Genomic DNA, 72089 nt, shown 5'->3' on the forward strand with positions numbered 1-72089 from the left:
AAGTACTTTCTGAGGCATACCTTCAAGAGGAACCTTCAGTCGAGTTATTTAGAGATCTCTTTCATCTGAACCGCCGTACTGAATTCACTGACGGCCCTAATACCGAACTGGGCGGTATGGCCATTCAGAAAAGGAAAGAAATCACCTATCCCCACGTCAAACTCCATACTCACCCCAAGGAATGGAACGCAACTTGGTTTTATTGCAAGGATACATCTCCTGACAATGAAAATCCCTTGCCTGGCTTCCGTCCGGAACGGCTCAGCAACACTCACCCTTTTCCACAAAGGCTAAGCGCCAAGGAGAGAATTAAATATGCTCCTCAACTGTCCAAGCTCCGGGCCTTCATGGCCAATGGTTTAACAGGAATAGACCTTGCACGCTGCTGGATATCATGGAGCATTTTGCCTCTAAGCCGGCGCCCAAATTTGATGTGTGAGTATACTGATAGTGTCGATGACCCACTCCGACACACTAAAATCCAACTCCCTGATGACGAAGTCACAGAATCTGTGAAAAAGATGCTGAATGAACCGGAGCACCTCTGTGCTCAAACCGGTCTGCTTCCTTACTGCACCACCAACAAACCGCCAGCGGTAATATTTTAATTGCTCTATTGTTGAACCGGTTTACTATTTTATATGTTCAACGTTTAATTACTGCTGATCCAGGGTGATAATCCGTTTTGGAGTAAGAAACTTCCTCAAGACAAAACGGAGAAGGCAGGACGGCCAACCCGGCCCAAGACCAAGGTTATCAAGAAACCAGCTCATAAGAGAAAAACCACCGCTTCATCTGACCCAGCCATTGATGATGATGTGGGTAATCCGGATCTTGAGGTAGAACTTGATTCACTTGGCTTGCTTTTTACACGCCTTATTGATGATAATGCTTGTCAGGATGACGCTGAAGCCAGCAATGCGGGTTTCGTTGAGGTAACCATTCTCTCTTCCGATTCAGAAATCCTGCCTTTGCCAAAATTTCGCCGGGCAAACCGGAAAATTAAATTTTCTCATCCTCTTGCTTATCTGGATTCCCAATTTCTTATGAAGACCCAGCAACACGAAGCTCGCCGCACAACCCGGCACAGTGGCCAGGTAGTTACCTCTGCCGGTTTACCAAACAGTCCGGTTCGAAAACGCCGCTCCGAGGTCTCCGACCTTTTTATTGATTTAAATCGTAAAGCGGGTTTCTTCCGTCAACCTCTTAATCCATCCGACTCCGATTATCAGGTCACTTCTCATTCATCATCTGGTGAATCGTCGGCCACCCAGCTACCACCTTTGAAAACAGTTGCTGGGTAAGTTAAACCGAACATATGCTTCCAGTATACTGCGCAATGGCTTACACTTTTCCTTGACTTTTTATTTTTCTTTCAGGGCTAAACCGAAACCAAGCAAGAAGGCCCGCCTGGATAGAGCGGCTGAAGAAGATGTGGCCCCAGAACATGACCAAGCACCTGATCATGAAGTGTTTACTTGTGAAGATATCCCCAATGATCCTCCTCTGCAAGACGACGTTATCCCTGAAGAAGGTCCTATTCATATTCCAGCCTCTGCTGATCCGCCTGCCAGCTCTGTCCAGATTGAGAAATCCCACACTCCTGCTGACAAACCGGCCGCACCAACCCAAACCGGCGAGTCAAAAGATGATGATGTTGTGATTACCGGCGTAGGCCGCTCTGAACCTGGGAATCCTGCCACCCTTACCAGGCATACCATCAAAGAGGATTCTTCCCCTTTGAACAAAGGAAAATGGGATGTTGAATTAGAGACATACGCCACTCTGAATGCTCAAGATCTTCACTCTGGCTATTTAAACCGGCTTTACACTAGCCGTGACTGTGAAGCTGGCTTGGTCAAAATGATGAGGGATAAATTTGAGGTAAATTCCTTCTTTCCTTTCTGCCATTGCATTCATCCTTGTAGCCCCCAAGGGCCGGTTTGTGACCTTGGTCAAACCGGGACTTGATCCTGAACATTTTTGAAATCCGTCGGCATAACCCTCGAGGGCCGGTCTAACTTAGCATAAGTAAACCGGGGCTCAAAAATAAAAAGCTGTCCTTAGAACATAACTTGATCAAATAGCCATTAGCCCCCAAGTGCCAAGTTGAATACTTGTATTGAGCTTGGGACTTTGTAATCTAGCAATATACAAAAAATTGAAGGTGCATTAGCCCCCAAGTATCAGGCATATAACTTTGTTATGTGGTTGATACTTCCATTTCTTGGATCGTCTGTGCAAAGCTTAAAATGCCATCTGTATGCAGGCTGAAGTGAAAATCAAGGAGGACCAGATTGCCGATTTGCAGGAGGCCCTAAAGACCCAGCAGGCTGAAACAGATAAGGCCAAGCAAGAATTAACCAGCGCTTTGAGCACTGCGGAACGGCTGAAAGAAAGCTTCAAGAAAGAGCGGGCTGACTGGGCCACTGAGAAGGCCGGTTTAACCAAAAGAACGGAAAATGCTGAAGCGGCCCTTAAACCGGTGGTGGATGAACTGACGGCCGTACAGCGGCAAATACACTCCATGACTGCTGCAATCTTTGGTAAGCTCCTTGTAACTTCTGTGATAAATTTGAACCTGCTGTATCGTAAATCCGGTTTGAGACCATTCCAATCTTGTTGTAGGCACACGCATTGGGCATTTAGGAAATGATGTGCGGAAGAAATTGAAAGCTGCCTACACCTTGGTGGAACAATTGTATACCGGAGCCCAACGAATCATCACCACAGCTTCTCACAACAACCCGGCACCCTCTTTAATCCAGGACACTCTTAGCAAGTTGTCAATGCTTCCAGCCCGGATTGAGGAGCTGAAAAAATCCGCTGCCCGAACCGGAGCTATCAATGCCTTAATCCGGGCAAAGGCATGGGTGCCCGACTTTGATCCTGTGGAAGCAGCTCAAGGCTATCCCAGTCTGAAAGAAGATGGCTCTGAATTCAACGAAGAAGATTTAAGGGCCATAAACCGTGCAGTGCGCCCTCTGGCTTGCCAGCTAGCTGAAGAGGCAGATTTGACGCATTATCAAGCGCAATATAATAATCAAAACAAGCGAATGCCTGCCCCAACTGTTGAAGCGGAGAATCTGATTCCTCCAATCCGTAAGCACACTTACGCCCCTGATATTGAACCGTCTTCCCTGATCCATGAAGAGGCTGTTTTCCAAGCTTTAATGGGAATCGACTGGACCACTGTTGATTTCCAGCCAATGGGTAGAGACGAGGAAGCTGAAGCGGCGGAGGATGAGGAGCAGGCTTGAACCGGAAGCCGATTTGAAGAGCTATTTGCAACATCCTTCCATAAAACAATGATTTTGTTTGAGCACCATGCCGCCTTGTAATAGGATAGTTAAAACTTCTGTCTGGAATATGCCTTCGTGCATAAGTACTGAAGCTTTTGCTTGAAAAACTTTAATTCATATTTCCTGCAATCAGAAAAATTTGAACTTCGGTGGCGGTTATACCGTCAGCCGGATTATGATCTTGATATGTGTATCAGTAATACAACAAATAGATGATACATAAATACCTGCCATGTTTGATCATAAAGCTGGCTTTAGCCAAGCCTGAAGCGGTGGTTTTATAAACCATTACCGTCAAAAAGGGAGAAAGTAGCTCCCGTACAGACCGTACTGACTTAATACGAGCCCCCTGGTTACTCCATGATGTTAACAGGGAAAAGGTAAACCAGGCAGGCTCCTCCGGATTAAAAGGGGGATCAAAAATCATTGGCTGAACCGGAAAAAATATGCTTGTTGACATAAAGAAATCCAACAAAAGCAAAGAATGAACAAACCATGAAAACAACATGGAAGCAAAAGTAATGATAAAAACCATTTGCAAAAATACGCTATACTGAGCTGTTCAGATGGTATTACCATGGTCGGACAGGATCAAGGCCCCCAATAGGAGTGACAATGATTCAAGTCAGCCAGGTCCCCAAATGACTCGTGGCATATATGCCAGATCAAGAGGCGTGGCAATGGTTCGGGCCCGACCATGCCCCCAAGTGATTTTGTGGCCTTAGGCCGACCAAGAGGCGTGACTGGTTCAGACTTGACCAAGTCCCCAAATGATCTGGTGGCTGTCGCCTATCAAAGGGTGTTCGTTGGTTCGGACACGACCAAGGCCCCCAGTGATATATAAAAACAAATGTCAAGGGGTAAACCGGAGGCCGCTTTAAACAGAACCACTCCGTGTAACCTCGCATGATGAGAAAGACAGAGACCCCGCTTTAGCTGAGGCTCCGGTTTGATATATCAAAGATAATATATACATTGTCATGATATGTACATAGATAGAGCCGATGGCTCAAGTATAGTAAGGCCGAAGATGAGCTATATTCCACGGCCTGTTGGTCTCCTCTTCTGATGTACGTGAGTCTTGATGTCCTCGAATATCAATCAGATAGTACGACCCGTTGTGCAAATTTTTGCTGACCACGAAAGGTCCCTCCCAAGGTGGGGATAACTTGTGCATATCCGTTTGATCTTGGATGAGTCGAAGCACCAAATCTCCTTCTTGAAAAGTTCTGGTTCTAACCCGGCGACTGTGATAGCGACGAAGATCTTGCTGGTAAATCGCCGAACGGGCAGCCGCTATATCACGCTCCTCGTCCAATAGGTCCAAAGCGTCTTGCCGTGCTGTCTCATTGTCTGCTTCAACATAGGCTGCCACACGAGGCGAATCGTGCCGGATGTCACTAGGGAGAACTGCCTCTGCTCCATAGACCATGAAAAATGGCGTGTATCCTGTGGACCGGTTTGGCGTAGTATTGATACTCCATAACACAGATGGTAGCTCTTCAACCCAACATCCTGGTGTTCTTTGCAACGGGACCAAAAGCCGGGGTTTGATGCCTCGCAAGATTTCCTGATTAGCTCGTTCTGCCTGTCCATTGGACTGGGGGTGTGCCACTGACGACACGTCAAGTCGGATGTGCTCACGTTCACAGAACTCCTTCATAGCACCCTTGGATAAATTGGTACCATTGTCAGTAATGATACTGTGTGGAAAACCAAACCGGAAAATCACCTTCTTGATGAACTGCACCGCTGTTGCTGCATCACACTTGCTGACAGGCTCCGCTTCAACCCACTTGGTAAATTTGTCAACTGCCACCAAAAGGTGGGTTTTCTTATCCTTGGATCTTTTAAAAGGCCCAACCATATCCAGCCCCCAAGTTGCAAACGGCCATGTTATTGGGATCATCCTCAATTCTTGAGCCGGCACATGAGCACGCCTTGAAAATTTCTGACATCCATCACACCGTTTAACCAAGTCCTCCGCATCAGCATGCGCTGTCAACCAGTAGAACCCGTGACGAAACGCCTTTGCCACCAGAGACTTTGAACCGGCGTGGTGCCCACAATCCCCTTCATGGATTTCTCTTAAGATTTCACAGCCTTCCTCAGGAGAAACACAACGTTGAAACGCCCCTGATACACTGCAATGATGTAATTCACCATTGACAATCGTCATAGACTTGGATCGCCGGACTATCTGCCTGGCCAGAATCTCATCCTCTGGTAACTCCCCCCGGTTCATGTACGCAAGATAAGGAACTGTCCAATCCGGAATAACATGCAGGGCTGCCACCAATTGAGCCTCCGGATCAGGGATAGCCAAATCCACCTCACCTGGGAGCTTGACTGACGGGTTGTGCAACACGTCCAAAAAGACGTTAGGCGGGACCGGTTTACGCTGAGAGCCCAACCGGCTTAAAGCATCCGCCGCTTCATTCTTCCGACGGTCCACATGATCCACTTGATAACCCTTGAAACAACCTGCAATATTATCCACTTCCCGACGATATGCAGCCATGAGCGGGTCCTTAGAATCCCAAGTGCCAGACACCTGTTGAGCCACTAGGTCCGAGTCACCAAAGCACTTAACCCGGCTTAAATTCATCTCTTTAGCCATCCGGAGACCATGGAGCAAGGCTTCGTACTCAGCTGCATTATTAGTACAAGGGAACATTAAGCGGAGAACATAGCAAAACTTATCACCTCGTGGGGAAGTTAATACGACCCCAGCCCCCGAGCCTTCCAATTGCCTGGATCCGTCAAAATGAATAGTCCAATATGTGTGATCCGGCTTCTCCTCTGGTGCTTGTAACTCCGTCCAATCATTGATGAAATCAACAAGTGCTTGAGACTTCACTGCCGTCCGAGGCACGTACTTCAGTCCGTGTGGCCCAAGCTCTATAGCCCACTTGGCAATCCGGCCAGTCGCCTCCCGATTCTGTATAATATCACCCAAGGGAGCTGAACTGACCACTGTGATGGGGTGCCCTTGAAAATACTGCTTCAACTTCCGACTGGCCATAAAAACACCATAGACCAGCTTCTGCCAATGCGGATACCTTTGCTTGGATTCAATAAGCACCTCGCTGATATAATAAACCGGCCGCTGAACCGGATATTCCTTGCCTGCCTCTTTGCGTTCCACCACAATTGCCACGCTAACTGCCCGAGCATTGGCCGCTACGTATAATAATAGTGGCTCCTTGTCGACCGGAGCTGCAAGAACAGGCGGATTGGCTAACTGCCGCTTCAGGTCCTCAAATGCCTCATCAGCAGCTGGACTCCAGACGAAATTGTCTGTCTTCCTCAGCATTTGGTACAAAGGGATAGCCTTCTCCCCGAGGCGGCTGATAAACCGGCTCAGCGCAGCGATTCGGCCCGCCAAACGCTGAACATCGTTGATACACTTCGGTTTAGCTAGGGATACAATAGCCGTAATCTTCTCCGGATTAGCCTCAATTCCTCTGTTAGACACCAGGAAACCCAGTAACTTGCCTGCCGGAACACCAAAAACACACTTGGCCGGATTAAGCATCATCCTGTAAGCTCGCAAGTTGTCGAAGGTCTCCTTCAAATCATCCACCAGCGTCTCCTTCTGTCTTGATTTTACTACAATATCATCCACATAGGCGTGCACATTGCGGCCGATCTGCTCATGCAAGCAATTCTGTACACACCGTTGATAGGTGGCTTGGGCACTCTTGAGCCCGAAGGGCATAGATACATAGCAGAAGGCTCCAAAGGGAGTAATAAATGCCGTTTTCTCCTGATCTTTAACCGTCATCTTAATCTGATGATATCCAGAGTATGCATCCAAAAAACTCAAACGCTCAGAACCCGCCGTGGCATCAATGATCTGATCAATACGGGGGAGGGCAAAAGGATCTGCCGGACAGGCTTTGTTAAGATCTGTGTAATCCACACACATACGCCAAGTGCCGTTTTTCTTAAGAACCAGCACCGGATTAGCAAGCCACTCTGGATGGAACACCTCAATAATAAAACCAGCTGCTAAAAACCTGGCCACTTCCTCTCCAATGGCTTTGCGTCTTTCTTCGTTAAACTGGCGGAGGAACTGTTTCACCGGTTTATACTTAGGATCCACATTAAGAGTGTGCTCAGCGAGTTCCCTCGGTACACCTGGCATGTCAGACGGCTTCCATGCAAAAATGTCCCGATTCTCACGGATGAACTCGATGAGCGCGCTTTCCTATTTGGGATCCAGGTTGGCACTGATAGTGAACTGCTTGGACGAATCGCCGGGCACGAAGTCAACAAGCTTGGTCTCAGCTGCCGATTTGAACTTCAGATCTGAATCATGCTCTGTAGTTGGCTTCTTTAAAGGGGTCATATCCGCCGGATCAACATTGTCCTTATAATACTTCAACTCCTCCGTGGCACAGACTGACTCTGCATAAGCCGCATCACCCTCTTCACATTCCAAAGCGATCCTACGGTTCCCGTGAACTGTTATCGTCCCCTTGTAACCCGGCATCTTGAGCTGTAAATAGATATAACAAGGCCGCGCCATGAACTTGGCATAAGCCGGCCGCCCAAACAGGGCGTGATACGGGCTCCGGATCTTCACCACTTCGAAGTTTAATTTTTCCGACCGAGAATCGTGCTCGTCCCCAAAAGCCACATCTAGGGCTATCTTGCCAACAGGATATGCAGATTTGCCTGGCACAACACCATGGAATACCGTATTCGACGGTCTGAGATCCTTGTCTGTTAGTCCCATGCGCCGGAATGTCTCATAGTATAGTATGTTAATACTGCTTCCTCCATCCATGAGCACCTTGGTGAACTTATAACCCCCCACCTGAGGGTCCACTACTAATGCTAACTGGCCCGGATTATCAACCCGGGGCGGGTGATCTTCTCTGCTCCACACGATGGGCTGCTCTGACCAGCGTAAGTAACGTGGTAAGGCCGGTTCAACAGAATTCACCGCTCGCTTGTGGAGTTTTCGGTCGCGCTTATCCAAGCCAGTTGTGAAGACATGGTATTGCCCATTGCTCAACTGCTTTGGCTGGCTCTGATAACCTGACTGCTGCTGCTGCTGCTGCTGGCCGTTCTGATTATTCTGGCTATTGTGACCGCCCTGATTGAAACCTGAACCGGAAGCTCCATCGTGACCCGGGCCGTGTAAACCGGATCCTGAACCGCCACCTGACCCATGGTCATACCGGAAGGCATTAGAGTTTTTAAACTCCCGCATAATATAACAATCCTTCCAAAGGTGGTTAGCTGGTGTCTCCTTCGTCCCGTGCTTTGGGCAAGGCTGATTCAACAAATAATTCAAACGGCTTGCGTTAGGATTGGGGGTCCCATTACGATCTGCCGCTTTACCTCTGCGCCGCTGCCCCCTGTCCTGTGCATTAGCGTTGGCCACAAAATCCATGCTACCCTCCGCCTTGCGTTTGCCTCCGTTTCCATGACCCGCCGGTTTGTACTGCTGCTGTTTAGAGTTGCTATTCTTCCTTCCTTCCCTGTTTCATCATCATCAGGTTCGGGATCCTTGGTACTGTCCGAATCGGCATACTTTACTAAAGCAGCCATGAGGGTTCCCATGTCATTACAGAACCGCTTCATGCGTCCCAATTTCAATTTTAGAGGCTCAAACCGGCAGTTGCCTTCCAGAGTTAAGATCGCAGAGTCAGCATTAATCCTGTCAGATGAGTGCAAAATTTCCGAAACGCGGCGCACCCAACGGGTCGTTGATTCTCCTTCCTCCTGGACACAAGCCGCCAGGTCTACTATGGACTTGGGCTGCTTACATGTATCCTTAAAATTCTGTATAAACCGGGCCCGCAACTGGGCCCATGAGCTGATAGAATTGGGTGGCAGGCTCTTTAACCAAGTACGAGCCGTGCCCTCAAGCATCATGGTGAAGTATTTTGCACATGCGGCCTCATCCACGTCCAGCATCTCCATGGCCATCTCATAACTCTCTACCCATGCTTCAGGGGGTAAATCAGCGGTGTAATTCGGCACCTTGCGTGGACCCTTGAAATCTTTGGGCAGGCGCACATTACGTAAAGCTGGGATTAAGCAAGGCACTCCCAAAGCGGATGTGATCCCTGGTCCGGCAAAGGTTGTAGAACGAACCGGTGTAAATTGGCCCGCATTATCCTGTGCTGCTAACTCGGCCTCCCTTTGTGCCCGGGCCCGGTCCACCACATCCTGAGCATCTCCAACACCACCTGCCGGGTCATTACCACGGGCCGCTTCACGGCCTCGCGCATTGCTTGATATGGCCGGTTCCTCCATGCGCCTGCTATAGCTCCGGCCCGGACAGGGCGTAGAATGAATCCGATCACGGCTGTATGAGTATGCCTCCTGCTGAATCAGCGCAGTCCAGAGAAGCTCCTTAACCCGGCGTGTCTCTATCGCTTGCGGAGAATCCCCTTCGACTGGGATGGCCTCTAACTGTGCAGCGGCCGCAACAAGGTTGTCCATAGGATTAGAATAATGACCTGGGGGCGTCTGGACCGGCGGAAAATTCATAATGTTCTGCTGAGGGGGTTCCATCAGGCGAGGTTGGACCGGCTCCCCTGGTCCTGGTGCCTCGATCCGGTTTGTCTCCGGGTACGGCGGCGGATTACTAGGCCCAGCCCCTGGAGTGTGAAAGAGACTTCGGGGGTCAAACCCTGACGGCAGGCGTGATCTGTGCTTCCGCTTCAAAACCTCATGTGATGCGTTCTGGTCAAGCATGAGTTTATAGGCCTGGTTGTCCAAAGCGGCCCGTTCTGCAGTCATCCTGTCTTTTTCTGCTGCCAGATCCGCTTTGGCTTGCACGATCTGCTCTTTCACCTTTGTGATTTCTGCATTATGGGCCTCCTGATCCGCCGGATTGTCCTCTGCCATAAGCGCAACTAGTGCATCAAACAGATCAGTTAGAACTTTAACCGGCGGGCGCACAAGGCCTCCTGCCCCTGCTGTGGCTGCCGCTGCTGATCCGGAGAACATTGCTGCGGCGGTTGAAGAGTGATTCGCCGCCTGTGTGCCGGCCATGAATATTCCAACCCGGTTGACCAGGCCCGGGGGGTCCGGAATACTGTCGCCATCGGAACAGCCCCTAATCTGGTCGTCTTGCAACTGGTATAGCGATTCGGTCCCTCCGGTCGAGGACTCGTTATCAGAATAGACGACGGTCTCATTACCGTGTTCTGACTCGTCCTCACGCTCACCTTCGTGGACGACTCCAACGAAGACACGCTTCACGGCCGGTTTAACCCGGGTAGATCTCGCACGCTGAGCCGTCTCGATGAGGTTGGTGCAGATGTCCGGCTCAGGCCCAGGCTCACCGATTTTGCCAATGAAAACGTGTATGCCACCAAAGGGGACCCGATACCCGTACTCGATTGACTCGGCCTCGGGACCCCATCCTGCGTCGTCGATGTAGATCCTGCCCCGACGACTCTTGGTCATCCGGCCCACAACATAGCCTTCGAGTCCCTTGAGCTTGCCCTCCAAGATCGTCAAACCATCGTGCGATAGCCCCACGGTGGGCGCCAACTGTCGTGGATTTGTCACGGCAGATGTCCTAGCGAAAGGACTTAGTCGTGGAGCCATCGCTACGAGTTTACTTGAAGGGGTTAAAGCGGACACAAGGACACGAGGATTTTATACTAGTTCGGCCCCTTCGATGAAGGTAAAAGCCTACGTCTAGTTGTGATGGAATTGATATGATCTCGATGGCTAGGGAGCAAACAAGCTTCGCCTAGGCTCGAGTTGTGGTTGTCTGCCTTGAACCGCCACCGGGTCGCCCCCTTATATACACGGGTGGCGCCCGTCGGTCCATAGAGTCCTAACCGGTTCATACTCGTACTCCGGTTGCTATCTCTCTATTCCTTACTTACAATACAAGTCATACATCAGGCCGGTTTACGGCTACATGCTCTAACCGACTACAGGCATTGGGCCTTCATCTGTTTACGCCACTAATGAAGTTAACCCGGCCCAAGTAGGCCGGTTTACGCCTAGTGGTAATATCCCCAACAAGATCTGACCGAAGGGCCAACCACGCCCGCAGCCGACCAGTCCACCTGTCCATTATTTCTCACCTTTTCGTTTCTCTGTATTTAATTTTTTTGCCTTGTCAGAGAGTAGAGAGGTGGGTTTTTGCATGAGAGCCCACTTGTCTCATCTTTTTTTATCTCATCCTAAAAATATTGGCATGTACTCAATCCGTTAATTTGAATTAAAACCACCACAAAAAATTATGGAATGGAGGAAATGGGAAACAACTTATTATACTTGCTGTCATTTATGTCGTCATCCCGCCCCGCCGCATTATAACCAAATCAGAGGGCACCCACGGCCTACGCAGAGTTTGATACCTCTCGCGTTGTTATCTTGTGAGTTTGCGACGTATGCAAGATGTTGGGCGCTGTGCACGAAGGTGCAGTTGGTGAGATGAACCACGGGCTCGAGATGGCCATGGCGAAGCTGCTGCAGAGGGGAGACAACAAGGAGGGCCAGTGGTATGAGGAGGAGATTCAGGACGACCTCAAGCTCTGCTACGCGTTGAACAGGTACGTACATCTCTGAGCTCCTCTCCTCTGAAGCGGTCTTGCATCTTTTTTGTACCCATTCGACCTCTCTGTGTGTGTGCGCGCTTGAAAGCATGGTGCACCGAGGGACGAGCAAGTACCAGGAGATCGCCCTGGTTGATACCAAGCGTTTCGGCAAGGCTCTGATAATCTACGGGAAGATGCAGAGCGCCGAGGCCGACGAGTTCATCTACCACGAGACACTGACACACCCGCCGCTTCTCTTCCATCCCAAGTGAGCTATCCTATCAGTCCTTGAATTGGGCTTGATTTTCAGTCACTCCGGCTCGGCACTAGTAGAAAAAGCCTCATTTGTCCCGGTTGGTGAGGCTCATTTGTCCCGGTTGCCGAACTGGAACTAAAGGGTCGGTACTAAAGTCTAATATCTTTAGTTTCGGTTTGTCCAGGAACCGGGACAAATGGGGCTTCACGTGGCCGTTGCTGCTTACCCAGGTAGGAGGGCCTTTTGTCCTGGTTGGTGCCACCAACCAGGAACAAAAGGCTTCCACGCGTCAGCAGTTCAGGGGCTGTTTTTTTTTCTGATAGAGAGAAGTGTCCTCTCTTGTCTCCGTGCTTGGTCGACGCTACGTACTATACGTATAGAGAGGACTCGACACGCTAGCTAGCTAGTAAGCAAATGAAGGAAACCATTAAGTATATAAGATCGTCATGAACATATACACAAAAAGAAGTGATGGACCTCTCCTCCTTCGATAGATTGGTCGAACAACAAGTTTTCCTATATCTATCCGACGCTACTGGCTACATATATATATACAATATAAGATCTCTTACAAAATTCCCTAACATTTGAACTCAACTTTCACATGGTATTCTCCGTGTTTGTCAATGACGTGGTCAAGAAATAATCCCGCCAATTCCTCTTGAATTGCTCGTATGCGATCTTGTGGTAGAAGTTCATCCCGCATCTGAAACATGTAATTTGAAGAAGGGGGTCAATACATATATATGAATGAAACTTAACACAAATGATGGTAATAAAATAAAATTATGAATATTATTGCGTACGCACTTCATATTGTTGTTTAGAGTAGCTCCGCTCACAGGTCGTCTGGCAGATGAACTCGCAAATGTAGTATCCACAGAAATCATTCCCGAGTTCCTGCCACAACCATTTTATAGGAAATAGAGGTCAATCAAACTGATAAGCAAGCATGCTAAATGGTATTGATGAAACTAGCTAGAATCAATGGGAGATGCGCGGAACTATCTAGTAGCTACTACTTACTTTCAGGTGGTTAAATCGCAGCTGCGCCGGCAGTCCCGGAGCTTGTGTGGTGAACTTTTTCCAAACTCTGCCAGACAAAGAAAACAATTACTTGATATCAGGAAATGAACAAAGTTGCCGATATGGTGCGATAATGATCGACCGAACTTACTTCTCAAGCGTTTTACTCATGGTCGCATACTCCTCCGGATTTTTTCGTTTCGAATCTATGACGGTTACTAGTCCCTGCTCAAGCTTAATCTCTAGCAAAATAAAGTGAAAGTTGCGCATGCATGCATAACTCATCAATTATATTACTATAACCTCGAGTAATAAGGGAAACCGAATATGCACAAGACAGTAACACTCACTTGTATTCGTAAGGAAAGGGTATTGTATCTTTGTTTTGATTTCGAAGTAACGATCGTAGCAAGTTGGCCTTGATATCTTTGGGATCATATTTAACATTCCATTCATCCATGAGATTTGTGTTAATGATCCCAATATCACCTATTTGTCTTTTCTTCAATTCGGCGATCTTCAATCTGCATAATATAGTGAGGATAATTATATATACATGCAATGAAAGAGCGGAGCTATATATAGAGACTTAATTAATTACAGAGAAGTAGTACTTACATACAGTAGCAAGTGATGATTGTTTTATCGAGGGCCTTTTGATTGAAAAACTGGAAGAACTCCTCATATTGAACAGACAACAGATCAATTCCAACGAGGTCGTGCTCCTCTTTAACTCTCAGCGACAAAGTATCCGTCCCAGACTTCCTACAGATGTCCATGTACCAATCATGGAATCTTCGCATCATCGTTGTTAGAGGGGTACCAAGTTTGACGAGAGGCTTCCCGTGCCGGAATCTTAATGTGTCCACCTCCATTGTTTCAAAAAGTGCATCATCGTCGGGCATGTAATCTCCAGGATTGGTACCGGGAAGCATCCCCGGAAGATTAGAGACGATATCGCTAGACACATTGAGCGGGGGGCACGATTGCTTTTTCCCTTTTCTTCGTTCTGCTAGCCTTTGATCAGTGCAAGTACGTCCCGACCGCTCCGCTTCCTTATATGTCCTTTCAATGAAGCGGTCATAGTTGAATTGCGGCGCAGGCGGTGGTGGTCGCTGCAGGGCATCCAAAGTGCGCTTCACTTTCACGGAATCTATCTTCTCCGCCGGAGGTGGATGTTTCTTAGCTTTTATCGATTCAAAGAAGTCATTCACTTGGCCTCCACAGATCTTCTGGTTTTCCTCCTCGCTCCTCTTGTATGGACCGAATCTGTATTGCCTCCCGCCTCTGGCTGTACTGCTAGTCGCCAGAGCAGCCGGATTGGCTGTTGCTGTCTTCTTTCATTGCTTAAGAGGTGGAGCAGCCGGAGGCGGACTGCTACGACGCGTCGGAGCAGCCAGAGGCGGACTTCTACGACGCGTCGGAGTAGCCGGAGCGGCGGTGTCTGTGTTCCATCGTCGCTTACGAGGCGGCGAAGGAGGAGGCGGGCTGCTCGGACGCGCTGGAGCAGGCGGAGAAGGAGGTGGAGTACTGCCTCCCTCACACGCCGGAGCAGGAGGCGGAGTGCCCTGATTACTCTTCGGAGGAGGAGGAGGAGACGGACGAGGTGGAGTGCCCAGCTGACTCATAGGAGCCGTGAAGTTTAGAAGATTGATGTGCTCCTTCCGCCATAGACACGGAGTCTTCATAGCAAGACCCAGCTGACTCTCCCCATCACCTGTAGGATGCTCAAGCTGGAGCTCCTCAAATCCCTCCGTTATTTCGTTCACCATCACAACAACATAGCCTTGTGGAATCGGACAGCAGTGAAAAGTTGCTCTGGGTGAAGCAGGCAACACAGAGCCGACAACTGCCTTGACTTTGAGTTGAAGCCATTGTGTCATAAGGTGTCACTGGTGTGAATCCGTGATAAAATCCACGGGGTAGCTAGGACCCGTCAAGTCAGGCTGCTGAACGAGCTCGGTGGAAGCCACACTGCTTCTCCACTGAGATGGCGGGGTAGCTTCTTGGGTAGGATCTTGCAGCTGCTGGTTCTCAACATCTTGTCGTTCTTCTAGCTTTCCTACCCTTGCCTTAAGCTGCTGCAGTTCACTCTGCTCCACTTTGCTCCTCCTCTCTTGAGTTTTGTAACCGCCTGCGCCGGGAAACCCAACCTTCCATGCAACGGAGCCTGGCGTGCCTCGTGTTCGTCCAGGGTGCTCAGAATTCCCGAGGGCCCTTGTGAGCCCGTCGCTCTCTCTGTCAGGAACGAACGTCCCTTCCTGCACTTCCTTGATTTCTTTCCAAAGCTTCGTGATGGGTGTTGCAAGTTGCTCGTCCGTCCAGCAGCACTTCCCTATTTCAGGGTCCAAAGTTCCCCCAACCCCGAAGAACCAAGTCCTTGAACGGTCTAGCCAGTGCAATGTCTCTGGTTCAACCCTTTTAGCAATCAGGTCGTGCTCAGCCTTGTCCCACAACGGTCGGGATTTGAGGTAGCCACCTGACCCCGTGCGATGGTGATGCTCCTTCTTTGCAGCATTTATCCACCGGGCTACAAATACGGGCCAGTGATCTCTTATCTTCTCAAATCGGCCGGTGAATTCTGGAGTGTTGGCTTGGTCGACATACGTTGCTTTCAACTCATTCTTCCACCTCCTAAATAGACCTTCCATCTTCTTGAGAGCATGAGACTTGATCAATGGCTCTATAACTGGCTTTTCCGGATCCTCCTCTTCCGGTAGGGTGAAATTTACCTTCAGCGTGGTCCAAAGATCAGCTTTCTGTCTATCTTCGACAAAAGAAACTTGAAGCTCTTCCTTCTTAGGATGATTCCATTGCTCGATGCTGAGCAGAAAATGCTTCCTTGGTCTGGAGAGGTTTAATCGGTTGGCCATCGCACGCGATTTCTGTGATCATGAACCTTTCATCCTGGTGCAACTTTTTCTTCGGACCTCATTTCGTTACCGAAGTTTTGCTTGATCCGGAGGGCTATAAAAGAAGAAAGAAGAGTTAATATATGTACATACCAAAACAATTAATGCATCAGTTAGCTAGTCAGCACAGGCTTAATTAATATATATATATATACCTCGCTGGACTTTGCAATAGCTAATCCCGAGTCCGTTCGTTCACCGAAGCCGTCATCACAGTCGTCGGAGCCACCATCACGATCATGACTTTCCTCCTCCATTGTTTGATCGCAGTAGCCTACTTTCTCTCCTTCCAGACCTTCTTCAAGGTCGTTTAGAAACAACAAGACATCACCGCCATCGTGGCTTATGTCCCCCAATATCTCTTCTTGTTCGAAGTCTCTGTGTTGATCCATAGTTTCTGCAAATATTACAACATGGCAATTAATATACAAACATGAGATATGGATATATTAATAGTGGCAAACATAGATCTCTCGGCGACCCTCGACCCCTCGACGACCCTCAACCCCTCATCGACCCTCGATCCTCTACCCTAGTTTCTGACACCCTAGTTCCCGACACCCTCGTTCCCGATAAAAAATAAGAAGAGGAAGAAGAAGAAAAAATAGAGGAGAAGAAGAAGAAAAAAAAGAAGAAAAAAGAAGAAAAAAAGGATATTTCTAATTTTTCTTCTTTTCCTCTATTCCTTCTTCTTCTCCTCTTTTTTTCTCTTCTTCTTCCTCTTCTTATTTTTTCTCCTCTTCTTCCTCTCCTCTTCTTCTCCTTCTTCTTCTCCTCATGTCGAAGTTATCGGGGAGGGGGTATATCGACAACGACGTCATATACATAGAAAAAAATGTTATCTGGAAGGGTGTATATCGACCCCCCTCATGTCGAAGTTATCGGGGAGGGGTATATCAACAACGACGACATACCGATAGAAAAAAAATGTTATCGGGGAGGGGGTATATCGACCCCTCCTCATGTCGAAGTTATCGGGGAGGGGGTATATCGACAACGACGACATATACATAGAAAAAAATGTTATCAGGGAGGGGGTATATCGACTCCCCCTCATGTCGAAGTTATCGGGGAGGGGGTATATATATCGACAAAATTACATCATCATATATCATCGAACAAAATGACATCATCATCATATATATACATCTAAAAAAGTTTTCATATATCATCATCATCTAGTACAAAATATTAACCAAGCAAGTTTTCATATATCATCATATATATATAAAAAATTGACATCATCTACTACAGAAAAAATTGACCAAGTTTTCATATATATACAAAAACATCTAATTAACAACATCTATATATAACAGAAAAACAACATCTATATATAACAGAAAAATAACAGAAAAAATGAGCAGGGGCACGACGGAGGGGTACAGCGGCGGCGCCAGCGCCGGCGGGGCAGGGCAGGGGCGCAGGGGCACGCGCGGGACAGGGGAGGGGCGCGGGAGCAGGCTTTCTCATAGGAGGGGGCGAGGCACGATGGGCGGCACGTCAGAGCGGGCAGGGGCGTCTGTGGCGGCGGTGACGGCGATGACGAGCAGTCTGACGGCGTCGGTGGCAGCGGCGACGACAAGGTGGATCAAGGGCATCGGGCAGCGACAGCGACGAGGAGGAGCAGGGGGCAGGGGCGTCGGTGGCAGCGGCGACGGCAAGGTGGAGCAGGGGCGGCGACGGCGACAAGGAGGAGCAGGGGGCGTCGGGGAGAAGAAGTGGTGGATTTGGTCGAAACTGCTAAGTGTTGCTTATATACCCAGGGCATTGGTATCGGTTTGTGGCATCAACTGGTACCAATGCCCCCCTTTGGCACCGGTTGGTCCCACCAACCGGTACCAAAGGTCTCTTTTCAGCAGCCCAAAGGGCGGGAAACAGAGGCCTTTTGTACCGGTTGGACCAACTGGTACCAATGCCCCCTTTGGTACCGGTTGGTGCCACCAACCGATATCAAAGGCCTCGTGCTGCCCGTGGCCAAACCTTTAGTCCCACCTCGCTAGTTGAGAGGGGCGCGTAGTGGTTTATAAGCCCCACTGCCGCACCCCTCTCGATCTCCTCTCCATTGCAAGCTTACGGGCCTAATTGTCATTGCTATGCCTTATGGGCCTACTGGGCCTTTTGCGGGCCTGAATCCTGGCCCATGGTAGGGTTTCTAGTCGTATTCAGGCCGTGGTGGCCCATTAGGTGGCATTTTTTATTTTTCCTAAATTTTTTTTCTGTTTTTTGGATTATTTATTTTCTTTTTTTGCTTTATTTTTTAGTTCTTTTTGCTTTTAGGTAATAAAAATTATAAACTTTCTGTTAGTGCCATTTATTTTCCAACTTGAATAATTTAAATTTGATTTTTTTTGAAATTTGTGTGAATCACTAGCTTTTGAATAACTTTACTATAAAAATATTTTTTTGAGTGATTCTTTTTCATGCTATTTAATATTACTATGTTTTACGATTATATTCGAAAACAAATTTTGTTATTTTAGTTTCTAACACAAAAATTCTATATGATAATTCTTTTTGCTATTAATGTTTCTAAGAAAAAAATTCTTTATGAAAAATTCTTTTTGCTTTTAATATTTTGAACAGAAAATACTTTGATAATTTTGGTTGCATAAATTGTATGTCAATTTAGTTTCAATAATACTAGAGGTTTATAATAGTTTTTTGAGTTGATTACTTTTGCTATTGGAGTTTTATAAAAGCTTTTTAGTTGATTCTTTTTGCTATTGAAGGATATTATAGCTTTGTTTTGGTTGATCATAACAGAATATTTTAATAGATTATTTTTAGTTCATTCTTTTTTCTATTAATTCATTCTTTTTGCCATTAGTTCATTATTTGAGCGAAATGACCCTGAAAGTGAAAAGCACTACAAATGAACTCTGAAAAGGTTGAAAGTTGGCATGGTATCATCATTCCACCCACATATCATGTGCTAAAAAGTTGAGAGGGTTACGACAAAAACTGGATGCACTTTGTGTGCAAAATGGACAATCTCTTTCGAAGTATCACGGTTTCGAACGGAAACTCATGTGTTACAAAGGGATTCCATTTTTTAAAACTTATTTGAACTCCAGACTTTTTTTGTGATCAAAATGCACCATTCAAAGCCACATCATCAATTTTCAACCCTCTGTTACTTCATTGGGTATTTTTCATGCCTGTACTGATTTTTTTAGCTAAATGACCCTGAAATTAAAAAGCACTACAAATGAACTCTGAAAAGGTTGAAAGTTGGCATGGTATCATCATTTCACCCACATAGCATGTGCTAAAAAGTTGAGAGGGTTACTAAAAAAATTTGATTCACTTCGTGTGCAAAATGGACAATCTCTTTCGAAGTATCAGGGTTTCGGACGGAAACTCATGTGTTGCAAAGTGATTCTATTTTTTTGAACTTATTTGAACTCCAGACTTTTTGTGTGTTCAAAATGCACCATTCAAAGCGACATCATCAATTTTCAACCATCTCTGACTTTATTTGGTATTTTTCATGCATGTACTCATTTTTTTAGCTAAACTAGCAAAGTGGCCCGCTCGATGCACGGGCTAGAACTTTAGGTAGTTTAATAACGACACATATTATTAAATTTGTGTAAAGAGAAAATGGCATCATCCTTATAGTTTGTTTTTTCTAATTTAAAATTGTAGTGTTATATAGTAATTTAGCATTGTTCTATATCAATTAACATTCTCGTCAAAGATGTTGCATAGTCATTCTTTAGGAAAGGACTATTGAAAATGGGTAGATGATTTTATTTTATATTTTATCAATTGTATATTTTGTGAAAGCATCATATCTATTGTGTCAAAAACATTATAAATGTTTATGTTATTTTATGTAGACATGTTATTACTCCTATTTACACTCTTCATTGTATAATACACAATACTTTAGACAATGAATGTTTTTTACACCTTGATTTGCTCTGTGAAGTATGAGGAGTTATACCTGCTGCATGACTTGTTGCAACTTCGAACAGACATATGACCATATTGTGTGTTGATCTCCACGAAATATTCATAATATTGTATTTAATTTGCTAACTCAGACTATAATATGCATTTTTAGTAGGCAAACTCATCTCTCTTTGAACCAAACTTATAAATGGCGCATGCCATGTCGACGATGCAATCAAGTGTAACAACAAACATAATCAGCCCAGAAGGTGACTGTACAATGATGAATTTATGTGTTCCACCAGAATGTGAAGTAGCTTGGTTGGGAAAAGGCATGAGCCATAAATCTGTTAGTTTAGCTTCCGATATGAAAAGCATTACCAGTGAGCTAATTTCATTGCTTCAAACTATTCAATGCTTGCACTAATGAAACTATGATAACTAATATACTCAATTACATTTTCCGAGAGATAGAACATCAAAATTTGAGACCTATACCCAAGTATATTCTTGAGGGCTAGAACCTCCATGAGACCAACAAATAAACTAAAATTGCAAAACAAATTAATTGGGATGTTTTCTCTGGTCAAAATAATTGGTTCACAATATGTAATATGATCAGCGTGGGCCCCTTTTACCATAGAACAACATAAACATATGTGTAAACTACAAAGACAATTATACTTTGGCAATAGTTTTCAATAGATGCCGGGTAGGGGAGGACAAAAATAAATTGCACTTCACAGGGAGTAGTACTATATTGACTGAATGCTTCTTATGCTTATGTATAAACGACAACTGCACATTGAGAGGTTTCACACTGGATAAATTAGAACAATTGTCTAAGATGGAGAAGAAAGTCCATGTTCACTAAAAATGATCTCATGGAAGGTAAAGTTTTCTACGGCTTGAGAGGTATTAATATGTACAGACAAAATTGTGAGTCCGATAAATATTTCAAATATGGAGTGAGCCATGTGACACCACAAACATAGGGATGAGCCAAAGATTAATTGTAGCAAGTGGGAGTAACGTGCATATTATTGCAGCAAAAACTTAAGGCATCATATAATCATTCACTAAACAGATTATAAGGCCTAAGTTTAACTGTATGAAATTTAAGTACATAGGATGAACATTTGGTGAAATTTAGAGCACGAACATAGACCTTAAGCATATTCCCTCAATGTAAACAACCTTGATGCTAGGCTTTCCACCAAGATTGCATGAATCAATGGCAACAGAAAAGAAACTCATCAAGCCATACCGATAAAAATGATGGTAATGTGCACAGTGTAATGCTAGAGTGAAAACAATCTCATGGTTATGTCCAACAATGAAGTAATTGGTTTTATTGTAGGAGGTAGTCATTCTCAGGTCCTTGTTCACGTAGGAGGTATGTAAAAAGTAAGCAAGTGTTAGATTTCTCAGGGAAAAACGCCACCATTTAATTTTGGGCTATCATTTGTAAACAATATCAACCGGTCCAGTCACACATAACAGCCACATTTGTAGTAAAAAAATCGTGGCTCCTCGCTTGAAATGTTGTATGGGGTTTCACATATAACAGCCACATTTGTACTGAAACAAACTACTCTGTGGCTCCTCGCTTGAAATGTTGTATTGGATTCGGTAGGTGTCATGCAACACAGGTGCAACACTCAGAATCAAAGGGCCTGTAGAGTATCTAGCTAGTGTATGCAACAGAATAACTGTTTTGTAGTATTTATGCTCGTTACCTTGCAATCATGTCCTTGAAGCTCTTCCCAGGAAGAAAATAAAAATACTTTCAGGTTCAAAAACCAACCAACAGAAGCTTAGAGCACATCGGCCCGTTCTCTTTGCTCCACGTACTGACACACTGCTTTGCGAACTAATTTAGAGAATAAATCAGATTGAGAGTAGACATTGTTGAACTTATGATGCAATTAATATATATAGTATATAATTAGTGGTCTGCCCAAACAAATAGTGGTTCCCTCTGGATATCAACACGCATCAATGCGACTAATATAATGGAAAATTAATAGCTAACTGAACTACTATGTAAAGTAGGAAAAAAACATATAATATGATGTAACGTGTGAATCACAATTAAAACAATATGACTTCTACCCCATGTAATAACTGGAAGACAATAGGAGTACATGAAATATGTTGGTAAGTCTTTTCCAACTCTTGCGTTAGGTACATATACAGGGAAATTTGAAGTACGTTTAAAGAATATGCATAAGATGGGACACTCATCTGAATTTCAAATATCAAGTTCTTTTTGACATTTGAGCCGTATATACAAATACATTCATTATTTTGGGCACATTTGCTAAATCAAAACAGATTAATAGGAAATTATGTATAACTTAATTACCTATTAGGATTAGGAATTTAGATGGTACAGAGGAGGGCTAATTGCCGAGCAATACCATAAATGGACAAATAAGAACCAAATCAGCGGGCTCTATGGAATCAGTTCTGCATCCTTCACCCCAAAAGATCTGCTTCCTTGGAAGGCATCTTCTTCCTTCACATCGAATTGCCCTCGAACAAAAGAGAAATCCATGGAAAGTTCAACAAAAAATAGAAACATCCAACCATTAATCTGATCAACCTTTTATTTTTAAACAAAGCCTAACCGCTAGATCTTCGTAATCTGGTGGGCCCTTCCCATGTTAACTCTGCAGCCCAATTCTCCCATACATCTATTCTGCATCAGGTGACAAGTCTGTACGCGTCTCCAATTAAAAAAAAGAAGGTTTGTGCGCATCAAGGTTAAAAAGAAGGTATGTACTCTGTTCCATATCATAAGCATCTCAAACACGTTTTTCCCTAAAAAATGTAAAAGAAAAACTCAAACACTGTTTCTTCTCTTCTCATTCATACTTTGGTCACGTATATGCATCGTGATGAGAACCAAAAAATCTGCACATACATGTCACACTCCTCCATAGCCTGCATGTGGTGGCGGCTTCCGGCCGTAACGTGAGCACGGTGGTGCTCGAGGAGCACCTGCTCACGGCAATGCTGCGGATGATCTCGCGCATGGTGCTCTATAGAAACTACATGGAGCTTTTCAAGTCCGTCACAAGAAGGTATCTGTGCTCCTCCATGGCCTGCAGGCAGGGGCGGCTTCCGGCTGCAACACCGGCATGGTGGTGGTCATCAAGTATGTTGACATGAAGTACGTGGAGCACCTATCTGTTCACGTGGTGACTCTAATCATGTGTCCCAGTGAACCTAATTGCTTTGAATCTGCTCCACAAATCAAATAAAATTTTCTTTTCAGAGTAAACAATCTAACGCGGACAGTGACAGCAGACATCGACACTCTCATCGAATCGTAGCCTAAGCATGATGTTTAAATATCCAGAAGCAACATCTATTCACATGGTTTCTGCATTTAGGGCCAATAAAAAATAACCTAGTCAATAAATTGAATTTGGATAACCACGTGAAAGCACCAGAACTACCTTTCATCTATTCATGGAACTGCAGCAAGAGATCCATGGTAGCAGCCTGCTTCTCTTGCACGTTCAGCACCGGGGTCATGGCGTCCAGTGCCACAGAAGCCCGACTTGATCACGAATAGAAGCTGGGTGCGTGCGGCCCCATTGCCTCCGGTGTGAGGAGGGTGTAGCTGATGGCCGCGATCTATACATGTTTATAAAGGAAGATGACAGTGACCGGATGTGCGATCGATCCAGGCCGAGGGCTGTCATCTGGCTGCCATCGTAGGAGAAATTAGATGCTGATAAGGGAAAGATGACGGTGCGAAAAGATTACCAGGAGTAAGGGTTTGGTACATGAGTGAAAGATCAAAGGAGGAGAGCGGCATGGCCATGGAGAGTCGATCTGATCAGGGACAGATGCGAATTTAGAGCGGCGGCGGCGATAGCACGTGTGAGGTCAAACGAATACAGGACGGGAATACAACGGGGCCAACAGGGATCACATATTTTTTTTATTGGACGGTGTTTTTTTTAGTTAGACGTGAGGAAAGTATATTTAGGGCATTGGTGGGTTTTTTTGAAGTTTAATGTCAGTAAATTATTTTTAAGATCTACCGGTTGTGATTGGACCGAGAATTATATTGATGGCTAGATGTTTCTAATTTTTGTGGTAATTTCTAGTATAATTCTCTTTTTTTGGTGAGCCCATCAAGTACTTTTTATATATAAATAGATGACCCTTAAATTGAAAAGCACTACAAATGAACTCTAAAAATGTTGAAAGTTGGCATGTTATTATCATTTCACCCACATAGCATGTGCTAAAAAGTTGGGAGGGTTATGGCAAAAACTAGATGCACTTCGTGTGCAAAATGGACAATCTCTTTCAATGTATCAGGGTTTCAGACGAAAACTCATGTGTTACAAAGGGATTCCATTTTTTGAACTTATTTGAACTCCAGACTTTTTGTGTGTTCAAAATGTACCATTCAAAGCAACATCATCAATTTTCAACCCTCTAAGACTTATTTTGGTATTTTTCATGCATGTACTGATTTTTTTAGCTAAATGACCCTTTAAATTGAAAAGCACTACAAATGAACTCTGAAAAGGCTGAAGGTTGGCATGGTATCATCATTTCACCCACATATCATGTGCTAAAATGTTGAGAGGGTTACAACAAAAACTGGATGCACTTCATGTACAAAACAGACAATCTCTTTGGAAATATCAGTGTTTCGGACGAAAATTCATATGTTACAAAGAGATTTCATTTGTTCACATGTAACTGCAGTGATATTCTAGATCAAAGACATCATCATAATTGTTGTTGATAGAAAATCTTCACTTTTTCTTCGCTTGTATCCTTTCCTTATTGCGCCGTAACCATGGATAATCTTTATCGTTTAACATGGTGCTTGGGTCAGCCTTGACTTTGAAGGGAGGAATTTCATGAAACTCATTATAATCTTCAGACATGTTTGTCTTGCCCTCCAATTCCACGATGTCTCTTTTTCCTGAAAGAACTATATGGCGCTTTGGCTCATCATATGATGTATACGCTTCCTTATCTTTTCTTTTTTTCGGTTTGGTAGACATGTCCTTCACATAGAAAACCTGCGCCACATCATTGGCTAGAACGAATCGTTCGTCTGTGTACCCCAGATTGTTCAGATCCACTGTTGTCATTCCGTACTATGGGTCTACCTGTACCCCGCCTCCTGACATATTGACCCATTTGCACTTAAACAAAGGGATCTTAATATCATATCCATAGTCAAGTTCCCATATGTCCACTATGTAACCATAATATGTGTACTTTCTCCTCTTAGTTGCTGCATCAAAGTGGACACCACTGTTTTGGTTGGTGCTCTTTTGATCTTGGGTGATCGTGTAAAATGTACTTCCATTTATCTTGTACCCTTTGTAAGTCATTACAGTCGAAGATGGTTCGCTCGCCAACGAGTACAGGTCATCAGAAACAGTGTTGTCACACCGGAGACGTGTTTGGAACCAACTGCCGAAACTCCTGATGTGTTCACATGTAATCCAATCGTCACACTGGTCCAAGTGTTTGGAGCATAGAATGTTCTTGTGTCATCGACATACGGGGTCACCAAGGTAGAATTCTGTAGAACCGTGCAGTGTGCTTGAGACCAAGAATGCCCGTCCCTACATATTATTGAGTCCCCTCCTAGCATGCCTTTTCCATCCAGTCTCCCCACATACACTACACCATGCACCAAAATTCCCTACCGGTGTGTGTTGGGAAAAAGTCACCATTGCCGACCGACAATATGTCAGAAAAATTTCTAACGGACTGTGGGTCGGGAAACATCTGTTCAGTGACACACTATCGGTCGGGAATGTTGTAACATATATCATCAAACAGTCGGTCAGGAAATCCGTTATGTCCCACGGACCGTCGGTCGGTAAATAACGCCGACCGACATTCTGAAGCTAACTGGTCCTCGCGTGCGAACGGCCAAATTTTAGTGCCAACAAACGGCCCAACCCGCGAACATTTTCCCTCAAAAACCCAATCTCCCTAAAAAAACCAATCTCTCCTTCGTTCCCCTCGCACGTACGCACAGGACAGCCAAATCCCTAGCTAGCTCGATCTATTCGTTCTCCACGCACGCCGCCAGGCTCCTGCCGGTCGATCCCACGCTCCCACAGCCAGCCCACGCCGTCCTACCGCCGCCCCACGCCACCCTCCCTCTGCAGCGCCGCTCCACCGTCGCCCCACGTTGCCCTCCCTCTGCTGCGCCGCTCCACCGCCACCGTCAACATGGCCCAACGTAGTCCTGTCCCTCCACCATCGGCCCCATGCCCTAGTGCTCTCTCTCTCCTGGCGCCTCTCTTCAACCAGCAGTAGGCGTGTGAGCATCTTGGGAAGCGGCAAGCCACCCTCCCTGGACTGACTTCCCCCATCTCCACCATCCAGCTCTCGAAGACACGCAGCGGCAGCGGAAATGGTCGACGCGGTTGAGGTACAACTCTTTCCTCTCTGTCTTTACCTCCCTCCCCCCTCTCTCTCTAGGCTTTGTTGTGAGAGTGGGCTGGTGGGGAACGGGGAGCTCCGGCAGTAGGGAACGCCTACACCTCTTGCTTTTCTTCTCCAGTTTGATGTGTACTGCAGCTAGTCTGATTGTGAGATACTATGCAGGCAGAAATTGTGCTAATCAATGTACAGAGTAGAAGCTTGGTGGTAGCAATATGAACTAATTCTAGAAGTTGAGCTGTTGTGTGCAACTTTTGTTTTTTTTTCATTGCAGTTCTGTCCTTTAATTCCACAGTCCCGATAGAAAGGAATTTGTAGTCATCGGTATCGAGTTTTCTTGTTCGGATGATCTGAAGACAAATGAAGAAGAGTTTAACTATAAAGTTAATACACAAAAAGAGCGCTGAGGAGTTAAATATTGTCATGCATATGGATTGACCTTGCCAACAGTATGTATTACTTCATTAAAAAGCATCATCTTGACTTTTAGAATCATGTTTCCTTTAAAAACATGCAACTCGGACATACATCCAAAAAACTGGAGTCTCTGAAAAGATACAACTTAATTGAACTGATGTTATACCTAAATTTCAGTTACAAAAATTTTAAACTTGAGTTTCTCTTTTGTTTACTGAAGTTTATTTTGCAGTGAAAGAAAACATGGCAGAGAGCTGTAAATATATAAAGCACAGCATCTCAAAAGTTGTAGTCTACTTGTTCATCTGTCTTGTTTTTTCTACAGGTAACATAGAGGAGCACTGCTGGTAAAATTGAGCCGACAAAGAGAAGTTGTAGAATATTTGCTGCAACCACTAGGTGAGTTTCTCTTCCCCACTCAAGTCCAGAGGCCCTCCATATGTGTGGATGTCATGAATATGTAGAGATGCCTCCTCATGTTTGACACTGACTTTTGTATTGTCTAATTATTTTAGTTATTAGGATTCTTGCTGCCAACGACTCAGCTTCCAGCAGCGGTGCAGTGATCCCCCCTCCCGTGCTTCTCGCTGCATCCTCCACCAGTTGGTGACTCAACAACAGCTTTGATCCATTTTATTTATGGTGATATCGTCCTTTACTATGTGTACTGCCATTGAATTGGTTCTATGATTCTTTGTTTCTTTTCCACGCCAATTTATTTACAGTACTTAAATTGATTCCTTGCATTCTCTGGTTTTGATATTATTCGTTCAGGATTTAGTGTTGACTTGGTAGTAACCAGTTGTGAAGCTAAGATACCATGGATAAGGGTTGGATGGATGCACATAGGTATAACGCCGCATATATATTTTGTTTTGCTTATACGCTGAAACTATATATAAAACACTACACATGTACACTTGCATGTAGGCATACAGAGAAGTACTTACAAGGGCTCGCCAAATTCCTAGGCTATGCATTTAATAAATCATCGGTTGAAATAAAATCTTATGTCCTTGCAAAACTGTGTGAACTCGTACTGGAGAGAAGAGTCTGAAGTCCGTGAGCACCTGGTTTGCGAGGGATTTGTAGATGGCTACAAACAGTGGATGTTTCATGGAGAACGTGTCTATTCTTCTTCCATTCCTCCAAATCTAGATGAGGGTGACGATAGGGATGAGGGCAATGATATATCTGATTTGCTAAGAGACCTTGCTGGTGGATTGGATAAAGGGGGAGATCTTGAAGATGATTGTGGTTTAGATCAGGATGATTCTTTTCTAGAATCTCTCCACAAACTTGAAGCTGATTCTAGACAAGAGCTATATCCAGGCTGTAAGAATTTCTCAAAGCTTCCTTTCCTAGTGAGACTTATTCACACCAAACTGCTTGGAGGGTGGTCTGATAGAAGTTTTGATCTGCTGTTAGATCTACTAAAAGATGCTTACCCTCAGTCCGCAATACCCAAAAACTCCAATGAAGCTAAAAAACTAGTCAAATGCCTAGGACTTGGGTATGTTAATATCCATGCATGTGAAAATGATTGCATTCTATTTTGGAAGAACAATGCCAATGCCAATTCATGCCCAGAATGAAAGGCTTCAAGATGGAAATCTGAAAGGAAGAGTGCAGATGGGAAACGTGTCCACAAGGTTCCTAAGAAGGTTCTTCGTTACTTCCCAATAAAGAAGAGGCTTCAAAGGTTGTTTCTGTGTTCCAAAAATGCGGCTCTCACAAGATGGCATGCAGAAGAGAGCAAACAAGATGGCTTGATTACGCATCCTAAAGATTCCCTCCTTTGGAAAGATTTTGATGAAAAAAATAAAGATTTTGCAAAAGACAGCAGAAATATTAAGCTTGTAGTATGTGCCGATGGTTTTAATCCGTTTGGATCCATGAATCTCAGCTATAGCATTTGGCCAGTATTATTGATTCCTTATAACTTTCCACCCTGGATGATTATGAAGCAATCAAATTTCATCCTATCACTGTTGATTATAACTTTCCACCCTGGAAATTCTGCTGGTAGTGATATTGATGTCTACATTGAGCCACTAGTTGATGATATGGTAGATATGTTTCTTGATGGTGTTAGGACCTATGATGCTTCAACCGGAGACTATTTTCAGTTGCATGCTGCCATAATATGCACAATTACGGATAAACCGGGTCTTGGGTCTTTGGTTGCCTGTGCTTCCTCTAGAGAAGGAGCTTGCCCTGAATGCCACTCTCAATTATGTTCTCTTAGGCTAAAAAATGGTAGCAAGACTTGCTATATGGTGCATCGTAGGTTCTTACATGCAGATCACCCCTTGAGGTATGATACACGCACATTTGGTGACATAGAACGTGGGACAGCACCCGTTCCACTTTCCGATAGGCAAATCTTAGAGCTGACAGAAAATATGCAAACCAAGTTTGGGAAGGATCCTATAACGAAGAAGCCTAGAACTAAGAAACGCACGAAAGGGGATCCGCTGATAATTTGGAAAAGAAAGTCTATTTGGTTTAAACTACCATATTGGAAGGATTTGAAGATGCATCATAACTTTGATATCATGCACATAGAAAAAAATGTGTGTGAGAACCAATATTTTAAATAGCGTGCTACAAAATATAGCGAGGCCCTTCTCTAAATGCTACACAAGTTATAGCGCGCTAATAGCATGCTGTATTTAAAAATAGCGTTTGCAATAAAAATCAAATATATCTGGAAATAAAGTATTTAAGCAACTAAATTTTTCATAGGAGCAAGCAATATATGCATCTGATAAAAGGAGTGAGAAAGCTAGTGGGAGAATCTGATAAAAGGAGTGAGAAAGCTAGTGGTCGTGGGTTGGTTTTGGCCTGCTGGGCTGTGCTTATTTCAGTTTTGCATGGTCTGCACGTTGTAACATTACAACGTTACACGTTATAGCGTGTGTAGCGCGCTAATTACGCGATTAGCGCCGTAGCATCCGATTTTACCAAAATGTAACGTCTCCCTTCCAAATATGCTATAACCGCGTTATAACGGCGAAATAGCGTGCTATTTAAAATATTGGTGAGAACATAGTTAACACTTTGTTGGCAGTCAATGGAAAAACCAAGGATAATATTAATTCTCGATATGACCTTCAAGCACTCAATATTAGAAAGGATCTTCAACCTATTGATCTTGATGATGATGAAGTTTTTTTTCCTCCGGCACCTTACACAATGAATTCTGAGCAGCAGAGGACATTTTGCAAAGTATTTAAAAATGCCATGTTTCCTAATGGTTATGCATCTGACATACACCGTAATGTGCACGTTAAGGAGAAAAAGATAACTGGGCTAAAGAGCCATGACAACCATGTCCTTTTGCAAGATTTGTTGCCACTTGCTGTGAGAAGAACATTACCAAAAAGAGTGAGTGCGGTACTGATTCTTGTGAGCAGATTTTTCAAGCGAATGTACTCACAGGTTATTCGCATAAGTGACATGCAAAGGTTGCAGGATGAAATAGCTGAGACCTTGAGCCTTCTTGAGGCCATATTCCTCCCATCATTTTTTGATATTATGGTGCATTTGATGGTTCATCTTCCAGCACAAGCAATGATAGCTGGTCCAGTACATTTTCGCAGCATGTGGGCTGTAGAGAGGTATATAGGAAAGCTCAAGGGACATGTCCACACCAGAAGTCATGTGGAAGGATCAATTGCAGAGGGCTATTTGTTTGATGAGAGCTTGACATTTTGCTCACAATATTTGGATGATGAGATTCGGTTGAATCGAGCTAGGAATGATGGAGGTTTGGATATGGAAGTTGATGATACAACTCCTTTCTTCCATAACATTGGTCGAGGGTTGGCTGGCAAGTGCATGGTGATGTTAGATAACAAAACTTGGCTACAAGCCCACATATACGTCTTGTTCAATTATGACAACATAGAACCATACCTAGAGTAAGATATCCCTACTATGTATTGCTATTAGGTTATTTCTCTCCTCCTTGTCAATTGATAAATATAACCTATATGCAGCAAACAAATGGATTACCGTTCTTCTATTGGTGTTTGAAGTCATCGAGAAGTCAAGCGTGTGCATTACGAGACCTTTCATGAGTGGTTTAAATTGCACGTAAGTGGGCATGTGACTGTCAACCTATAAGACATGTAATTCCATCCCATTGTAGAGTAACAATAGCATTTCATAATCACAGGTGGTAGAAATGGGCGATGAAGCACCTCATGAGATAAAAATATTAGCTAAAGAGCCAAACTTGGTTGCTATGAAGTATATTAGCTACACTATAAATGGGATAGACTTTCATACACAATCATATGATGAGGGCTGATCATTTCAGAGTAGTGGAGTAGCTCTTGTTGCACAAACCACATCCCTTGCAAAAGGAAAAGGTGACAATATTAGTGTAAGAAACAAGACCTATTATGGCATTATAAAGGAACTTATTGAGTTGAATTATCAACATAAAGGGAAAGTAGTGTTGTTCAAATGTGACTGGGTTCATAATCGTGTACAAGATGAATGGGTGCAAACTGATCAGTTTGGAATCACTTCTGTGAATTTCAAGCATTTGTTTAATACCGGTGAGAAAATATCAGACGATCCCTTCATATTAGCCACACAAGCAACTCAAGTTTACTATGTTGAAGATCCCATTGATGCTGAGTGGTCTACTGTTGTTGTTCCATCATTATATGACATAGAAGAATCTAAAGATGACAACGGTAATGTTTTACGTGTGACGTTGCCTGATCCATGTAGTGCTATACGTGTGAGTGTTGCGGATGGATGCATTGGTTCTGCTAGGACAAATATAGATGGACTAGTTCTTAAAGCAAGTGATATTGAAAAAAAGTAAGTGTTGTGTATGATCCTCTAATGTTTTGTATTTTCAGCGATGTACTCACAGTGTGTCTTTTGCAGGAGGAAAAATGGCAAACGCAAACGGAAGAGCTAAAGATGGTGGGGTCACGGAGGAACAACTGAAAGCGGTAGAGTATGAACTACTGAGAAGCAAGACCATTGAACAGAATGATAAACAGCTAGCAGCGGTACGAGCAACAAGAGCTTCTATGAAGGAAGATATGGAAGCGAACCAAGCCGCCAAAAAGAAAAGAAAGGTATGTAGCTTCCATCACATTCATGTTCTACCTGAAAGAAGCAAATATAGCTTGCAACACTAACCTATATATCTATGCAGGCACCCTCCAGCACACCTATAAGCGCGAATGAAGGACGTGTTTTGAGGTCTAGGGTATCAAAAGATCAATATCATGTTGATCCTGAGCATCAGCCTTCCAAAGGTAGCCTAATGTCACTTGCTAGAATTGTTCATATTCTAACCTAATGTCACTTTCTAGAATTGTTGTATGACTATGTTAATTTTCTTGCATGAAGAGATTACGCGTGAGCTTGATGGTGATGGTAGTCAAAAGAAAGGTGGAAGAAAAATTACTCGAAAGGCTAACATATATGCAAGGCTGAATCAACCCAAAATCCATATTCCACTTAATGGGGATGGCTGATGACCCACAAGTGTAGGGGATCTATCGTAGTCCTTTCGATAAGTAAGAGTGTCGAACCCAACGAGGAGCAAAAGTAAATGATAAGCGGTTTTCAGTAAGGTTTTCTCTGCAAGCACTGAAATTGTAGGTAATAGATAGTTTTGTGATAAGATAAATAGTAACAAGCAACAAGAAAATAAAGTAAATAAAGTGCAGCAAGGTGGCCCAATCCTTTATGTAGCAAAGGATAAGCCTGGACAATTTCTAATAATGAGAAAGGAGCTCCCGAGGACACATTGGGAATTATCGTCAAGCTAGTTTTCATCACACTCAAATGATTCGCGTTCGGTACTTTGATAATTTGATATGTGGGTGGACCGGTACTTGGGTACTGCCCTAACTTGGACAAGCATCCCACTTATGATTAACCTCTATTGCAAGCATCCGCAACTACAAAAGAAGTATTAAGGTAAACCTAACCACAACATTAAACATATGGATCCATATCAACCGCTAACGAAGCAACTCATAAACTAGGGTTTAAGCTTCTGTCACTCTAGCAACCCATCATCTACTTATTACTTCCCCATGCCTTCCTCTAGGCCCAAATAATGGTGAAGTGTCATGTAGTCGACATTCACATAACACCACTAGAGGAAAAGACAACATACATCTCATCAAAATATCGAACGAATACCAAATTCACATGACTACTAATACCAAGACTTCTCCCATGTCCTCAGGAACAAACGTAACTACTCACAAAGCATATTCATGTTCATAATCAGAGGAGTAATAATATGCATAAAGGATCTGAACATATGATCTTCCACCAAGTAAACCAATTAGCATCAACTACAAGGAGTAATCAACACTACTAGCAACCCGCAGGTACCAATTTGTGGTTTTGATACAAGATTGGATAAAAGAAATGAACTAGGGTTTTGAGAGGAGATGGTGCTGGTGAAGATGTTGATGGAGATTGACCCCCTCCCGATGAGAGGATTGTTGGTGATGACGTTGGTGATGATTTCCCCCTCCCGGAGGGAAGTGTCCCCGGCAGAACAGCTCCACGAGAGCCCTAGATTGATTCCGCCAAGGTTCCGCCTTGTGGCGGCGGAGTTTCATCCTGTAAGCTTGCCCATGATTTTTCCAGGGTAAAAGTGATGATATATCAGAAGATGGACGCCGGAGGCCCACCAGGGGGCCCAGGAGATAGGGGGCGCACCCTATAGGGGGGGCGCCCCCCTGTCTCCTGGACAGGGTGTGGGCCCCCTGGCCTATTTCTTTAGCTCAGAAATTCTTATAAATTTCAAAAAGTTGTTTCGTGGAGTTTCAGGACTTTTGGAGCTGTGGAGAATAGGTTTCCAACATTTGCTCCTTTTCCAGCCAGAATTCCAGCTGCCGACATTCCCCCTCTTCATGGTAAACCTTGTAAAATAAGATAAAATAGCCATATGTATTGAGATACAATGTGTAATAACAGCCCATAATGCAATAAATATTGATATAAAAGCATGATGCAAAATGGACGTATCAATGGCCAGCCTGTTGGGCCAGATGCAACTGAGTTTGCCAATTTCATTTGTACTTTGGTGAGGAAGCATATACCACCTGCAGAGTTAGATTGGCGAGATGTTGATGTAGAGAAAAAATTTGTTAGTGTGGGAGACCTTGAAGGTAGAAATGAGCATAATTTATAACTTACACACTCTTTTTTAATGTCATCTAAATGAATGTCCTGTTTTCGTTCATTTTAATAGGCATTTTATGAGCTGGACTCAACTGCTTTGAGCTTTGTTATCAACACTTCACACATAAAATGGAAGGATTGGAAGTCAGATTTAAAGAGGTACAAGTTTGATGCTGCGCTCACTGATGCACAACTTATGAAAAGACGTGACAGCAGAATTAGTGAAGCTGACTGGAAGACCCTTATTACTTATTGGAGATCTTCGACATTTGAAGTAAGTCATCCTGCTAATCAAAAATGTAGTATATCTTTGCAGCACACTCTGTCCTGGACATAGATAAACAAATATGCATGTAACGATTCTCAAAACACAAACAATATGTGTGATAAATCTCCTTTACTTTTTGCTTGTAGTCTCGTAGTGCTATCGCCAAAAAGAATCATGCCAATGCAGTACCTCATAGATCTGTCAGCAAGAGCCATGCCCGTGTTGCCAATGAAATGGTAAAAAAAATTACCACAATTATAAATGATATGCCACTGTGATTTAGTGACTAATGCATATTGAAATAAATAAATGATTGTAGGCTGTCAAACTTGGGCATGATCCTTGGAGAGATGAAGTTTATATGGAAACACATACATGCAAGAAAGGGGAAAGAAAGGGAGTTATGTGCCACTAGTAGCAGCAACAATTGTAAGTCTCTTTTGCCATGTTTTTCAGTATTACTCAGAAATTGTACAAGTACAATTTATAGAGCAAGTAAATATCATTTTGCAGAAAGAACTCATAGAGAGTGCTGAAAAGCACCCTGAATGGAAGGACAAAAGCATTAAAGAAGGTGATCTGTTTGCACGTGTATGTGGACTGAAGGAGCCAAGGGGTCGTGTCCGTGTGTTAGGTCTAGGGCCAACACCTCAAGATTTGGGCACACCGGGTGCACAGGGTAAACTGAGCACAAGAGTTCTAGTTGCAATGGAAGGGCGCCGAGAAGCTAAAAATTGCTTTAACATGCTCCAGGGGCATGTGCAAAAAATGGAGGAACGAATGAACCGAATGGAATTGATGTTTGCTTTAGAAGGAAGGCATAATCTGGAAACTCCTAGTTCGCACAACGGTTCCAATTCTCGACAAGTAATGAACTATTTTCAGATCTTTTCATTGCATCATTAATCCATCTTGCATGCACTAACTCTATTTCCATATTGTTGTCTGGTAGAACTCCGGAGTTGAAGCTGAGGAAGATAACGATGCTAAAGAAGATGTTGAACAGGATGATGAAGAGCCATTTGTTCATAGAAGAGTTGTTGCAAAGCCCCCTGCAAGAAGCTCATCAGCCCATGAAGATGAAAGCCTTGTAATCTTCACATCCTTACCTATATGTTTAAATTCTGTTTCATTTTCATGTTTCTAAAATAATCATTGATTCAGATTGGTATGGGTGTGCTTCTATATGCATGGACTGGTCCTGAAACTCCTGTTGCCAAGGCAACGATTATCTCAGCTGACCCAGACACTATTGTGGGTGGAGAGCTCCTTGGACCAGCAACTTATGAGGTTCTTGTCAATGTTGCTATCAGAAGGGATGCCACTGTGCCTTATGAATATGATGGTTTACAAATTATCGCCGATGCTGTCACAAAGACCATTGCATAGCCATCTAGCAAGGTAATCACCTACAATATGTGTTCTGTCCACTTATCGCAAATTGTTTGATTTGTGATACTGACTGATGATCACTTTGCTAGAGAAACCCTACAAACAAGGGGCATCTTCCTCATCCCGCCGCTAAGGTACTGTAAAAGAGATGCTTCTTGGTGCTTTCTTTTGCTCAAAGTACACAAGTTGCTAAGGTACTGTCACACACCAAAAAGTTATACCACAGCCATTGTGACCCCATACATTAGCCACCAAGATACTCAAATTTGTAGGAGATGTACAAGTGTACAATAATTTCTAAATTTAATTTAATTTGTGCACTGAAGTACATCTACTGTTCTGAATATAATGGTCAGGTGCAATCCAAGTTTTGGATCTTAAAGTAGTCATACAATATTTTTTGTTCTGCCACTAGCAAGAAATTAGACTCATGTCCATATAGTACATTGTATCCTTATACCGAATCCTGATTCATGTCCATAAAGTAGTTATACAATTTTTTAATAGTTTTGCTATTTTCTAAATGCTGTTCCTAGGCCCACATATTACATTCTATCTTATTTATTTCTCTTATGCATAACCTGATGGTTTCACAGGTTCTGGCTCTTATACCTATAAAGATTTGTATGTATAGTACATATGCTTCTCTGAAATTAATGTCTTACTTTCATATAATTTGTGGCATTGACGTGCATATGTAATTCTTTGATGGTTTTCTAAATATAATCGTCAGGCGCACTGCAGTCTTTTCCAGCTCAGAGAAAAGAAAGAAAGAAAATTGGTGGTTTTTTCTAGAAAAACTGACCATCGTGAGTCTGTACCTGAATGTGTTGCTCCCAATAATTGTTCGTATGCTAAACTGCAGCTAGATGATGCATATTGCTCATATTTCTTGATGAAATATATTCCATGGCCATCAGGCATTGATGCTCTATTATGTCTAACACAGTACAAATTCTAATTAAACATGTTGTCGCATTATTTAAGACTTGCCATGTTTTTATAACATTAAAACCACACTGCCATTGATGGTTTATGAAATTATTATTTTCACCATTGTCTCTATGAATGCATGAATTCACTGGTGACTTTGTATCCTTTGTAGGTAAGACATACAAAAGGACCATGAAGGAACCATGAAGATGGCAGTTCGTGTTCGCTAGACATCTTGTCTAATGGAGCAAAAATAGTGTCTTTTAGGATCATTTTGTGGACCTATATGGCGGGGTCTTGTCATCTGGGTCTTTTGCGAAATGGAGCAAACAATGAATCGATGGACATGCATCTATCATTTTGTAAACCTATCGAGTGATTCGGTGACTGGAACATATAAATGTTGGAAGGCTTATGAGAATGAATTACTGTTTTATCCTTCTTTGGTCATGATTTATTTTTTTGTGAGTACATGCAAGTTAGTTAACTTTGTTGATATTGTGATGTGATGAGATATGCAACTTGATTGATATTGTATAAAGCAGATGAGAAATATATAACAGGTTCATATTTATTGCTCAGTTAAACTAAACGCTGACGAACTGTTGGTTGGGAAAAGAAAAGAACGTCCTATTATCGGTCGACAAAGGCTTACGCCAGAGCCAACGGACAGTCGGTTGGTAAAAAACAACACCATCCAATTGTCCGTCGGGAAAGGTACATAGGAGAGCCAGCAGAATATCGGTCGGCAAAGTTTGCACCGTCAAACAGTCAGTCAGGAAAAGATCAAGGACAGTACCAACGGAAAATCGGTCGGGAAAGGTTCATAGTAGTGCCAAGAGATATTCGGTCCGCAATGTCTTATATCGCCATCCAACTTTCGGTCGGCAAAGATATGTCGGTCGACAAAAGGCTTTCCCGTCTGGAATTTGCCCAGCAGATGCGGTCGGTCGGCAATACTCTTTCCCGACCGAATGCCTCTCGGCGAATGCTGTTTTTCTGACCAACATGTCTGTCAAAGAAGGAAGGCATAATCTGGAAACTCCTAGCTCGCACAACGGTTCCAATTCTCGACAAGTAATGAACTATTTTCAGCTCTTTTCATTGCATCATTAATCCATCCTGCATACACTAACTCTATTTCCATATTGTTGTTTGGTAGAACTCCGGAGTTGAAGTGAGGAAGATATAGATGTTGAAGAAGATGTTGAACAGGATGATGAAGAGCCACTTGTTCATAGAAGAGTTGTTGCAAAGCCCCCTGCAAGAAGCTCATCAACCCATGAAGATGAAAGCCTTGTAATCTTCACATCCTTACCTATATGTTTAAATTCTGTTTCATTTTCATGTTTCTAAAATAATCATTGATTCAGATTGGTATGGATGTGCTTCTATATGCATGGACTGGTCCTGAAACTCCTGTTGCCAAGGCAATGATTATCTCAGTTGACCCAGACACTATTGTGGGTGGAGAGCTCCTTGGACCAGCAACTTATGAGGTTCTTGTCAATATTGCTATCAGAAGGGATGCCACTGTGCCTTATGAATATGATGGTTTACAAATTATCGCCGATGCTGTCACAAAGACCATTGCGTGGCCATCTAGCAAGGTAATCACCTACAATATGTGTTCTGTCCACTTATCGCAAATTTTTTGAATTGTGATACTGACTCATGATCACTTTGCTAGATGAAACCCTACAAACCAGGGGCATCTTCCTCATCCCGCCGCTAAGGTACTGTAAAAGAGATGCTTCTTGGTGCTTTCTTTTTCTCAAAGTACACAATTTGCTAAGGTACTGTCACACACCAAAAAGTTATAGCACAGCCATTGTGACCCCACACATTAGCCACCAAGATAATCAAATTTGTAGGAGATGTACAAGTGTACAATAATTTCTAAATTTAATTTAATTTGTGCACTAAAGTGCATCAACTGTTCTGAATATAATAGTCAGGTGCAATCCAAGTTTTGGATCTTAAAGTAGTCATACAATTTTTTTTGTTCTACCACTAGCAATAAATTAAATTCATGTCCATATAGTACATTGTATCCTTATACCGAATCCTCTTCATGTCCATAAAGTAGTCATACAATTTTTTAATAGTTCTGCTATTTTCTGAATCCTATTCCTAGGCCCACATATTACATTCTATCTTCTTTATTTCTCTTATGCATAACCTGATGGTTTCACAGGTTCTGGCTCTTATACCTATAAAGATTTGTATGTATAGTACATATGCTTCTTTGAAATTAATGGCTTACTTTCATATAATTTGTGGCATTGACATGCATATGTAATTATTTGATGGTTTTCTAAATATAATCATCACGCGCACTGCAGTCTTTTCCAGCCCAGAGAAAATAAAGAAAGAAAATTGCTGGTTTTTTCTTGAAAAACTGACCATCGTGAGTCTGTACCTCAATGTGTTGCTCCCAATGATTGGCCGTATGCTAAACTGCAGCCAGATGATGCGTATTGCTCATATTTCTTGATGAAATATATTCCATGGCCATCAGGCATTGATGCTCTATTATGTCTAACACAGTACAAATTCTAATTAAACATGTTGTCGCATTATTTAGGACTTGCCCTGTTTTTTATAACACTAAAACCCCACTGCCATTGATGCTTTATGCAATTATTATTTTCACCATTGTTTCCATGAATGCGTGAATTCACCGGTGACTTTGTATCTTTTGTAGGTAAGACGTACAAAAGGACCATGAAGGAACCATGAAGATGGAAGTTCGTGTTCGCTAGACATCTAGTGTAATGGAGAAAAAATAGTGTCTTTTAGGATCATTTTGTGGACCTATATGGAGGGGTCTTCTCATCTGGGTATTTTGTGTAATGGAGCAAACAATGAATCGATGGATAAGCATCTATCATTTTGTAAACCTATCGAGTGATTCGGTGACTGGAAAATATAAATGTTGGAAGGCTTATGAAAATGAATTACTGTTTTATCCTTCTTTGGTCATGATTTATCTTTTTGTGAGTACATGCAAGTTAGTTAAATTGATTGATATTGTGTTGTGATGAGATATGCAACTTGATTGATATTGTATAAAGCAGATGTGAAATATATAACAGGTTCATATTTATTGCTCAATTAAACTAAACGCTGACGAACTGTTGGCAGGGAAAAGAAAAGAACGTCCAATTATCGGTCGGCAATGGCTTACGCCAGAGCCAATGGAGAGTTGGTTGGTAAAAAACAACACCATCCAATTGTCTGTCAGGAAAGATACATAGAAGAGCCAGCAGAATATCGGTTGGCAAAGATTGCACCGTCAAACAGTCGGTCGGGAAAAGATCTAGGACAGTACCAATGGAAAATCGGTCGAGAAAGGTTCATAGTAGTGCCAAGAGATGTTCGGTCGGCAATGTCTTGTATTGCCATCCAACTATCGGTCGGCAAAGATATGTCGGTCGGCAAAAGGCTTTCCCGTCTGGACTTTGCCCAACAGACGCGGTCGGTCGGCAATACTCTTTCCCGACCGAATGCCTATCGGCGAATGCTGTTTTTTTGACCAACTTGTCTGTCACAGAAGGAAGGCATAATCTGGAAACTCCTAGCTCGCACAACGGTTCCAATTCTCGACAAGTAATGAACTATTTTCAGCTCTTTTCATTGCATCATTAATCCATCTTGCATGCACAAACTCTATTTCCATATTGTTGTCTGGTAGAACTCCGGAGTTGAAGCTGAGGAAGATATAGATGCTAAAGAAGATGTTGAACAGGATGATGAAGAGCCATTTGTTCATAGAAGAGTTGTTGCAAAGACCCCTGCAAGAAGCTCATCAGCCCATGAAGATGAAAGCCTTGTAATCTTCACATCCTTACCTATATGTTTAAATTCTGTTTCATTTTCATGTTTCTAAAATAATCATTGATTCAGAATGGTATGGATGTGCTTCTATATGCATGGACTGGTCCTGAAACTCCTGTTACCAAGGCAATGATTATCTCAGTTGACCCAGACATTATTGTGGGTGGAGAGCTCCTTGGACCAGCAACTTATGAGGTTCTTGTCAATATTGCTATCAGAAGGGATGCCACTGTGCCTTACGAATATGATGGTTTACAAATTATCACCGATGCTGTTACAAAGACCAATGCGTGGCCATCTAGCAAGGTAATCACCTACAATATGTGTTCTATCCACTTATCGCAAATTGTTTGATTTGTGATACTGACTCATGATCACTTTGCTAGATGAAACCCTAAAAACTAGGGGCATCTTCCTCATCCCGCCGCTAAGGTACTGTAAAATAGATGCTTCTTGGTGCTTTCTTTTTCTCAAAGTACACAAGTTTCTAAGGTACTGTCACACACCAAAAAGTTATAGCACAGCCATTGTGACCCCACACATTAGCCACCACGATACTCAAATTTGTAGGAGATGTACAAGTGTACAATAATTTCTAAATTTAATTTAATTTGTGCACTAAAGTGCATCTACTGTTCTGAATATAATGGTCAGGTGCAATCCAAGTTTTGGATCTTAAAGTAGTCATACAGTTTTTTTGTTCTACCACTAGCAATAAATTAGATTCATGTCCATATAGTACATTGTATCCTTATACCGAATCCTGATTCATGTCCATAAAGTAGTCATACAATTTTTTAATAGTTTTGCTATTTTCTGAATCCTGTTCCTAGGCCCACATATTACATTCTATCTTCTTTATTTCTCTTATGCATAACCTGATGGTTTCACAGGCTCTGGCTCTTCTACCTATAAAGATTTGTATGTACAGTACATATGCTTCTCTAAAATTAATGGCTTACTTTCATATAATTTGTGGCATTGACATGCATATGTAATTCTTTGATGGTTTTCTAAATATAATCGTCAGGCGCACTGCAGTCTTTTCCAGCCCAGAGAAAAGAAAGAAAGAAAATTGGTGGTTTTTTCTAGAAAAACTGACGATCGTGAGTCTGTACCTGAATGTGTTGCTCCCAATGATTGGTCGTATGCTAAACTGCAGCCAGATGAAATATATTCCATGGCCATCAGGCATTGATGCTCTATTATGTCTAACACAGTACAAATTCTAATTAAACATGTTGTCGCATTATTTAGGACTTGCCCTGTTTTTTATAACACTAAAACCCCACTGCCATTGATGCTTTATGCAATTATTATTTTCACCATTGTCTCTATGAATGCATGAATTCACCGGTGACTTTGTATCCTTTGTAGGTAAGACATACAAAAGGACCATGAAGGAACCATGAAGATGGCAGTTCGTGTTCACTAGACATCTTGTGTAATGGAGCAAAAACAGTGTCTTTTAGGATCATTTTGTGGACCTTTATGGCGGGGTCTTGTCATCTGGGTATTTTATGTAATGGAGCAAACAATCAATCGATGGATATGCATCTATCATTTTGTAAACCTATCGAGTGATTCGGTGACTGGAACATATAAATGTTGGAAGGCTTATGAGAATGAATTACTGTTTTATCCTTCTTTGGTCATGATTTATTTTTTTGTGAGTACATGCAAGTTAGTTAAATTGATTGATATTGTGTTGTGATGAGATATGCAACTTGATTGATATTGTATAAAGCAGATGAGAAATATATAACAGGTTCATATTTATTGCTCAGTTAAACTAAACGCTGACGAACTGTTGGCTGGGAAAAGAAAAGAACGTCCTATTATCGGTCGGGAATGGCTTACGCCATAGCCAATGGAGAGTCGGTTGGTAAAAAACAAGACCATCCAATTGTCTGTCGGGAAAGATACATATCAGAGCCAGCAGAATATCGGTCGGCAAAGATTGCACCGTCAAACAGTCGGTCGGGAAAAGATCTTGGACAGTACCAATGGAAAATCGGTCGGGAAAGGTTCATAGTAGTGACAAGAGATGTTCGGTCGGCAATGTCTTGTATCGCCATCCAACTGTCGGTTGGCAAAGATATGTCGGTCGGCAAAAGGCTTTCCCATCTGGACTTTGCCCAACAAACGCGGTCGGTCGGCAATACTCTTTCCCGACTGACTACCTATCGGCAAATGTTGTTTTTTCGACCAACCTGTCTGTCACAGATGCAGTGCTGTGGTGTAGTGATACCACGATTGAGGGAGACCTATCTTCTTAAGGTCAGGAATGAAGTCAACACAAAACCCAATGACATCCTTTGTTTGATGGCCCATGGAGATGCTTCCTTCTGGCTTAGCGCGGTTACGGACATATTTCTTTAGGACTCTCATGAACCTCTCAAAGGGGAACATATTGTGTAGAAATACAGGGCCCAGAACAACAATATCGTCGACAAGATGAACTAGGGCGTACGTCATGATATTGAAGAAGGATGGTGGTAACACCAGGTCGAAACTGACAAGACATTGCGCCACATCACTCCTTAACCTTGGTAGGATTTCTGGATCGATAACCTTCTGAGAGATTGCATTGAGGAATGAACATAGCTTCACAATGGCTAATCGAACGTTTTTCGGTAGAAGCCCCCTCAATGCAACCGGAAGCAGTTGCGTCATAATCACGTGGCAGTCATGAGACCTTAGGTTCTGTAACTTTTTCTCTGCCATATTTATTATTCCCTTTATATTCAACGAGTAGCCAGACGGGACCTTCATACTGAGCAGGCATTCAAAGAAGATTTTCTTCTCTTCTTTGGTAAGAGCGTAGCTGGCAGGACCTTCATACTGCTTTGGAGGCATGCCATCTTTTTCGTGCAAACGTTGCAGGTCCTCCCGTGACTCCGGTGTATCTTTTGTCTTCCCATACACACCCAAGAAGCCTAGCAGGTTCACGCAAAGGTTCTTCGTCATGTGCATCACATCGATTGAAGAGCAGACCTCTAGGTCTTTCCAGTAGAGTTGGTCCCAATATATAGATTTCTTCTTCCACATGGGTGCGCGTCCCTCAGCATCATTCGGAACAGATAATCTGTCGGGACCCTTTCCGAAGATTACTTTTAAATCATTGACCATAGCAAGTACGTGATCACCGGTACGCATGGTGGGGTTCTTCCGGTGATCTGTCTCGCCTTTGAAGTGCTTGCCTTTCTTTCGACATTGATGGTTGGTCAGAAGGAATCGACGATGCCCCAGGTACATATTCTTCCTGCATTTGTTCAAGTATATACTTTCGGTGTCATCTAAACAGTGTGTACATGCGTGGTATCCCTTATTTGTTTGTCCTGAAAGGTTACTAAGAGCAGGCCAATCATTGATGGTGACAAACAACAACGCATGCAGGTCAAATTCCTCTTGTTTGTGCTCATCACACGCACATACACCGTTTCCAATCTACAGTTGTAAAAGTTCTTCAACTAATGGCCTTACGTACACATCAATGTCGTTGTCGGGTTGCTTAGGACCTTGGATGAGAACTGTCATCATAATGAACTTCCGCTTCATGCACAACCAAGGAGGAAGGTTATAGATACATAGAGTCACGGGCCAGGTGCTATGATTGTTGCTCTGCTCCCCAAAAGGATTAATGCCATCTGCGCTTAAACCAAACCGTACGTTCCTTGCGCCACCTGCAAACTCCTCCCAGTACTTTCTCTCGATTTTTCTCCATTGCTACCCGTCAGCGGGTGCTCTCAAGTTCCCGTCTTTCTTACGGTCCTCTCTGTGCCATCACATCAACTTGGCATTCTCTTTGTTTTTGAACAGGCGTTTCAACTGTGGTATTATAGGAGCATACCACATCATCTTGGAAGGGACCCTCTTCCGGGGGCGCTCGCCGTCAACATCACCAGGGTCATCTTATCTGATCTTATATCGCAATGCACCGCATACCAGGCATGCATTCAAATCCTCGTACGCACCACGGCACAGGATGCAGTCATTAGGGCATGCATGTATCTTCTGCACCTCCAATCCTAGAGGGCATACAACCTTCTTTGCTCCATACGTACTGTCGGGCAATTCGTTATCCTTTGGAATCTTCTTCTTCAATATTTTCAGTAGCTTCTCAAATCCTTTCTCAGGCACACCATTCTCTGCCTTCCACTGGAGCAATTCCAGTACGATACCAAGCTTTGTGATGCCATCTTCGCAATTGGGGTACAAACCTTCTTTATGATCCCCTAACATGCGATCAAACTTCAGCTTCTCCTTTTGACTTTCGCACTGTGTCCTTGCATCAACAATGACCCGAAGGAGATCATCATCGGGCACATCGTTTGGTTCCTCTTGATCTTCAACAGCTTCCCCTGTTGCAGCATCACCGTATTCAGGGGGCACATAGTTGTCATCGTCCTCTTCTTCTTTGTTGTCTTCCATCATAACCCCTATTTCTCCATGCTTGGTCCAAATATTATAGTGTGGCATGAAGCCCTTATAAAGCATGTGGGTGTGAATGGTTTTTGAGTCAGAGTAAGACTTCGTATTCCCACATATAGGGCATGGACAACACATAAATCCATTCTGCTTGTTTGCATCAGCCACTTCGAGAAAATTATGCACGCCCTTAATATACTCGGAGGTGTGTCTGTCACCGTACATCCATTGCCGGTTCATCTGCGTGCATTATATATAATTATGTGTGTCAAAAACCATTATAGAACATCACGAATAGATAATTAAGTGACCAAATTAATAGAAGTTCATCATCACATTAAAACCAACGTACATACATAGTTCTCATTGAACAACATATAGCTCTCCAAAGCATCTAATTAATTAAATCATACATTGAAACTATGTAAAACATTTCAATGCGAATACAAATGCGATCATAATCGCAACTCAGGTAACAATTGATCCAACGGTATAATGATACCAAGCCTCGGTATGAATGACATATTTTCTAATCTTTATAATCTTCAAGCGCATTGCATCCATCTTGATCTTGTGATCATCGAGGACATCTGCAACAAGCAACTCCAATATCATCTTCTCCTCCTCAATTTTTTTCCTTCAAGAAATTGTTTTCTTCTTCAACTAAATTTAACCTCTCGACAATAGGGTCGGTTGGAATTTCCGGTTCACATACCTCCTAGATAAACAAAGTCTATGTCATGTTGGTCGGCATAATTGTCAAAAACAATAAATGAACCAAATAGTTATAAAAGATAATATATACCACATCCGAATCATAGACAGGACGAGGGCCGACGAGGGCCGACGGGGGCGGATACCAAAACCATCACACTATATAATAAGAAGCAATAATAAAAGTAAGAAAAATATACAAGTATCTATCTAAACATACAAGTAAAAAAATTCTTTTCAGAAAGAAGATAAGAACAAGAGGCTTACCACGGTGGTGCCGACGACGAGATCGGCGTGGGCGATCGACGGTGGTGAAGACGGGGACGGGACGTGACGGACCGCTAAACCTAGACAAATATTGAGGAAAATGGAGCTTGGAGATCGAGCTTGGAGAGGAGAAAGCTTAAATATTGTGGCTCGCGCATTTCATCGAACACCTCATGTGCATATGAGGTGAGCTAGAGCACCACAAAGCCCTCCCCTCGTCAGCCAGAAAAAACAAAGCAGTGTGGAGTGGTCTGCTCGCCGGCGAGGGGATATATATAGGCACATCATTGGTCCCGGTTCATGGATTGAATCGGGACTAAAGGACACCCTTTGGTCCCGGTTCAAGCCATCAACCGAGATCAATGGTGGTGGGTCAAGAGCGAGGTCCATTGGTCCTGGTTCATCTCACCAGCCGGGACCAAAGAAACCAGACGAACTGGGACCAATGCCCCCACGAGGCCCGGTAGACCCCCTGGCCTCACGAACCGGGAGCAGCCTCCATGGGTCCCGATTCATGACAGAACCGGGACTAACGGGCTTATCTGGCCTGAACGAAAAGCCCTATTTTCTACAAGTACGGGGTCAATGCAATCTGGAAATTTCATCCCGTTTGGCTGCAGCCCCAAGACGGTGTTCATCATGGGCGGCGGCGAGGGAGGCGCTGAGGCACAACACCGTTCAGAGGGTGGTGATGTGCGACATAGACGAGGTGCGTTGCGTACCACATCATTTGAACACCGATCGGTCGATCACGTCCACGACTAAACTTGTTGCTGTGGCTCACACATCTAATTAAACATGTCCGTCCACGCGTGCACGACGTCAATCGGCAGGAGGTGGTGCACTTCTGCCGGACGCACCTCAGCGTCAATTGGGAAGCGTTCGCCAGCGACATGCTCTGCCTCGTCATCAACGACGCCAGGTACTAAACCACTCACACAAATTTCATCAATGACACTGACACTGATGTACTAATGATGATAGATGGACACTGCAGGGCCGAGCTGGAGTAGAGACGGGACGACAAGTTCGACGTGATAGTGGGGGACCTGGCTGATCCCATAGAGGGAGGCCCCTGCTACAAGCTCTACACCAAGTGCTTCTACGAGCAGGTACTCAAGCCCAGGCTCCAAGACCGCGGCATCTTCATCACACAGGCAAAATCAAGCCCTTTCATTTGCTACCCGTCGATCCATCTCAATCTCAGTCAGTCTATTACTACCTCAGTTCTGATTTATTGGTCCCTTTAGTATTTTGTGCCAAACTTTAACCATGAATTTAATTAACAAAATATTAATTCATGTCACAAAAAATAGTATTATTGAAAACTATGTTCAAATACGAATCAGATGATATAGTTTTTTATCACATGAATTAACATTTTGTTAGTTAAATATATGATCAAATTTGGACACAAAACACAAAGACGACCAATAAACCAGTATGGAGGTAGTAACTCTTGTGGTCGTCTTGTTTGGGGCTATAGGCTGGACCAGCCGGCGTCCTGACGCACGAGGAGGTTTTCTCCTCCATCTACAACACCCTTAGGCACGTCTTCAAGCGTGAGTACACCCAATAAAGTTCTCTCTACTTATTTTTCGAAACATTGAGGTCTCTGCTTATGAACCACACATGCCTTGCCTTGTCTTGTTCTCCATGATATATGTATATGCATACATACATGGGATTAATTTGCATCTAACTAGGTAGCTGCACCTGCCTGGTTTTGATCACAGATGTGAAAGCATACACTGCCCATGTGTCATCCTTCTCTGACACCTGGGGCTGGGTCATGGTCGGCAGCACCTTGTCACTTAATTTGGATCTGATAGTACAAGCACTCTTTTCATATTATGCATGTGCTTCTGTCATGTTGACAACACGCATGCATGCAGCAGGCATCAGATCATCCCTTCACCCTCACCGCCCAGCAGAACAACGAGAGGATCATGGACAGGATCGACGGGGAGCTGGCGTACCTCGACGGGGAGACCCTCATTTCTTCGACCACTCTCAGCAAGACCGTCCGTCTCTCGTCAGTCACCGCGTCCTCTTGCTCTCCAGTACCACCCTTCTCGCATAACACGTAAAATGGACTTAAAACATGCAGGCTGTTAAATGAGACGCATGTACGTGTACACGGAGGATGACGCGAGGATCATCCACGGACATGGAAGGGCACGCTATGCCTAACTGCACCGGAACCCACCCACCGACATGAAGCCACCGGGGCGGTCATATGCATGCATGGGAAAACCAGGGGAGAAACCAAGTGCAAATCGACAGGATCAATTCAAATTAAAACTGTTCTGAAGATGAAGTTCTTTTGTGTTTGTTTCCTATAAAGAATAATATTTTGCCGAGTTTCATCCGTGAACTGCAGAGTGTGTCTAAATGCATGTCTCTGTGGATTGCTTCCTAATACCCCAGGCTAATAAGGTAGTGCGAAAAAGAGAATATATGTTGGACAAGGTTTTGTAGTGTGAAGAATCCTCCGTTGGTACTGAGAACAAAGGTAACAATCCGCGGAGTTCTTCCCCAAGCACATGATTAGCCCTACACTCAACTAACAAACTTTACCTTGGTTCCCAACTTAATCTAGTGAGGTTGTCAATCTGACTAGCTTTGCTGCTTACAAGGATTATTCCGTCGTGTGTATGGAATTGATCTTTGTATGCAAAGGTAAAAAAAGATTGAAGAATATAAAAGAATAGTAAAACCGGGAAAATCTTTATTATGAGGAATAAAGAAAAGAAATTTTTGCTATTCAAATCTGGACATTTTAATTAACTAGCTGAATACTTCATTCAATTCATTTTTTCCGAGATTACGTCAATGGCGTATCATACCTTTATATAGAAGGGAGCAATGTAAATTACAAGAAGACCGAGTACGATGCAAACAAGCGTTCGATCACACTTCCACACCACCCAGATAAATTACAAGCCTATTCTCTCATAAAACGATCTAAACCCTCTGATCTTGCCTGCTTCCAATTAGCCAAATCCATGATGATGCTCTGGATCGATTGGCGAGGTTGTAGCTGTTGCTCAGTTATGCCGAACACCGGCCCTTGCGTTCCGTTGTTTCCAAAGAGACCAAACTGTGATAATGACAAGAGAGTCAAATCCGCGCCTATCCTGACTGCCGCTGCTCCCTGCTCGAGTCCACCATGTAACTAGTGTGTCGCATGTTGTTGTAGCCAGTGACAGCCGAAAGTGATCAGAACTCTAATACCATACTTCCCTAGCGTAGACACATTGCAAGAGGATGTCGTCCATATTATCTTCGTCTCGCAGGCAAGTATAATAGAGCGTTGATAGATCGTGGAGTCCATGGCGAGGGCGGCGATCCCAGGTCCAAACCCTATATTGCATGGCCAGAGACACCAAAAATTTGCACTTTAAGGGGGCCCAACACTTCCAGATACAAGCTGCCCGCTCAGAGCGAATCAATCCCATGCATAATCTGTTATATGTGGACTTGGCAGTGTACGAGCCGAAGACATCTCAATGCCATGAGAACTCGTCTGGCCTCCCTGCATCGCACTACACTTGTGAGATTGCGTGCTGCAGCATGGAAATCGAATCTGGATCGTGAACATTAGGTCGTCCTGAAAGTCTGCCACCCACTTGCTGTTAGCTGGCGCCTGCTGGACCGTGCGGCTGTTCTGCGTCCGTTTCGGCAGTCTGCACGTGATCAAACTTCAAAGGTATGATATTCGCAGCCGTGCAGCTATTGAGCTGGTGATCACAACAGAAAAGGATCTTCTTGCCATATCCCACGGATATAGAGACCAGACTATCAATAGCATCCCTTGGCTCGCTATCGACTAGAAGTATCAACCCTTCCCATGGCCTCTCATCGTCTGTTCTTCAAAGCCAATTCCCAGGCATTTGCATAGGAAAGAGCTCAGCTTGCACTGCAGAATTCCAGCTACTCGGTTGCGCTCAACCCCTAATTCCCGAATAACAATTGCATAGGACTTCCTCTAATTGACCTCCAAAAATATTTCCAACGTTGTGCGCACAAATGTCGGAGGATTGTCCAAAGACCGGAGGATTCTTTAATTCATCTTTAATGGAATGAATAGCCATTCCAAATAAGATTGTCATTCACCTCCCACATGAGTTATCTCCCTGGCTCTCCGCCTTGCCTCCAGACCTCCCCAGCTAAGATGCTATCAAAAGGAGAGGCAGAGAGGAACCACAGAGGTGTTGCTACTCCCCCTTCTCTCTCTATCTCTCTCTCTCTCTCTCTAGAGCACACACACACATATCGCCCAGGTAAAGTTGCACTGCTTGAAGGCTATCTCATTTCGTCAACCGCCTGAATGAACTTAGAAAATGTAGGTTGTTGAACTTAGAAAATGCAGGTTAGTAGTTTTCCACCACTTGGCCATTTAAGGCCCATTGATATTAAACAAAATATAAAAACCTCCTAACAATTACTAGAGCCTTTTATTATTAATTGAACATCACCGAAAACATTTTCACCTTTATATTGTTTATCAGACCACAACATAGACGCAAGAGTCAAGTTCGAACATGGGTGGTTGCTTCGGGATGGCTTCCATGACATGGTCAAGGAGGTGTGGGAGAAACCGGTCGTCGGGCCTACCCCAATTCACAAATGGAATAACAAAATGCGTGCTTTATGTAAATTCCTTGGTGGTTGGGCTAGGCATATGGTGGGTATCCTCAAAAAGGAGAAGCTTCACCTTTCATCTATCATTGATGAATTAGAAGCTTTGGCAGAGGTTAGACCTCTATCTGAGCATGAAATCGAGATCAAGAGTCATTCAAATGCACAGATAGCTAGCATGCTGCGTGAAGAGGAACTCAAATGGTATCAACATTCTAACTCTCAATTTATCCTGAAAGGTCATGGGAATACTAGATATTTCCATGAAGTCGCCAATGGCAGACACCGAAAGAAAATTATTCATTCCCTACAAGAGAGTCAAAGACACGATTGAGGGGCATGAGCAACTTAAATCTTATATCACTAATTATTATAAAAATTTGTTCGGAGCCCCAGCGGAAGGAAACTTCTCGATGGATGAGTCCCGAACAAATGATATCCCCCAGGTCTCTTATGAGGAAAACATCCTTCTAACAGCCCGATACTCCGAGGACGAAGTTAGAAAGGCGGTTTTCCTAATGGAGCACAACAAAGTCCCGAGTTCTATCAGCACTTTTTGGAAGTCATCAAACCGGATCTCCTACTTTTGTTTAGCGACTTACATGCTGGCCAACTAGAATTGTTTCGCTTAAACTTCGGTGAGATTATTTTATTACGTAAGGTTAATGAGGCTGAAAAGATACAACAACATAGACCTATTTGCCTCCTTAATGTTGGTTCTAAAATAATCCTGATGGTTGCGACTATTAGGCTAAATTCGGTTGCTGAACATGTGGTTCGTCCTTCACAGACAGCTTTTATATATGCAAGGCAGACACAACCTTGATGGTGTTGTTATCCTTGATGAAACAGTCCACGAATTACACCGAAAAAAGTTGAATGGGGTGGTTCTCAAAATAGACTTTGAAAGGGCTTATGACAAAGTCAAGTGGCCCTTTCTTCAACAGACTCCCAGAATGAAAGGATTTTCTGCAGAGTGGCGCGCTATGATCCATAGCTTCGTTTCTGGAGGTAGTGTTGCCATTAAGGTCAATGATGACATTGGACACTATTTCCAAACGAAGAAGGGTTTAAGACAAGGTGACTAGGTATCGCCCATGCTATTCAATATAATGGCGGATATGCTTGCGATCATGATTGAGCGTGCCAAGGTTGATGACCAAATTGAAGGGGTAGTAAATCATCTAGTTGATGGTGGTCTCTCTATACTTCAATATGCCGATGATACGATTCTCTTCATGGATCATGAAGTCGAGAAAGCGAGAAATCTGAAACTAATTCTATCAGCATTCGAGCAACTCTCGGGTCTTAAGATCAATTTTCATAAAATTGAATTGTTTTGCTTTGGCGAGGCTCAAGACGAAGCCCACCTGTATGCTGAACTGTTTGAATGCGGGTTGGGCCAGATTTTGATCACATATTTGGGGATACCGATACATTATCGGAGACTCAAAAATGCTGAATGGTAACACGTCGAGGAGAGACTACAAAAAAGACTTAGTAGTTGGAAAGGTAAATTGTTGCCTCTGGGTGGAAGAATGGTCCTCATAAATTCAGTAGTTAGTAATATGGTACTATATATGATTTCCTTCTTCTAGTTGCCGAAAGGAGTTTTACATATATTGGATTATTTCCGATCAAGATTCTTTTGGCAAAGAGACAGCGAGAGAAAGAAATATCGACTGGCCAAATGGAGTGTGGTTTGCCGTCCCAAAGACCAGGGCGGGTTGGGTATTCATGACCTTGAGGTTAAGAATAGGGCCCTCCTCGGCAAATGGTTGTTTAAATTTCTGACAGAAGAAGGTGTATGGCAAACCCTCCTAAGGAGGAAATATGTGGGCTCCAAGGCGGTATCCCAAGTATACTGGAAGCCTGGAGATTCCGACTTTTGGGACGGTCTAATGGCTACGAAGAAATATTTCTTCTGCTATGGATCCTTCTCGATTAAGGACGGCTCGGAAATTAGATGTGGAGGACAGGTGGCTAGGAAATGCCACACTCTGGGAACAATATCCGGCTCTATACAACATTGTGCGCCACAAGGATGATACTATCGCCATGGTAATGGAACCATTTCGCCAAATGTGACGTTCACAAGAGATTAAATTGGACCCAGACTCCAATCGTAGAACACCTTGCTCCAGCGGTTGTCCACGGTGCACCTATCACATGGGTCAAATGTATTTCGATGGAACCTTCATGGGAATGGAAAAATCTCAGTGGATTCTATGTATAGAGCCTTAATCCAGTCTGGTATGCCAGTTGATAATAATAAGAAGATCTGGAAGATGAAGATACCTCTTAAGAATAAAATGTTTGCATGGTATTTTCATTGTGGAGTCATTCTTACTAAAGATAACCTTATTAAGAGGAATTGGCATGGAAGTCCGTGATGTGTCTTTTGTCACCATGATGAGACAATAAAACATTTATTCTTTCAATGCAAATTGGCTCGTTCTATACGGTCAGTCATCCAAATAGCTTCTGGCTTGTATCCTCCTTGTAGTGTTCCTAATGTATTTGGCAACTGGTTACATGGGATTGCTCACAGGTTTAGAACTTTTCTCAGGGTGGGAGGCTTGCCGTTATGTGGTCGCTTTGGCTATGTAGAAATGATAAGGTTTTTAGCGATAAAGGTACTTCTCTGATGCCGGGGGCTCTTCGTTTATGGTCCTCTCTACAATGCGTGGAGAATTGAGACCTCTTTATGGAGGTGTGTACACGATTGGAGGCTACGACGAGGGATACTTTTACACAACATGGGTGGCAGCATGATCTTAGGATTGCCCCCCCCCCCCCTCGCTTTAGGCGTTATATGGACTCTTCATGTTTTTGTATTTCGCCTTTTTGTTTTTCATTTGTGTGAGAAGACCTTATTTTTCTGTGTGCATCTTAGTAATGCAGAGGTCGGGTATAATGCTTAAATCTTTTAAATAATAAAGCGTCCTTTTTCGAAATAATATTGTTTATCAGAAATATTTGGAGGACGCCTACTGCTACAGTGCCGGCGACAACATGATCTTCCTCTTGTGCCACGATGGCCAATGCTCCCTAGTGAACGCCCTGTCTGGCGACGAGACCAACCTACCAGAGCTTGCTGCCGTGCTTCACAAGAATGTCGCCCAGGACGACGGCGATACCACCAGTAGGGGGCTCATGATAAGCCAGCGCTTCTCAAAAGTTGTGATGTCGCCGGCCAACCACTTCCCAGTCATTGCTCTCTAGCTTGACTATGGAGTCGTTTTCTCAACCTGCCGGCCTACTAATGAAATCTACTCGTGCCAGATCGCTGTAGTCGTGGCATCCATAGACGATATCACCTTCTTTCAATGGAGGCTCTACGCCCTTTGCTCTTTTAACGAAAGGCTCGTCATACCTTTGAGCTCAACAGTGGCCGTGTGGACAAACGCCACCAGATATCTGTGTGTAATGATAGTAATAAGATAAATCTTCTCTAGCGTCGCGCATTGTCGGGACACCATTACTAGTGTTTTGAAAAATTGTAAAAAATTGCTGCCAGGGCAGCAGAAAATCGCTGCTACGGCAGCGTAATTTATTACCAATTTATATAAACACATTTTTATCCCACATTGATTTCGATAAGATATTTGCACTAATATATACACACATCGTTTATTTACATGCGGACATACAAGTTTTGCAGTGGTTGGGCTTTTATGGAACCGTTCGTTGATCTCAATCGAACGGCACACAAATAGGTAGTATTGGGTGGTACTCTGATAAAAGTATTCGAAAATACTACAACTTGTGGTGTCAGTATTAATGACATTGTGGGGACACATTTTAATCTAGGGGCATTTTAGTCACAGGAAAAAAAATCACGCGCCACCCCTCTCATCCAGTGCAAAACCGCCGCCAGGGTCCTCTCCACTTCAATCACCATTACACAACCCCAGCCATCTCTTCCCTCTCCTGCATTCCAGACCCACCGCAGGCGTCTCGTCCCTCTCCTGCATTCCAAATCCACCGCAGCCATCTCCTCCTTCTCACCGCCGCAACTTTGCTCATCTCCTCTTCCAGGCTTAGCGAGATCCATTCTTGGTTTGAAAACACAAGGTAGATGTGCTAGACGGTGATAGCCACTCTGAAGGAAATGAGGAAGAAGGATAAGAAAAAGCTCCCCCCCCCCCCGGTCCATAGAACCGATGCACAAGGTTGAGATCCTCCTCTGGGCGATGGAGCAGACGGATTCGTCCAATGAGTGGGTCGGGCGGAGGTGGTGGGCGTTCAGATCCAGGGTAAAGCATCCACTTGATCTGGAAGCCACCCTGCACGAGGTGCCGTTGCAGATTGTGTAGCCTCCAACCGAGTCACCGGAGACTCCGGAGTGCAAGAGGAGGAGGACAGTGGTCGCAACCTCGCTTCCCAACCGCTCTCCACGCTTCCCTCGCCGCTCTCCTCGTCTGAACAATGGCAGTACCATTGTTTAGGTAAGCTTCCCCACTCCTAATCTTCCTACTGCTCGTGCTTACAATCTTGGTGGTAGTGATGATAATAGTTCAGAGAGGTAATGCTAGATGGCATTTTAATCTCAATAAATTGTATGAAGATTGGAGTACATGCTTTTGGGGGCTGGATTATGATGTATATGAACCCTAGGCAGAATATGAACACTAGGCTACATTTGTACTATTGTAGTGGTAGAATTTGATGTTCAAGTGCACTTCTACTCCAATCCATAGCCTCTGGATGGCAGCATAATTAGTTGCAATGAATAAATTAAGTTTGAGTATTGCGAGTTCAGTAGACAATGGTACACTCTAGGTACAAACTGAAATATTTGAAAATTGCAAGTTCAGTAGACATTTGTAGATTCTGAAATGTTTCAGTACTGAAATTTTAGTACGGGACCGGTAGACACTAAAATATTTCAGTAGTGCAATTTCGGTAAACACCGGTAGACACTGAAATATTTCAGTACTGCATGTTCAGTACACAATTGTAGATCCTAAAATATTTCAGTAGTGCAGTATCAGTACACACACCTAGCCACTGAAATATTTCAGTAGTTAAGTTTCAGTAGAGAGAGGTAGACGCTGAAATATTTCAGCATTGCCCTATTGGTGATCTCCCGTAAAATATTTAGGGCTTCCTAATGATTAAAAACTAGACATAAGCAGTAAAATAATTTTAGTAGGGATGTTGGCTTACTCATGTTTTTGCCGTGTTCTATAGCCTTTTGCTTCACTTCCTGTAAGTGCTTCTTCCATGTGCTAAAGGTCTTATTAATTCACCTTTAGCATATAAATAACTAGCGGAGTAACCCGCGCATTTGCGCGGCTAGATTATCGGTTGTTACTTATTTTCTATATTTAGTTTGACATCTAAAATATGTGTTTAGATGCTAAAATTCATATTGTATATTAGGAAGTTTATTCAATCACATGTGAAGGAAATTCTTTGATTCATGCTCACCGTGTGCTAGCATTTAAAATTCACATGTGAACATGAGATTCAAATATAAGTTAAAATTTAATTGTATACCATTATCTTATGAAAACTACCACAAAGATATACAATATAGGACCTATGTTCCCTATTAATTAGTATTTTATTGAAATAATAGAAATATACATTTTATAATAATACATTTTTATCAACCCGTCATCTTTGTAGTAATCCTAATTCCGAGGTCAGGAAGCAAATACACTTCTTCTATTACCTTATTGGATAGGTTGTGCACTAGTAGAAAAAGGACCTAATGTGAGACACATTAATACCTGTTCGATTTTGGCCCGGTACTAATGGTACCATTAGTGCCGGTTCGAACGGCTATGCATTAATGCCGGTTCGTTTTGAACCTTTAGTACCGGTTCATGCCACGAACCGGTACTAAAGGGGTGGTGGCAGGCTGGCGTCAGGCCGGGGCCCCGCGATCACCTTTAGTACCGGTTCGTGGCACAAACCGGTACTAAAGGGCTAACCATTAGTACCGGTTCGTGCCATGAACCGGTACTAAAGGGGTTTGACCTATAGTACCAGTTCGTGGCACAAACCGGTACTAAAGGGCAATTTTCAATCTCTACCCCCCCCCCTATATCGCCATTTCAGTTTTGAAAAATACAAAACAAAATGATAAAAAAACAAAAAATAAAATTCTTCGAGATGTAGTTATATTACTACATCTACTAGATAGGAAAATGAAAAAACTTAAATTTGGACATGTTTTGCAAAAAGTGTAGGGAAAATGTAAAACGGCTATAACTTTTGCATATAATGTTGGAAAAAACCGTATAATATATCAAAAAATTCAGCATCCGCATCCGATTTTGACAGCCTACGGCCTGTTTGCAGTTTTTTAGAATCCTCAAATTCCAAAAGGAGAAAAAGATATGCTCAAATTTAAGTTTTTTTAATTTTGGTTAAATCTGGTCAAACTATGGTCAAACTACTTATTCAAGAAGTATTAATGTTACTACATACTTATTCAAGAATATTAGTGTTACTAAATAATTATTTCAATTTTTTGAATTTTGGTCAAATCTGGTCAAACTATGGTCAAACTTATTTCAAAAATATTAGTGTTACTAAATAATTAATGTTTTTTTAGAATAATAGTTTCAAACTCAAACGGTGAAATGTGTGACCTAATGCTCAAGCTAAACTGCTGAGGGTTAATAGGATTTACAGCTTACATTTGTCAGGAAAACGACAAGTGCAGACTTGGAAAGTAGGGAGAATAGAACTCCGAAGTTAAGCGCGCTCAGGCTGAGGGAGTGAGAGGATGGGTGACCGGTCGGGAAGTTAGACGATTTGGAATGAATGATCCACACTTGAGTAGTTAAGAGGGGCGATTAGAGACTAAATCATCAAATAATTCAGAAAACTGAAAATAAAAAATTAATTTTCAAAAAAAATTAATTTTTTCAAAATTTTCAAAAAATAAATAAAGAAAAATACCTTTAGTACCGGTTGGTAACACCAACCGGTATTAAAGGTCCCCCATACCACGGCGCGAGCTCGCGCCACGTGGTGGGCCTTTAGTGGCGGTTCGTGCCGAACCGGTACTAAGGGGGGGGGGGGCTTTAGTCTCCACTCTTTAGTGCCGGTTGCAGAATCGATATTAAAGGCCCTTATGAACCGGTATTAAAGCTCTGTTTTCTACTAGTGGTGCAAACTCATCACGCACAGATGTGTGTTCTTATATTCTCCTTTATCTTAATTGTTGCATCCCAACAAAAAGATTTACGCACCCTTCCCTTTTTTCCTGTCATAAACCTCTATCTAGCCTATGCCATACGCAGGTGGCCGTTCATCAACGTTTATAGTTTCTTATTGCTGCATGGCTCACCTAATCTTTTTTATTCACTTATAGTTTTCCCCACTTATACAAACCTAAGCTTATACAACATATTATACTTGGCTATGTGGCCCAATTGTATCTCATTTGGCGTACATTGTGACACTATATACTTCACATTTTTTTTAAATCCGTTAAGATCTTGATTAACTTTGTTATATTTTCATTATGTGTTTTCTGTTGTCACCTATTGTCCCGGATCATGCTTTTGGATCGCTGTAAATAGGGTGCATTTATGCACGTCCATATTTTAAACAATTTTTATATAAGTATATATGGTTGATTTACCAATAGAACATTTTATAGATAAGTATATAATATAGGCATGTTAATTTGTTTCAAGCCGCCACTATAGAAAATCAATAAAGTGTGTCCATATACCATGTTAGTTTCAGAATTGCATGTTAATCAAAAATCATCTCAGTGACTCAAATCATTTTTAAATAAAATCCCGAAGTAACTATTTCAGAGAAAAATTCATTAAATTTCTCAAATCATTCTAAAATTAGTGTTTGCAACTATTTTCCCACGAATAGAATACCTTAGAGATTTCTCAAATGAATACCAGTTGGTCATCACTCACAATTTAAGCATCCATTTGGCCAATCTAGTTGGGCGCAGCGTGCAGGTAAGTACAGCAATGTGACTCAATTTCTAGTGCCGGTAATTGCAGTTGTAGCTGGCCAGAGATGCATCACTGATTAGCAGCGGCTTGGGATCTAATTTTCCTTTATATTGTTTCCGATTAGGACATACAATGGCTCTCTTAGACAATTTTTGTATCTGTCCATGCATGTGTCTGATTGATTTTTGTTTGGTACAGGTAAAACTGATCCTTTGGTACGTGTATGTATATCTATGAACCCTGCACGTGTGTGTGTCCAGTTTATTACGTCCTCTAGCTATGCATATGTCCTTGGGATTTATTTATTTTACAATCTTACGTGACAATAGATTAGGCGGTAGTTTTTTTTGAGGGATTAAGCAGTAGGTTGGGCTATGTGTAACGTGCCTTGCATTTTATACTTTCACGGGTCCTCGTCACTATTTTTCATGGAAAATGCTTCATTTACTATAAGCCATTGTAATTAGAAAACATGTCATGACTCAATTGTAAAACAAATTGCGAGAAAAATAGAAATATAATTTTCTGGCACTTAGATTTTCACGTATTTTCAGTATAAGATGCCCATTCAAGATTTATTGCCACTAACATCGTATTGTGGCCATACTTTATTATTGAATAAAATACATTGATATTTTTTTTGGACGATGGATGGATTGCGCGTGCGTCAGCTAGCATTTAGGATTTTTAATCTAGGCAGGGAAAGTATTAATTTTTCCCATGCGTAGAGAAAGTTTCTTATGCTAACGTTGACGAAGTGCTGCAGATTTATTTTCCTCCCAACAAAAAAGAGTTGTTCGGATTGATTAATTTGCTAAAACCGTATCCTACCTTTTTTTTTCTGAACTCATAAACATGATCAGATGTAGTGCCGTGACCGGACTCTTGTCTTTCCTCGGGCATCTCGGACTCCTTCCGTTATAATTCGTAGTCGTACGTGCTTAGCTATCCAGCAGCCGTATTATTTTATTAACAGGAGCTGGCAGTAGTAGTCTCTTTATATTACCCGGTAGTCGTACTTGGCAATGCAACATGGGTTTCATATTTGATTGTCTTGGTCAGATTTTTTAAAAAAAAAAAACATATGACTTGGATGAATACGTGTTCAGATATTTTTACACTAGTAGAAAAACACCTAATAGTCCCGGTTCGTAAGGGCCTTTAGTCCCGGTTCATGAATCGGGACTAATGGGCCGTTACTAATACCTCCACCCATTAGTCCCGGTTCAAACAAGAACCGGGACAAATGTGCCTCCGCGTGGCCCTGTGCGTCGAGCCCAGTCAGGGGTCCTTTGGTCCCGGTTGGTGCCACCAACCGGGACCAAAAAGCATCCATGCGTCAGCATTCCAGTGGTTGGGGTTTTTGTTATTTTTTTTGAAAGGAGGGGGGGATGGGGGTTTGGGGGGTTAATTTACGTGTTTCATATATTGTGTTAGCTAGCTAATTAATAGAGAGAAGTGTCCTCTCTTATGTCCGTGCTTGGTCGACTCTACGTACTATATATACATAAGTGATCGAGAGAACCATTCAGTACAGAAGTTCATGCATACCGAGAGAAGTGATCGATCGACCTCTCTCCTTCTCCGAGAGATTGGTCGAACAACAAGTTTTCGTATATCATGTATCTGACGCTACTGGCTACATACATGCATGTACAATATGTATAAGATCTCTTATAATTACAATCCCCTAGCAATTGAAATCAATTTCCACATGGTATTCTCCGGCTTTATTGATGACGTGGTCAAGAAAGAATCCCGCCAATTCCTCTTGAATTGCTTTCATGCGATCTGGTTCTAGGAGTTCATTCCGCATCTGCCACGTCTAATTTGAAGAAGGGGGTTAATTAATACATATATATGAATGAAACTCAACAGAAATGATGGTGTAATAAAATGAAATTGTGAATATTATTGCTTACGCACTTCATATTGTCTTTGAGAGTAGCCCCGCTTGTTTTTCAATGTCGCGTTGTGGATGAACTCGCACACGTAGTATCCACAGAAATCATTCTCTTCTTCCTGCCACAAGCACTTTACGAGAAATAAAGGTCAATCAAACTGATAATAAAGCATTATAAATGGCATTGATGAAAGTATAGCTATAGAATCAACGGGAGATGCGCGCAACTAGCTAGCCAGTAGTACTTACTTTCGGGTATGTATATCGCAGCTCCTTCGGCAGTCCCGGAGCTTCTGCGGTGAACTGTTTCCAAACCCTGCAAGACAAAGAAAATAATTATTATTACTTGAGATATCAGGAAATGAACAAAAAGTTGCCGATATGGTGCGATAATGATCGATTGAACTTACTTGCTGAGCATTTCAGTCATGTCCGCATAGGATTTGGGATCTTTCCGTCTCGAGTCTAAGACGGTTACTAGTCCACGCTCAAGCTTAATCTCCAGAAGAATATAGTGGTACCTGCGCACGCATGCATAACTCATCAATTACATTACTATAACCTCGCTCGAGTAATAAGGGAAACCGAATATGCACACGACAGTAACACTCACTTGCCGTTGTAAGGAAAGAGTATGGTATCTTTGTTTTGATTTTTTATCAATGATTGTAGCACGTTGTCCTCGGCCTCTTTGATGTCCTTTTTAACCAGAAATTCATCTATGATATTTGTGTTAATGAACCCAATATCATAAATTTCTTGTTTTTTGCACTCGACGATCTTCAATCTGCATAATATATTGAGGATAATTAATTATAAATACATGAAATTAAAGAGCCGAGCTATATATAGAGACTTAATGACAGAAATAGTACTTACAGACAGTAGCAAAAGACCATTAGTTTATCGAGGGCCTTTTGATTGAAGAACGCGAAGAACTCATCAAATGGAACAGTCAACAGATCATTTGCAACGAGATCGTCCTCCTCTTTAATATGCAGATACAAAGCATTCGTACCCTCACACTCTCTACAGGTTTCCATGTATCAATTATGGAATCTTCGCATCATTGTTGTCAGAGATTTTTCATCTTTGACGAGAGGCTTCCCGTACTCGTATCTGTGTTCGTCCACCTCCAAGAAATCAGGAAGTGCATCGTCAGGCAGGTAATCGTCAAGATTGCCATAACCGGCCACCGTCCCCGGAGCATTAGACACATTGAGCGGGGGGCACGATTGCTGTGCTTGTTCGCCGAGCTGGGCAATTTTTTTCCCCTTTGCTCGTTCTTTTGACCTTTTAGCAGTGACAGTAGTTCCCGACCGCTGGGCTTTGAGATATGTCTGTTTAGTAATGCGCTCATAGTTGGTTCTCGGCGGAGACTTTGGTGGTTTCCTCGGGACATCAATAGTGCGCTTTGCTTTCACCGGATCTACCTTCTCCTCCGGAGGTGGATGTCTCTTTGCTTTCACCCCTTCAAAGAACTCCTTCACGTGGGTCCGCACAATCGTATCGTTTTCCTCCTCGGACCTCTCGTATGGTAACTTCTCTAGAGGCTTGAGAGACGATGGACCGTATTTGTATTGCCTCCCGCCTCTGGTTGTGCTGCTAGACACCGGAGCAGACGGAGCGGCTATGGCGTCTGTCTTCTTTCGTGCTTGCTTATGAGGCGGAGGAGAAGGAGTACGACGCGCCAGAGCAGCCGGGGCAGCGGCGGGTCTCTTCCGCCCTTGCTGGCGAGGCGGAGAAGGAGGATGCTGCTGGCTGCTCGGGAGCGCCGGCGCAGGCGGAGAAGGAGGCGGAGTGCCGCCATGTGCCGGAGAAGGAGGCGGAGTGCCGCCACGCGTGCCCTGATCGTCACTCACCGGAGGAGGAGGGGGTGGAGGAGGCGGAGTGCCCTGACTCGCCGGAGCAGGAGGAGGAGGCGGAGGCGTCCAGTTCGGAAGGTTGATGAGCTCCTTCTTCCATAGGCATGGAGTCTTCAGAGCAGAACCCAGCCTAGTCTCCCCTTCACCGGTAGGATGGTCAAGCACGAGGTCCTCAAATCCCTCCGTTATTTCATCCACCATCACCTTAGCATATCCTTTTGGAATCGGCTGGCAGTGATAAGTTGTGCCGGGTCCACTAGGATAAACTTGGCCAACAGCCGCCTTGACCTTCAAATTCATCCATCGCGCCATAATGTGGCAATTTTGAGACTCCGTGATACCATCCATGGGATAGCTGGCAGGAGCCGTCAAGACATGCTCCGGCTGAAGCAGCTCGGTGGAAGCCACACTGCTTCTCCGCTGAGATGGCGGGGTAGCTTCGGGGGAAGCTTCGGCAGGTCGTTTGCTGCGATCTGTTGCTTCTCGTTCCTCTTCTCGATCCTCTAGCCCCATTACTCTTTCGTGCAGCGCCTGCAGTTGGTCCTGCTCCAGTTTCTTCCTCCTCTCGTGGGTTTTGTAACCCCCTACGTCCGGAAAACCAACCTTCCACGGAATGGAGCCTGGCGTGCCTCGTGTCTGTCCAGGGTGCTCAGGATTCCCAAGGGCCATTGTGAGCTTGTCCTTCTCCCTGTTTGGAAGGAACGTCCCTCGCTGCGCTGCATCGATATAGTGTCGAAGGTTCTTGATTGGTATTTCTAGTAGCTCGTCTGTCCACTGGCAAAACCCTGTTACAGGGTCCAAGGTTCCGCCAGACCTGAAGAACCAAGTCCGGCAACGGTCTGGCCATCTCATTGTCTCTGGTTCGATCCCTTTTTCAAGCAGATCATTCTCAGCCTTGGACCACTTAGGCCGGGCTTGCAGGTAGCCACCTGACCCCGTGCGATGGTGAAGCGTCTTCTTTGCAGCATTTTTCTTATTTGTCTCCGACATCTTCTTACTCTTTTCCGATGTCTTGTGGGCCACAAATGCGGGCCAGTGATCTTTGATCTTCTCATATTTGCCGATGAATTCTGGTGTCTTTTTATTTTTGACAAACTGGTTCAGCTCTTTCCTCCACCTCCTCATTAGGGTTGCCATCTTCTTAAGAGCACAAGACTTGATTAATTCCTCTTTAACTGGCTTCTCCGGATCCTCCTCTGGCGGTAGGGTGAAATTTGCCTTCAGCTCAGTCCAAAGATATTCTTTCTGCATATCATTGACATAAGACACCTCAGGGTCTTCCTCCTTAGGCTTATACCATTGCTGGATGCTGATCGGGATCTTCTCCCTAACAAGAACCCCGCACTGAGCAAAAAATGCCTTCCTTGTCCGGATGGGTTCAATCGGTTCGCCGTCGGGCGCGATTTCTATGATCTCAAACTTTTCATCCGAGCTCAACTTTTTCTTCGGGCCTCGTCTCCTTACCGAAGTTGTGCTCAATCCGGAGGGCTAGAAATTATAAGGAAGAAAGACGAGAGTAGTTAATATGTGTACATATACCAGAACAATGGAAGCATCAATTAACTAGTCAGCACGGGCTTAACTAATATATATATACCTGGCCGGGCTCGGTTCGGTCACCGGAGCAGTCAGCACGGTCTCCTTCTTGTACCTCCATTGTGTCACCGGAGCCATCATGAACATAGTCCTGTTCTTGTACCGGCATTAATGGGCCGAACCCATCATGAACATAGCCCTCTTCTTCACCCCATTCTTCCAGCTAACCAACGGTGTCGAGGAGAAATGACGCAACTTCATCCCTTCCATTTGTGATTATGTCCCTCAATATCGCTTCTGTTTCTTCGTCTCGGCACTGCTCCATAGTTTCTGCAAATATTTACAACATGTCAATTATTATTCAAACATGGTACAAATGGATATATATATATATATATATATATATATATATATATATATATTAGTGGCAAACGTAGAACTAGCCAGCTAATCACAATAAGGAATCATGTTAGTGGCCTCGACGCTGCTTCTCTAGGGCTTGGGGTCGCCTCGACACAACAACGCTTCAAAGGTTTGGGGTGGCCTTGACGACAACGCTCTTTTAACTTGGTAATTTGGGTGGCCTCGAGAGAGTTAATTTGTCGGGTAGGGGCGCGGCGGGAGGGGGTAGGAGACCAACATCGTTTTCTCTCTAGGGTTTGGGTGTCCTCGAGAGTTTTGGTCGAGCGAGAGGGCCGAGGGGGTATATATATATATCGACCGCCCCTCATGTCGAAGTTATCTCAAGGGGGTTATATCGACAACGACGCGACAACGACGAGAAAGGAAAATAATTAAGGAAAAGGAAGAAAAGAGGAAGAAGGAAGAAGGAAGAAGAAGAAGAAGAAAAAAGAGGAGAAGAAGAAAGGAATAGAGGAGAAGAAAAAATAGAAAAAAAATTCTATTTTTTCTTCTTCTCCTCTATTCCTTTCTTCTTCTCCTCTTCTTTTTCTTCTTTTTTCCTCTTCTTATTTATTTCTCCTCTTCTTCCTCTCCTCTTCTTCATCTTCTTATTTTCCTTTTTCCTCTCATTCTTTTTCTTCTTCTTTCTTCCTTCTTCCTTCTTCCTCTTTTCTTCCTTTTCCTTATTTTACTTTAAATTTCTCCTCTACACTAACCTAAAATGCACTAACCTAAAATCGATATCTACTAACAACCTAAATAAAAAATTAATACATATATGAAAAAACATATATAAACAAAAAATGCTATGAACATTATATTCATACATACATATATATATAGCCACATCCATTCATCATATATATAGCTACCACACACATATATACATTATATATATGAAAAAAAATGCAATGAACAAAGAAAATACACTTATGAAAAAAAATACTATGAACATGTACACATATATATATATACACATACAAACATATATACACAAAAAAATGCAAAAAAATGCTATGGAAATTGCAGGGGCGGCGCGCGGCGGCCGCGCAGGGCAGGGGCGGCGGCACGGCGGCCGCGCAGGATAGGGGCGGCGCGCGCCGCCCGCGCAGGACAGGGGCGGCGGCGCGGCGGCCGTGCAGGGACAAGGGCGGCCGCGCGGCGGCCGCGCAGGGACAGGGGTGGCGCGCAGTGGCCGCGCAGGGGCGCGGGACGGGAGGGGCGCGGGAGCAGGCTGTGCTCACAGGGGGCGGCGGCGATGGCGCAGGCGAGCAGCCTGACGGCGTCGGTGGTGGCGGCAACGAGGAGCAGGGGCGTCGGGCGGCGACGGCGACGACGAGGAGCAGGGGCGCGTCGGGGGAGAAGTGGGCGATTTGGCCGGAAACAGCTAAGTGTTTGCTTATATAGCAAACCCTTTAGTCCCGGTTGGTGGCACCAACCGGGACTAATGCACCCTTTGGTCCCGGTTGGTGCCACCAACCGGGACCAAAGGCCTCTTTTTCGGCAGCCCAAAGGGCGGGAACCGGCGGCCTTTGGTCCCGGTTGGTGGCATCAACCGGGACTAATGCCTCCCCCTTTAGTCCCAGTTGGTGCCACCAACAGGGACCAAAGGCCTCTGTGCTGCCCGCCTCGGGGCCAATGTTTAGTCCCACCTCGCTAGTTGAGAGGGGCGCGCCGTGGTTTATAAGCCCCACTGCCGTACCCCTCTCGAGCTCCTCTCCACCGCAGGCTTTCGGGCCTACTTGCTATTGCTTTGCCTGATGGGCCTTCTGGGCCTACTGCGGGCCTGAATCCTGGCCCATAGTAGGGTTTCATGTCGTATTCAGGCCGCGGGGGCCTAGTAGGAGGCATTTTTTTTGTTTTTTTGCTTTCTTTACTTATTGTTGCTATATTTATTTATTTTCCAGTTTTTTTCTTTTGTTTTCTGCATTATTTATTTTCTTTTGTTTTTTGCTTTATTTTTTAATAGTTTTTGCTTTTAGTTTTAGGAAAATTATAAACTTTCTGTTAGTGCCATTAGTTTTCAAATTTGAAAACACTTTTTTTGTTTTTTTTTGTTTTTTTTGTTTTCTTTCTTGCTTTATTTATTTTATTTTGTTTCTACTTACAACAAAATACTTATTGTTGCTATTTTTAATTATTACGAGGGCCGAACCATAAGACATTAAAGCATTTCAAATAAACTCTGAAAAAGTTGAAAGTTGGCATGGTATCATAAATTGACCCACATAGCATGTGCATGTACAAAACGGACAATGGTATCATACTCGTCAGTTACAAAGTTGGCATGGTATCATCATAATAGTTGCAGGAGAAAGTTTTCACTTTTTCTTCGCTTTTGTCATTTGCTTATTGCGCCGTAACCATGGATATTCTTCATCGTTTATCAGGACGCTGGGGTCAGCCTTGACTTTGAAGGGAGGAATTTCATGAAACTTTTCATAATCTTCAGACATGTCTGTCTTGTCCTCCACTCCCACGATGTCCCTTTTTCCTAAAAGAACTATGTGGCACTTTGGCTCATCGTATGATGTATTCGCTTCCTTATCTTTTCTCTTTCTCGGTCTGGTAGACATGTCCTTCACATAGATAAACTGTGCCACATCATTGGCTAGGACGAACGGTTCGTCAGTGTACCCAAGATTTTTCAGATCCACTGTTGTCATTCCGTACTGTGGGTCTACCTGTACCCCGCCTCCTGACAGATTGACCCATTTGCACTTAAACAAAGGGACCTTAACATCATGTCCGTAGTCAAGTTCCCATATGTCCACTATGTAACCATAATATGTGTCCTTTCCCCTCTCGGTTGTTGCATCAAAGCGGACACCACTGTTTTGGTTGGTTCTCTTTTTATCTTGGTCAATCGTGTAAAATGTATTCCCGTTTATCTCGTATCCTTTCCAAATCAATACAGTCAAGGATGGTCCCCTGGACAACAAGTACAGCTCATCACAAACAGTGTTGTCACCTCTGATACGTGCTTCTAACCAACTGCTGAAAGTCCTGATGTGTTCACATGTAATCCAGTCGTCGCACTGCTCCGGGTGTTTGGAGCGCAGACTGTTCTTGAGTTCATCGACATACGTGGTCACCAAGGTAGAGTTCTGTAGAACTGTGTACTGTGCTTGAGACCAAGAATATCCGTCCCTGCATATTATTGAGTCCCTTCCAAGCGTGCCTTTTCCAGTCAGTCTCCCCTCATACCGCGATTTAGGGAGACCTATCTTCTTAAGGCCAGGAATGAAGTCAACACAAAACCCGATGACATCCTCTATTTGATGGCCCATGGATGCTTCCTTCTGGCCTAGCATGGTTACGGACATATTTCTTTAGGACTCCCATGAACCTCTCAAAGGGGTACATATTGTGTAGAAATACGGGGCCCAGAATGACAATCTCGTCAACTAGATGAACTAGGACGTGCGTCATGATATTGAAGAAGGATGGTGGGAACACCAGCTCGAAACTGACAAGACATTGCACCACATCACTCCTTAGCCTTGGTATGATTTCTAGATCGATCACCTTCTAAGAGATTGCATTGAGGAATGCACATAGCTTCACAATGGCTAATCGGAAGTTTTCCGGTAGAAGCCCCCTCAATGCAACCGGAAGCAGTTGCGTCATAATCACGTGGCAGTCATGAGACTTTAGGTTCTGAAACTTTTTCTCTGCCATATTTATTATTCCTTTTATATTAGACGAGAAGCCAGTCGGGACCATCATACTAAGCAGGCATTCAAAAAAGATTTCCTTCTCTTCTTTGGTAAGAGCATAGCTGGCAGGACCTTCATACTGCTTTGGAGGCATGCCGTCTTTTTCGTGCAAACGTTGTAGGTCCTCCCGTGCCTCAGCTGTATCTTTTGTCTTCCCATACACGCCCAAGAAGCCTAGCAGATTCACGCAAAGGTTCTTCATCACGTGCATCACATCGATCGAAGAGCGGACCTCTAGGTCTTTCCAGTAGGGTAGGTCCCAAAATATAAATTTCTTCTTCCACATGGGTGGATGTCCCCCAGCGTCACTCGGAACAGCTAGTGCGCCGGGACCCTTTCCAAAGATTACGTGTAAATCATTGACCATAGCAAGTACGTGATCACCGGTACGCATGGCGGGCTTCTTCCGGTGATCTGCCTCGCCTTTGAAATGCTTGCCTTTCTTTCGACATTGATGGTTGGTCAGAAGAAATCGACGATGGCCCAGGTACACATTCTTCCTGCAGCTTGCCAGGTATATACTATCGGTGTCAAGTAAACAGTGCGTGCATGCGTGGTATCCCTTGTTTGTCTGTCCTGAAAGGTTACTGAGAGTGGGCCAATCGTTGATGGTCACGAACAGCAACGCCTTTAGGTTAAATTCCTCCTGTTTGTGCTCATCCCACGTACGTACACCGTTTCCATTCCACAGCTGTAAAAGTTCTTCAACTAATGGCCTTAGGTACACATCAATGTCGTTGCTGGGTTGCTTAGGGCCTTGGATGAGAACTGGCATCATAATGAACTTCCGCTTCATGCACATCCAAGGAGGAAGGTTATACATACATAGAGCATACCACATCACCTTCGCAGGAACCCTCTTCCTGGGGGGCTCGCCGTCAACATCACCAGGGTCATCTCGTCTGATCTTATACCGTAATGCACCGCATACCGGGCATGCGTTCAGATCCTTGTACGCACCGCGGAAGAGGATGCAGTCATTAGGGCATGCATGTATCTTCTGCACCTCCAATCCTAGAGGGCATACGACCTTCTTTGCTGCGTATGTACTGTCGGGCAATTCGTTATCCTTTGGAAGCTTCTTCTTCAATATTTTCAGTAGCTTCTCAAATCCTTTCTCAGGCACAGCATTCTCTGCCTTCCACTGCAGCAATTCCAGTACGGTACCGAGCTTTGTGTTGCCATCTTCGCAATTGGGGTACAACCCTTTTTTGTGGTCCTCTAACATGCGATCGAACTTCAGCTTCTCCTTTTGACTTTGCATTGCGTCCTTGCATCGACAATGACCCGGCGGAGATCATCATCATCGGGCACATCGTCTGGTTCCTCTTGATCTTCTGCAGCTCCGCCCGTTGCAGCATCATCGTGCACATCATCTGGTTCCTCTTGATCTTCCGTAGCATCACCGTATTCAGGGGGCACATAGTTTTCATCGTACTCTTCTTCTTCGACGTCTTCCATCATAACCCCTATTTCTCCGTGCCTCGTCCAAACATTATAGTGTGGCATGAAACCCTTGTAAAGCAGGTGAGTGTGGAGGATTTTCCGGTCAGAGTAAGACTTCGTATTCCCACATATAGGGCATGGACAACACATAAAACCATTCTTCTTGTTTGCCCCAGCCACTTGGAGAAAATCATGCATGCCCTTAATGTACTCGGAGGTGTGTCTTGAACCGTACATCCATTACCGGTTCATCTGCGTGCATTATATATAATTAAGTGTGTCAAAAATCATTACAGAACATCATGAATAGATAATTAAGTGACCAAATTAATAGAAGTTCATCATCACATTAAAACCAAAGTACATACATATTTCTCATCTAACAACATAAAGCTCTGCAGAGCATCTAAATTAATTAAACCATACACTGAAACTATGTAAAACATTTCAATGCGAAAACAAATGCGATCATAATCGCAACCAATGTAACAACTGATCCAACGACATAATGATACCAAGCCTCGGTATGAATGGCATATTTTCTAATCTTTCTAATCTTCAAGCGCATTGCATCCATCTTGATCTTGTGATCATCAACGACATCCGCAACATGCAACTCCAATATCATCTTCTCCTCCTCAATTTTTCTAATTTTTTCCTTCAACAAATTGTTTTCTTCTTCAACTAAATTTAACCTCTCGACAATAGGGTCGGTTGGAATTTCCGGTTCAACAACCTCCTAGATAAATAAAATCTATGTCACGTTGGTCGGCATAATTGTCATAAACAATAAATGAACCAATAGTTATGAAAAGATAATATATACCACATCTGAATCATAGACAGGACGAAGGCCGACAGGGGCGGATACCAAAACCATCGCACTATATAAGATGCAATAATAAAAGTAAGAAAATTATACAAGTATCTATATAAATATACAAGTAATATTTTTTTCCTTTCAGAAAGAAGATAAGAATAAGAGGCTCACCACGGTGGTGCCGGCGACGAGATCGGCGCGGGCGATCGATGGCGGTGAAGACGGGGACGGGACGTGACGGACCACTAAACCTAGACAAATATTAAGGAAAAGGAGCTTGGAGGTCGAACTTGGAGAGGACAAAGCTTAAGTAGTGTGGCTCGGGCATTCCATCGAACACCTCATGTGCATAGGAGGTGAGCTAGAGCACCACAAAGCTCTCCCCTCGCCGGCCACGAAAAACAGAGCACTGGGAGTGCTCTGCTCGCGGGCGAGGGGTAGATATAGGCAACTAATTGGTTCCGGTTGGTGGCATGAACCGGGACTAAAGGGCAGCCTTTGGTCCCGGTTCAAGCCACCAACCGGGACCAATGGTGGTGGGCCAGGAGCGAGGCCCATTGGTCCCGGTTCGTCCCACCAACCGGGACCAAAAGGTCCAGACGAACCGGGACCAATGGCCCACGTGGCCCGGCCGGCCCCCGGGGCTCACGAACCGGGTCCAATGCCCCCATTGGTCCCGGTTCTGGATTGAACCGGGACTAATGGGCTGACCCGGCCTGGACCATTGCCCCCTTTTCTACTAGTGTTAGGTGTCATGCCAAATTGCTTGTGCATACATATATTTGTATGTAACGCTATATATTTTAAATCTTGAGCATTAATTTCTAATATTGACGATCGAGATAATCTAATACATGTGGACTAACGTGATGGCTTGTTTGACTCTTGTCTTAAGTATATAATAGAAGATTTTATGGACTACATTCGGTTTACTCTCATGACAACAGTGAATTTTTCATCTTGCAAAGGTCTTATTAATTCAACATTGACTTATATGAACTTGGTATCCAAATTGGTATCTAAATTTGTTGTGACATATTTCCTTGTCATCTTCAAATTACCATACTATCATTTATCCAATACCAAATGTATTCAATCTGAAATTTTCAATTATTTATATGCTAAAGGTGGAAGCATGAATAGGTTGCTGAAGATGTTGGGCCTCACAATAAAAGTCCCTTGCTCAACCTCAACATTGCAAGTTGTTTTGCATTTCTAGTTGTATCAGTATTTCATGTGATGTATTTGAAGACCAGAAGATGTTATGCATTAGAAGTTCAATTAGACAATTGTAGTACCTGCAGTCTGTGATTTGTATTATATGTTTTGTATTTTGGTGTGTGTGCATATGTGTGTGGGATCAAAATCAAATACGATTCTGATTCTATGTTCATGGCCTTGTGCTAAGTTAAGTACATGCTGGTCACACTGATCAGAGGGAAGGGGCGCTGGTGGGAGGCGGTAGTCAAATATGTTAGGGTTTTATCGTCGTGAAAACCATAGAAAATCCATACAATATCAAAAATCAATGGAACTTGTCATGGATGCTTCTCATGTTGGTACAAGGGTGCAGAAAGAATTTAGGTCCATTTGAAGCATGTCGAGAAAAACCCATCCTTCCAGATGGACCCTTACCTCCTACCCAAACGGCCTTCGGCGAAGGAGGTCAATTTTTGGCCATCTTAACAATGACACCATATTTTTCCAGCGAGTGGGCATGGCCACCCGAGTGGTCAACAACATGTGCATGTTGCGTCGCCTCTGAGAAGTATTTTAAGCATTTTATCATTGCAAAAACCTTAGAAAATCCATACAAATACCGACAACCTTACCAAACTAGCCATGCTTGCTTCTCATGTTGAGACAAAGATGTAGAAAAAATTTGGGTCCATTTACATCATGTCCGGCAAGTATTTTTGTAGGTGCTCCGTGTGTGTGAACAACATGTGGGATCCACATGTTAAAACCCCAGAGGCAAAAATGTAGG

At 43.5% G+C, this 72089-nt stretch overlaps 1 pseudogene; it reads left to right on the plus strand.

Moving 5' to 3' along the window:
• Window positions 1-11690: 11690 nt before the first annotated feature.
• Window positions 11691-53690, plus strand: LOC123084252 (thermospermine synthase ACAULIS5-like; annotated as a pseudogene).
• The last annotated feature ends 18399 nt before the right edge of the window (window positions 53691-72089 follow it).

Source organism: Triticum aestivum, chromosome 4A (assembly GCF_018294505.1).
Source record: "Triticum aestivum cultivar Chinese Spring chromosome 4A, IWGSC CS RefSeq v2.1, whole genome shotgun sequence".
NCBI classification, from domain to species: domain Eukaryota; kingdom Viridiplantae; phylum Streptophyta; class Magnoliopsida; order Poales; family Poaceae; genus Triticum; species Triticum aestivum.